This window comes from Impatiens glandulifera, chromosome 2 (genome assembly GCF_907164915.1).
Source record: "Impatiens glandulifera chromosome 2, dImpGla2.1, whole genome shotgun sequence".
NCBI lineage: Eukaryota > Viridiplantae > Streptophyta > Magnoliopsida > Ericales > Balsaminaceae > Impatiens > Impatiens glandulifera.
The window spans coordinates 11,888,478-11,960,566 of record NC_061863.1 but is presented as its reverse complement, the minus strand read 5'-3'; the positions used below and the strand labels follow the sequence as shown (position 1 = coordinate 11,960,566).

The window sequence follows — 72,089 nt, the reverse complement described above, 5'->3', positions numbered from 1 at the left end:
GAAGGAATGAAAATTTAATTAGAGAGAATTATTAAATTTTAATAATCAATGTTAAAATATTATTCTCTGTAAAAATATATTTCTTAAATTATTTTAATTTCTCATAACAGTAACCATATCACGAGAATGAACTAAGAAACTTAATATGGCGTTTTTTCTATGGCTATTCTCACTAAATACCCAAAAATTTGTCCTCTTCATTTTCTTTGTTCAGCCAAATTTGAAGATTTATCCAACAACTCATAGTTGGAGATAGAGCTTCAAACCTATGACTGATTCTTCGGCTTCAATCCAGGAAACGATAAGCGCACCTTACTGCTCATGGAAGTCTCCACTTATTGTTGACATTATCTTCGGCGCCGATAAACGCCTTGGCGCCGGCACCGGTGTCGACGACCATGGTAATCTCTTCTGGCTCGAATCTCGTACAACGGGTACTTCTGCATGAATTGATCGGTCAGTATTTGCTACTGGTCACTTCGAATCATAAATGAGTCGTTGTTCTTGAGCCTAATCAATTTATTGATTAAGCAAGACCGGAGAAATGCAACTATATATAGTTGCATAGGACCCTGCCTTCGTACCTTCTGATTTTTCCAAAATATAGGAGATTATTAATTATATTATATTATAAATAAATAAAAAAATTTCATATTAAATATATATATATATATATAAAGAGAAATGATTAGGTGAGGGAATTTAGTGAGAGAATTTGGTGAGGGAATAACTTGGCATAATCTTATTAGTTATTAGTTGAAAAAATCAAATAATTTCTTTTTTTTCTCTTTCCTCCCACTTTTACATTTTCCAACCAATGAAGGTGATGACAAGTCATTCCCTCACCAAATTCCCTCTCTCTATCACTCCTCATATAATACTTTCTTATCTCATTTTTATTCTTTTCTCTTCTAACCTTTATATCTCATTTTATATTATAAATATAAATTTTATATTTCATGCACTTTTCTATTCTAATATTGCCAGCCTTTTCTAACCTAATATTGTCGTACTTTTCTAACATAAACCCTACTATTGGGATAATTTTCTAAATTTCTAACCCTAAATTTCACTATTTATCATCATTTTCTATTTCTAATCTAAATTTCTAACCTAATAATTTTCGGACCCTAAATCTCACTATTGCGATCGTCATTTTCTATGTTAATATTGTTGTCCCCATCTTTTGTATCTCTTAACTTTTCTCTAATATCAATCTTCAACTTTACAAAGATAGTAAAAATCATTGTGAGGTAATGAAGTTATTGACACATTTATTTATTTAAATTTTTTTATATTATGTTTATCATCCTAATCTTTTACCATTTTAAAATATTTATCATTACATTTTTTATTGTAGAGATCAGACCATATATCACCAATTATCAAATCAGACTCAAAATTATGAAAAACAATCACCTGACCCTATCATCAGGTATTTTTTTCCTTTTTTAAAGTTTAGATATAGTTAAATAAATTTACTTAATGCATTAATTTATTATTAAATTTAAAATTTATAAATTAGTTTAAATGTTTTATGTATAAATGACGGAGAAGAGTATAAATGATAAAGATTGATTAAGGTTTCAAAAATATGAATTGGGTGTTTGTAAAAGAAAATATGAAAAATTGTCACGAGGCAGTGACAGAATCATCCGTGAGTTCAATTTCTAAATTTTCAATGCAATAAATCATAGTTGTCTACCTTTGAGTCAAGATGAAAATGAATAAAATGATAGTGTAAGAGTAAGAGATGAAGTATTGGAACAACTTGTTAAGTATATATTTAATTCAGTATATAATTAATTCAGATATATAATTTGTTAATTAATTAAAATTTATAATTATTAATTCTCGTAATAAAATTATTTATAATTTTAAATGCCACAAAATTTAAATTTTTATTGGATCCCTCAATCCTAAAGGTCGACCCTATGAATAAGCATACTATCGTGACCCACTCGTTCATAATCAAGAGAAATAAGTCTTCTAATAATTAACGTAACTCAAACTAGAATCTAGGTAGGGAAGAAGAAGACAAAAATAGATAGATTGGGTGAAGAACTAGTGAGTAAAAGATCACACTCTAAGAAGAAATGTATAAAAAAAAATAGCATTTACTCTAAGAAGAAACGTAAAAAAGATCAAGAGCAATAGTTCAAGATGTTTGTAAATCAGAAGAAAAGAGTAAATGTTCACGTTCAAAAAATAATTGTACAAGTTCTAATAACCTAATATTTATACTACGATGAATTAACTGTGTATTACTGCCATTATAATTACTTATATTAATTAATTAATTACATTAGTTATTTATATTAATTAATAAATGATGACAAGTAGCATAATAAGGGATGGCTTTATCTTGGAGCACTTCATGTGAGGTTATCTATATTAGAGTTCACGACATTCCCAATCTCTTAAAAACGTCATTGTAGAACGCGGTTGATCGAAGAAAATGTTCGAAAAATTCTGAAAATTGGGATTGGAAGAACATCCAATCGTCCCTTGTTGAATCATCTATAAGGTGTGTGTCCAGTAAACTAGAGTTTGAGCAACAATGTGACATTTTCATCTAATATCCTCCTTTCTGATATAATATTTTTGGTTGTAGCTTAATATCTCTATCTTCTCCTGATTGATAGAATGTTTATCATTATCCTAATCATGAATATAGACTATAATTATAACGCAACGGAAGCGTACCTGAAGATGATCCCATAGTAGATCCGGATTGATCTGTTCTTGAAAGGAACGGCTAGGTCTTTTAAGACTAAGTATTATACGTTCTCCTCTGATATTGACGGGAAATCAAAGGACAAGAAAACTGAGGAGAGTTGAGAGAGAAGGCGTGAGAGTTCTTCTTTGAATCTCTCTCTCTCCTGTTTCTTAAATCATACTTGTCTCAGGGACCTAATCCTAGTTGAACCCATATATGTGTTAAAACCACAATATAAGAAGGCCCACCATATTATTAATATTTGTTTTGTCACGTTACCAAATAAACAAATACTAAACGGGTATCTACAATTATTCATTTCATAATCATTAAGCCCATGACTTTAATCTATAATATGTTCTACATATATATTTAAATCTAAAATCTAACAATCTCCCACTGGAATTAATATGTATCTGAATGAACACATTATTCTTCAGAGCTCAATTTATCAGTCAATAAAAATAAAGGCTTATAACAATCTGGTCCATCAATCATAGCAATATAGGACTAAAGAAGCATTCGTCATATTTATGGCTAAACTAACAATAATCACTGATACTACTGCAATCAAACGATAGATCAATTATGAAACATGTAGAGAGAAAATCACATTAATGTGACCTAAATATGTCAATTTTCTCTGGTCCAAACTTAATGAGTCGTTATCTTTGAATATAATGTACAAAAGTCAAAAATAAACTTTATTTCTGATCAGAAAAGTGCTTTAGAAAACATCGCGCAATTGAAAAAAAATTAATTGTAGCATACTCTACCACTATAATGAAGCTTCCTTAAATTGTAACACCCATACGTGCAGTATGCCCGTAAAATACCATAGGTGTTACACCTTTAGTTAGGGGTCTGCTAACATAGATTTTGTTCCTAAATGCTCGATGCAAATCTGACCACTTTGTACCATTTCTTTCACACGTAGAACTTAATGTCAATATGCTTTGACTTCGACGAGCTCCTATTGTTATTGGAATACAAAACAGCTGAATTATTGTCACAAAAAATCCTTAATAGGTCTTTCGACCCCCGGAATAATGCGCAGCCTGTGACAAATTTATTTAACCAACTTCCCTGATGTAATGCTTCAAAACATGCCACAAATTCAGCCTCCCTAGTAGAGCGATAACAAGTGTTTGTTTGGCACTACACCAAGAAATGCTCCTCCAGCCAATGTATAAATGTAGCTAGATAAAGATCTCCTACTGTCTAGGCAACCCGCAAAATCGGAGTCAGAATACCCAACAATCTCCAAATGGTCTGACCTCCTATATGTGAGCATATAATCCTTTGTTTTCTTTAGGTATCTCATCACCCTTTTACTGCTTTTCAGTGATCATTCCAGGATTATTGAGATACTCTTCTTAACACAACCAACTATGAACGCAATATCCGGACGCGTACATACTTGTGCATACATAAGACTTCCAACTGCAGAAGCAATATGGAATCTTTTGCATTTCCTGGATGTCTAAACCTTGATTTTGGACATTGATTTAAACTGAATTTGTCTCCTTTGGCAACGGGGGTTTTTCCTGGTTTGCAATTCTGCATGCCAAAGTCGTTCAAGCACTTTATCGATTATAGCTCCTTGAGATAACCCAAGAATATACTAAGATCTTTCAAGGTATATTTGGATCCCTAATAAAAATGTTGCTTCACCAAGATCTTTCATTTCAATGTTATTCGAAATAAATTTCTCAGTTTCGTGCAAGAAACTCATATCGTTTGTGGTAAGCAGAATGTCATCCACATACAAAACCAAAAAAATAAATTTACTCCACTAAACTTTTGATAAACACAATCATCAACTACATTGATTTCAAAACCGTATGAAAGAATTATTTGATGAAATTTGTGATACCACTGGCGAGACGCTTTACAAACCATTTGTTTCGGGTCATGGACCTCAAAACTTTCAAGTTGTACCATATAGATTGTTTCATCCATGTCACCATTCAAAACGCTGTCTTTACATCCATCTGATGAAGCTCCAAATTAAAATGTGCCACTAGAGTCATGATTGTCCTAAAAGAGTCTTTCGAAGAAACCGGAGAGAAAGTCTCTTTATAGTCAATTCCCTTTTTTCTGAGTATAACCTTTAGCTACAAGACGTGCTTTATACCTCTCCACATTACCATAGCATCCCGTTTGGTTTTAAAAATCCATTTACAACCCTACGGGTTTTTGCACTTCTGGCAATAGGACAAGTTCCCAAACTTTATTGTCTTGCATTATTTATACTCATTACGCATTGCTTCGATCCATTTATCCGAATTAGGACCCTTCATGGCATGACAAAAGTTGATAGGATCATCCTTAGTCATGCCACCTTGTCCTCATTTTCTTGAAGAAATGTCACATAATCATTCGGAATGGCATTTCTCCGTTCTCTAGTGGATCTACGTAATAACGTTGCTCGTGAACAATATGGTTCTTGAGTTTGTTTTTCAGCTACAACTTGGTGTTCCCGTTCAATTTGAATGGGTTCCTCAATTATATCTTAAAAACTGTATGGGAGTCGGAATGACTAATCCTTCTTGAGGTGTCAGGTCAATAACTTTTGGTGATTTCTTGATCCTCTAAAGAAAAGTCTAAAATTATATTTCTCCCCCCCAAACTCAACATTCTCACAGAACATGGGCAGTACCCATCTAAAACAATGTTTATTAATGTGGGATCATAAAACGTATCCCCCTTTGACCGTTCCTAGTAACCAATAAAGTGACTATCACCGTACGAGATGCTAAGCTTTAGTTCATTTGGCATATAACGCCTTGCCTCAGCTGGACATCCCACATCCTAAATGACGTAAGTTGGGTTTACGGCCCAGTCCAGAGTTCATAGGGTGTTTTGATTGTCGCCTTAATCGGTAGTCGATTAAGAATGTAGATTGCAGTTTTCATGCTTCCCCCAAACGATTTTGGCAAAGTAGTTTGACATATCATACTTCGAACCTTATCTTTTAATGTGCGATTACGTCTCTCTGCAACACCATTCATGCTAGGAGAACCCGGCATGGTGTATTGAGGGACTAATTCCACACTCATTTAAGGAAGTCAGCAAAAGGGCCTGAACGTTGTTCACCCGATCCATCATTCTACCGTAATATTCACCTCTACAGTCAGATCTGACTGATCTAATGCGTTTGTTGAGTTGATTTTCAACTTCAACCTTAAACTACTTTGAACATGCCCACGTGCCTCAGATTTTTCCCTTATGAGGTAAAGATAGCCATATCAAGAATAATCATATGTGAATGATACAAAGTATTTGTTGACCATTCCACAAATGTGTGGAAAATGGCCCACAAATGTTTGTATGTATCAACTCTAAGGACTTATGCAACTCGATAAGCACCTGTCCTCTTCACTTTGGTCTGTTTACCTTTAATGTAGTTAACACAAACTCAATATCCGAAAAAACTATGGAATCAAGGATTCCATCCTTAATGAGTCTTTCAACTCGATTTTTTCGAAATATGACCTAACACGTTGTGCCATAATAAACTTGAATTATTTAATTTCCGCTTAGTACCCCTCGTTTGCACATTTAGGGTTCATGATATGAAGTTAAAGTGTAAAGCATGTATAAAATTATCATTCAACATAAAAGTACCAAAACCAACCAAATTTGAATTCAAAGACAGTGTAACTTCATTGTTTCCAAACGAACAATAATAACGAATTTGTCCAATAAGAAACAAAAACCAAATTCTGTCTAAATGACGGTATAAACAAAAGTGTCTTTTAATTCCAAGAAAATGCCCAGTACTTAGCAACAATTTAAAATTGCCAACTGTTTCCACTTCGACCGATTCCCCATTTCCAAAGTAAATGCATCTTTCAACATCAATTGGGCTTCGGTGGCTTAGGCAACCTACATTGAAACACTGATGTTAGTAGTTGAACTAGAGTCTAACCACCAAGTGTTTCGAGGTACTAAAGCTAGATCAACTTCAGAACAAACCAAAGTAAGAACGGACCTTTCTTCACACACCAATTGTGATAGCTGGCACAATCCTTCTTTCATGTCCAGTCTTCTTGCAAAAGAAGCAATGTTTCTCCATAGGACGAGCCTGAGGAAGCTGGGACTGGAGCCTTAGTAGTCTCAATCTTCATGGCCTTAAACTTTCTTTTATTGCCGCCGACATATTTCGAGGTTCCAATCATATGTACCTCCTCAGTCCTTTTTGTGCTTAATTCTTTCTTCCTCTTAAACACAGTGAGAAATGAGTTCATTAAGAGTCCCTTCTCCTTTTGACAGTTATAACTAACTTTGAACTGATCGTATTGAGCAGGAAGTGAGAGCAGGACCAATAGGACTAACATGTCCACTGAAAGGTCTAACTGAGTGCTCTCAGTTTTGAAGCGACATTGGACATATTAAGGATGTACTCCCTTATATTCCCCTTCCCGAGATACGTCATGGTAATGAGTGACTTAAGAAAAGTACTCATTTCCGCCTTATTGCTTTTAGTAAAGCGTTTTTCTATCTCGATGAGAAAATTCTTCAGCCTTAGTGATATCATCAGATATCGTACCCCGAATATTTCTGGAATGCTTTTCTTTATGATCATCAGACTTAAACGATTAGACATTTCCCACTTCTCAAACATCTGCCTTTGATCAGCAGTGCTTACATCCGTAAGAGAGCGGGTTGGTCATCTCCTTAATGCTAAGTCCAAATCCATACAGCCCAAATGAATCAAATTGGATTCTTTCAAGTTCTTAAAGTTGTCCCCCGATAAAATGGGGACTGGATAGTTAGCAAATATCAAAGAACCAGATCCCGAAGTTAACAAAAAAAATATAAACACTCACATTATTACAAATATTTAGATAATAAACAAATTATGGTTAACCCTATCGCAAGATACCAAACACAACATTAAAACTAAATTTTTGGATAATAATTTTAATTGTAAGTGGTACTCTTATTGCAATAATAAATCTTGACAATAAATTCTGTAAAACTAATAAATTTACCACGAGTATGTTTATATTTCTGTCAAGTATTGATAAACCTTTGGGTTAATCAATAAACGCATGAAATAAAAAAATATATAACCATCCTTAAGAATTTAAATAAAACAATTACGAAATAGAGGTCACTTTGGTGACATCTGAAGATGAAATTATTTTATTTAAATGGAATAAATATAGATTATTAATATTATTATCTAATTTAATAAAACAGATTCTAATAATTCATTTCTTAGCCGTTAATATTATTTAATATAATATAAATCCTTTATAATGATGATAAAAACAATATTATATTTTCAATTCCTTATTTATTTAATTTATTTATTTAATGATAATAAAAAAATATTATATTATCAACTCCTTATTATTTAATGATAATAAAAAAATATTATATTATCAATTCCTTATTTATTTAATAATAATAAAAAATATTATATTATCGATTCCTTATTTATTTTATTTTCTTAATAGAGAATATTATTTCCTTATTTATCTTGTAGTTTAATAGTAATGATAATAAAAAATAAAATAATATATTTTATTTATTATTAATTAAAAATAAATAAATAAATAAATGAACCAATCCAGATAGGATAGCTCTGATACCAACTGATAAATGTTTATCATTATTCTAATCATGAATATAGACTATAATTATAACGCAACGGAAGTGTACTTGAAGATGATCCCATTGTAGATCCGGATTGATCTGTTCTTGAAAGGAACGGCTAGGTCCTCCAAGATTAAGTATTATCCGTTCTCCTCTGATATTGATGGGGGAAATCAAAGGACAAGAAAACGGAGGAGAGTTTAGAGAGAGAAGACGTGAGAGTTCTTCTTTGAATCTCCCTCTCCTGTTTCTTAAATAATACTTGTCTCAGGGACCTAACCCTAGTTGAAGCTCATATATTGTTAAAACCCACAATATAAGAAGGCCCACCATATTATTAATACTTGTTTTGTCACGTCAACAAATAAACAAATACTAAACGGGTATCTACAATTATTCATTTCATAATCATTAAGCCCATGACTTTAATCTAATAATATGTTCTATATATTTATTTAAATCCAAAATCCAACATCTCCCACTATTGGTAGAGTTGTTTATACAACTTCAAGTTGTTCCATCTTAACTCGTAGGAGAGACACATGGAACACCTTATAAATCTATAAATGTTTTTTTCTGCCTCTTCTGACCATTTAAACATCCCTTTATTCAGTAGCCCATATAGATGTTTGTTAATAATCTCAAAGTTGCATACAGTTAATCCTAAAAATCCCCTTAAAGTCATTATATTTCTTGGAACGACCACTCTTATATGCAATTGATCTTTTGTGGATCAACTTCAACACCTTGAACACTATCAAAATGACCCAGATACTCCAAGTTCTTTAATCCAAAAGAATACTTAGAAAATTTAACGAATAAACTAAGCCTAAAAATTTTTCAAGATAGGGATAAATGTAATTTCAAAGTAGCACTATAAATAAAAAAATATCATCAAAGAAACAAATACTCCCTTTCTTAGCCTTTTTGAAAATTTTCGGTCCTTATGCTTGAAAAGTTACAAATGTATTAGTAATCCAAATTTCATAATTGGGAATTCATATAACCATGAGTCCTGAAATTATGTTATGTACACCTCCTCTCGACTCGAACTTGTATTTGGAGGTAACATGCCCGTAAATCCAACTTTGTAAAGATTGTTGCCCCAAGAAGTTTATCCAATAGCTCATATGATGCACGTATTTGATACTAGTCTTTAACTGTTAATTCATTTGTCTATAATCCACACAAAACCTCAAAGTTCCATCTTTCGTTTTGACTAGGATCACTGGGGAGGCAAACGAACTTTTGATGCTTCTTATAAAACATGTTGTCTTCATTTCAGTTACTAATGTTTCGATTTCACCCTTTCTAAACAAAAGGAAGCGGTGAGGCTCCTTGTCCTTGGTGAAATCGAACCCGATTTGAGTTTAATTATGTGATCCGATATTCGCATTGGTGAAAGAGTTGTTTGGAATTTCAAAAAATCGACGATCAATCTCTAGATATTTATATCAGGTGCTTCCTTTGTCTTGATTATTTAATGTTTGTCGAATTTCTTTATAGCCTCAATTTCCATATGATATATTGACCTATAAGCATCTCAATCATTTCTTAATATTCTTGCTCACGTGTTTCTCCACTAATATGAACATGAACATGTCGACGGTAAATAACACCTCCGCCTGGAGTAGTTACCGCTGGCGGATTATCTTCTATAAGTCCTCATCCCAATTGTCGAACGATTCCTTCATTAATAAAGGAGAGAGTATTGCCATTGTCGATAAGTATTATTACTTTTCTCTTCTTGATTTATCCGATAATATTTAAAGTGGAATTATTTGTAGTATCCTTTATGGTTTGAACAAAAAATCTCTCCTCCATCCACCATTGTATAATCATCTACTCCTTCCTCCAATCTCAACTTTTCTTATAACTCATCATCTAAACTTCATCCTGACATTTATCAACTTGCACATATATGGTCCTTGGTATATTGTTTAATAAACTTTGTCCAAATTGTTGGAATTATTTCCAATAATTGGGTACATATATTATTTATAATTGTATATTATTTGTTATCATAATAAAGATTAAAGCCCAATTAAAGTGATCTATTAAAGTATATAAAAATTATGGGGCTTATTTAGACATCTATAATAAATATGGGGATTATTTGTGTAGAAGCAGAAATATCATTTATTATTACGTTGATGGGGCCGAATAATAAATGGGTATATTAGGGCTAGGTCCCCACCCATATAGATAGCCTACCTAATTTGTTTCTCGACTTAAACCCCACCCACATCAGACATTTCGATCTAGGTTCAGATCCAGAATAAGAAAATCTACATTCCGATCCAGGTTCAGATCCAGAACAAGAAGATTCAAGATCAAGAGAATATTCAAGATCAATAGAAGATCAAAAAGAATAGAATAACGAAAAAACGGCTTAATGAACCGTTCTTCATTCAAGATCCAGGTACGTTTCCACAACATATGTTTATCTTAATTTATCGACATAGAGTATTAAGAATATAGATTTAAGGATTAAAGATCTAGACTAAAGATTCTAACATAAATGGTGGCTTGGAGCTGAACAATATAAAGAGAGGACAGAGTTTTAAATTATTACAAGTTTAATTTCTTTATTATATTTTAAAATATAATATAGATATCGAGAAATAAATTATATAATATATAAATAAAATTTATTTATATAAGTTTAAGTATAAAAAATTATATATTAGTATTATTTTTTTTTTAAATTATATTTATATGATAATTATATATTAATTTATATTAATTTTAATTTAATTAATAATACTAATTCTTTATATTTTTTAATTTTAAAATAATTTTAAAGTATTTCAAAATTTATAAAAAAAATATAAATTAATATTTAAAAACAATTATATTGATTTGGTTCGATTATTTAAATAAATAAATCGATATATTATTTATTCTTTCAAAAACGGTTTATTGGCATATATTAATTATTTTCTTGAGTGTCTACTCATTTGATAATCTGTGTTTGATAATAATTTTTATTTTTTTTTATTTTCATGTTTTACTTTTTTCTATATTTTCACCGAACTAAACTAAACTAAGTTTCCACTAATTTACTTTATATTTCTTTAGTTTTCACTTATTTAAAACATAATTAATTTAACTTCTCACATTTTTTAACCTAATTTTTCTTCAATTTTAAATGTATAAATTTGTTTTTCAAAACGAGTATTCTTATCACTTTTTTAAATTTCGTATATTTATTTTATTTTTAGTAAAGATATTCGTGAAACGGTTCGATTAATATATTCACTTTTTTAGAAATTTAGTTTGATTGAATACTCTTTTCTTTTAAAATAGTCGAGCTAAAAGCCTTAATAAAATGAACGTTCCTAGCCCATCTTCCCTCTTTTATTTGTTATCCCCTTTTCTTACTAAAATATTTTCTCTTAAACCTGTATGAAAAAAAATTGAGAATTCTACGCCTCTAAGTAATAGTGTAATACTTATATTTTGTTAAGATCCCAAGAAAAAAAGTTCCTGAATTCGCCATTGGTTATATATATTAGGATTCACGACACAAATAATTTGGGGACAATTAAATGCTCATTACACAACTATTAAGCAACAATAAAGTGGAGAGGAAGAAATTAGTTTAACCGAAGGACAGTGCAATGGAGAGAGAGTAAATTACTTTATTAAAAATGGAGTTACATATGATCTGAGAACTTACAAGTGCTTATAAGCACTACAGGCTTCATGCATCTCTTAAGGCTTCGGGATCTAAGTTGATTCCTAAGCAAAGCGAGAATTCTAGTGCGACATTTCTTTAGGGAATAGAATAGATAATTGTCCCCTTTTTACATGTATGAGGAGATGTCATTAAATATGTAAGGTTATGAATAAAACCGTTTTCTATAACAATTCAAAAAATGTCTTAGTTAAACCTTCCTAACTATCGTGGTGTTGTTGTTGCCGAAGAATGGAAAGAGCCAACTTCATTTGCTTGGAGCACATTTGAATCAACGGACTTGTTTGGTTGTATGCCCCAAATGTTAGGCTTGATCATCTCTCATCATTTTTTTTACATCAGCTACGAAATCAAAACCAACAAGATTACTATCCAAAAAAATTTATTATTATTTATTATAACTATTATTATTATTTTTTTATTATCACTATTATATATTTTTTTGTTATATTATTATTATTATTAGAATAAAAAAGAACTAGCATGATGACATCCCAGGGGTCAATACAATTTTATATTTTGTGGCCCTAAAACTATAAATAATAATTTTTTTAATTAATAATTATAAATTTTTAATTAACAAATTATATTTTTCCAAATTAAATATATAACAACAATATCTCATATATAAAACATTTCATAATATATATAAAAAATATTAATATAATAAGTTTTAAATGAAAAAAGATACAATAATAATTAACAATTATGAAAACACACCTATTGTTCTCAAAAAATAAAACTATGAAAACGTACTTCTCCTGGCATTTTTTGAGGTAATTTTTCAAATAAGTCATCATATTCTAATTGTTCTAAACACTCTTTTTTAATTGATATCATCGCTAATGCATTTAATCTTTCTTGTGACATTGTACTTCGTAAGTAAGTTTTTATCAATTTCAACTTAGAAAAACTTCACTCCGCTGAAGCAACAGTAACCCGTATAGTCAACAAAATTCAATAAACGATTTCTACATTTTGAAAACAACATGCTTCCCATAATGTCTTTGTAAAATTGAGGATGGCAATTGATCTTTTTACTTTTGTTGGTAACATTATATTTAAATTACTGAACTGTTTAAATAATGCATCTCCATCAATGTCCATTTGTTGGTTATGTTTCAAAAAAAAAAATCTAATTTAGTGCAATCCTTCCTCAATTGCTCTTTAAATAATGCATCCATATCAATGTCCATTTGTTGGTTGTGTTTCAAAAACATTTCTAATTTAGTACAATCTTTCCTCAATTTCTCTTCACTAACACTTTTGAATTTTCCATTGAACTAAAATGCAAAGAGTTCTTCAAAACGTTCAATTTGTTCTAACCGATCCCGAAGCGATGTAAGAGCCTGGTCAATAATGCGGAGAAAATATGTAATTCTAAATTTATCCTCTAATGATTGATTAACATCGGCATAATCAATCACACCCTCATCAAATTTCTTCGGTCTTCGATAAATTCTTTTTTGAACAAACACTGGATCAATGCCAACTTTACGTGCAAGTGTTCTATAGCTTCCTCCATCAAATCTTCAAAACCACAGTCATGGCCTCCACTTACATTCAAAACGCTTTCATAGTCCTGGCCTCCACTTTCATGGAATAGTTATTATTATTATATATATTATTTTGTTAGTTTATTTTATTATTATTATATTAGTATTATTATTATATATTATTTTGTTATTTTGATAAGTTTTGGAATTGATTGATATGAAATATTTTTCATAATTAATTTTTTTATTTTATTCCAATGTAACGAGCTTAGAAATAAGATTTATAGGCTTAGGATTATTTTTTAAAATTTATAAGGTTCTACTCGAAAATTGTGTCTACAAGTCTCTACTCGAAAATAGCTAGTCATTTGTTGTTTGAAATGATTGTTACATCTGCATTTTGAGTTTGAAACTCTTATACTCTTGTGATTATTCTAACCTACGTCTAAATAAGGGGCTAGCCTTATTAGTTACTTTGAGATGACTCTACACGTCCATTAAGTTTAGACATGATTGAGATAGAAGACTCTACACGTCCATTAAGTTTAGACATGATTGAGATAGAAGAGCGATGAACGTTTCCTAAGCACAAAGATGACACAAATGTGAAGTGAAGAATTCAAATGTTGCTTGATTAAAGACAATATATCTAACAATCTTAAAACATTTTTATGTGTGCTAAGTTATATAGTAGTTTGCGCCATCGAAAATATTTGTCTTTGATGTTTCAGAAACACGAGCTATGATGTTACAAAATAGATGAAAATAATTCATATGAAGGAATAGAAAAATCAACCAAAAAATAAGTCTTTGTATATAGATATATATATTCTATATATTCATTATACAAATTTTATCTAAAAAATAAAATAGAAAACACTAATCTATTTTCTTTTTAATTAAAGATTTGTTGGTTACTAAAATTATTATTAATATAAAAAAAAAGTAACTAAAAAGTTAACTTTTAATTTTCAGAAAATTAATAGTTATAATCTTTTAATAATAAATAAAATTAATTATAATTGGAACATATGGTTTTCATTTTAAATAATTAATTATAAAGAAGGTGGTATGTTTCTTGTTAACTATTTATATATGTGTATATAGATTGTCTTGTTTATTTACCATTTGATTATAATACTAAGTTATCATTTTTTTGTCAGAGTTAAATTAAAAAGGAGAAAAATAAGTTTCTCTGAAAAGAAGACAGAAGGTCGTAAATAATAGTATAATAATTGAAAGAACACGTTGGTACAGTGGTTCAAAGTTCAGACACAAAGGTGCAAGACGGAAGTGTGGTCCTTTCTTTGAATCTTAATTCGAAAATGATTTGTTTTGTAGAAATATTATGAGATGAATAGGGGTAGTCAATGATTTCTTTATTACTAGTTTAAATAACATTAGTCATTGATATTGAAACCATTCTAATTTCTTGAGTAGAAATTATGGGATAAAAATCAGACTTGTTAAAATGACTCTAGTCATTGATGTTGAAAACGTTCTAATTTCTTGTGTAGAAATTATGAGATGAATAAGCTCCGTTAAAAAATTTTAATTATGGACGTTGGAATATTTCTAATTTTTTGTGTAGAAATAATGAAATTGAATTGGGGGCACTTAACAGTTTCTTATATAGAAATTTAATTTGCTAAAATGACTTTGTCAATGATATTTTGAAGCATTTTTATTTCTTTTATAAAAATTATGTGATTAATTAATAGATGACATAGAAAGAATGTCATTTGTGTTATAACTCATTATATTGATGCATTCAAAGAGACAACTATGTGAATCGAAATTATTTTCGCAAGAATTATCTCGGTGAGAACGATCCACCTAGATTTGTTTTGAGCATTGTTGCTTCACGTGAATTATCGGTCAAAGCAGGATAATGTAATTAATTCAATAAAGACATGCAATACATTTATAGTTATATATTGTGTTCTTAAGTGGTGCTAATAATATGATAACTTGTGTTAATTCATAATATGTATGATGAATTAGTTATTTGTATACATACATGAATAAAAATTATTGTGTATATATTTTATTTTAATAGAAAATTCTAAAAAAATTAATAAAATTATGTGTCTTTTGGCATATAATAACTCCTATGGAAAATTAAAAGTCATCATTAATTAAGAAATTGACAAATTGATGACATGAATAATTATTTATAATAATTAGTTATTTTGCATTTTATTAAAGATAAATATCAATATAATAATTAATTATTGATTTATTTTATAAAGTATGTGTTTAATCATATATGAAGTAATTATAATATATATAACATTATCATTTATTTAAGTATGTTTCTAAATTATTCGATTATATATTTGATATACATTGTTCAATTTCAATCATAAAGACTTGTTTATTTTGATATTTTTGAAATCTAATCATTACAAGAAAAGTCATGTTTGATTTAAGAAATAATGCGTCAAATTTGTCGATATTATGGGATGCAAATGTGCAATCAATATAAATGTGTAAGCGGTTTCGGCAAAGATGCTTGAAACATTATGATTTCTTTTGTAAAAATCATGTGACATGGTGAATATTTATTTGATTATATTTTCTAATTTCTTTTATAAAAATAATGTGATGAAATAAATATTTTAATTAATTAAATATTATAATTTCTTATGTAGAGATTATGTGAAGAATGATTTATATATAAATAAATATTTTAATCTCTTGTATAGAAATTGTGTTTTATTCAATGAAATATTTATAATATAGTTATCATATATTCATTGTATGATAAATATAATAAAAAAATATTTTAAAACATTGTGTGACAATTTCTTGATTAGAAAATCATTAATTTAAATCATATAAACGTGTGTGATTTAAAAAAGTACCAACACGAATGTGAGGGCAAATATTTTTATTAATAATGGCACAAAAAACTAATATGTATAATATGATAAATAAAAATATAATTTATTATTAGATAAATATGTTCTCTACAAAGGATAAATTTGTACAGCTTTAAAAAAAAGAATAAGAAAATGTTTTGTTTATATTTGCTAAGTTTGTGCTAAATTTGATATTTTAAATTTAATCATTTTAAATCAAGAAACGTGTCATATTTTGACATTACTTTCATAAAAATTTGAAGAACCAATGTCTTCAAAAAGATTTTATGAAATAAATGAGAAAAAATAGTTTATAAAGTCTTGATTTGACTTATAACAAATTTTATAATAATGATATGAAAATTTGATCATACTTTGATTAAAAAGTGAATGTGACAATTATATATATCATGAATACAATGAAAATTATTTTTTCATTACGTGTCTTTTGTACGATATTTTTATCGTTAAAAATTACGATAAAAATGATTAAATCCATCAAGAATGTGAATTACACTACACGAATTATCATGTTGTTAACAAATGATATATTAATATTATTAAATGATAGATTGTACGTCTAAAGTGAATATATTTACACTTAGAAGTGCAATATACATATAGAAATCTTTTAAAAAATTATGATTTATAGATTAAACATTATAATCGATAATTTTGACTTATGTCGAAAAATAAAACATTTATAAGAAAAATATACAATAGTTTACACGAAGGAAAAATAGTTCAAAGACATTTTTTTTTAGTAAACAAAAAAATTTGACTATGTAAGTCAAAGATAACATTGTGGATCCACTAACCAAATTATTGAATAAAGAGTTAATTTGAAAATATTTTAAGACATGAGCCTACTATAAGTTGGTATGAAGGAAAATCCAACATATGCAGACTTCAGATCCCAGGAACTAGGTTCAATGGGATAACATAATTGTGCTGACTTGGAATATTATTGTTGAGGATTAATCCTATAACGAAACAATATATAGTTTGAAGAGGATAAGCATATCGCTTTTAATGATTCTCTGTGAGCAAAGAGATCACCTATGTGAGGGAGAAGTGGAGCCTCTTTCACTACAACAAAATAGGCTTTGGGTGACACATAATTGCCAACCCATATTAAGGGTGGGCAAAAGTCAGAAAAAAAAATGTTTTTTTTGCCAACCTTTCAATATCTTTAACAACCCTTATTTTATTATTCTTTTAAAAAAATTTATAAGTAAATAATTAGATAAAATTTTGTTTTAATATTTTATAATTTTTATTTTAAATTTTATTTTGTAATTATATAGACTATTATTTTTAAAATCAAATTATATACTTATTTTTATCTTAAACCTAAAATTTATTAATATTTTGAGTTAATTAAATATAAAGTCATTATTAATATTAAATTAATTAAATAGAATTAATACTCTATTAAATAAAATAAATATTTTTTTAAATAAATAATATAATAAAATTATTTATAATTTCAAGTTAAATTTAATAAATTTATAATTGGGCTAATTTAATGGTATTGTGAATTTTGTATGGGCTTTTTTCAAATGATATATGGGCTATTTTAATGTTGCTTTAATGGATTTAAGTTTAGAACATCAATTAATATTTTCTCTCCACTAGGTTTCTTTAATTTTGCTGCATCATCCATCCGCGCCGCTTCGTCTTCCCCGGACACCATCTCTCCTTCAACTTTATGTACGCATCGAGATTCAGAGAAGAGTAAGAGTTTGATCTAAATTCTTCGATTTCTGCAGGCAGACTTCTCTAAGTTTTCCGTCTTCATTCTCTCAGATTGCCAAGAGTAAGTTAGCTTCTTTGCATTCTTTAATCAGATCCATCATTTTATGCTTTCGCTCTTCCTGTTTAAGCACGATTCCGTAGTTTCATCTCATGCTATGTTTTATTGCTTCGTAGTTTGTTGCTGTTGGAAGATACAAATGAACTCTGTTTCATTCTCCAAGAATATGTTTAGCTAGTTTCTGCTTATCATGATGCGAATTCTAATCAATAGATCTAGTTGGTTTAGTACCGCATTTGATGATTTTCCTGGCCATTGATCGCTCTAGGGTGTATTCTTTTGTGATAAAATAGTGTATATATATGATTGTGGTTTTGTTCAGTATCTTCAACAGAACATTGACTGTAATTTCTCAAATTTTATGGCTATGAAGGTCTCGACCTAGGTTTATCTGATCTTTTTTAGTATATTTGTAACACAGCTTCATAGATCTTCTTATCTAAGTTTTTATAAGTTATTGATTCTGAAGGCAACAAAAGGAAAATGGTAGCCTTTGATAATTGTTAATATATTAGTATTCATCTTTCCCTTTAAGCAAAAATAGAAGATAATGATGATAAGATCTTCTAATAAACCATTGATGTTGGCTCTCAGGGGTTCAGTGAATTTGGAGTGAATTTGGGGTTGATGGTGGACCAGCGGCTAAGACCCTGAAACCGAAGTTCAACATCTTCTTGAAGCATGCAACTGATTATACTGGTTTGAAAGTGTCAGATGTTGAAGTAATAATCAACTAGTTAGTCTGCTATAAGATGGTTTTGAAAAAAAACGTAATTGTTTTCTGATATGATTGTTCTTTTCTTTGACAGATCAAACATTTAATTGCAGCTTCAATTGTTATGAAGGGATTGGGAAGCTTTCTTTTCATATTTGGGAGTTCAATTGGAGCCTATTTGCTGGTCTGTAGTGGGTATAATCTTTTTCTTTTTTATCAGAATTTGATATTGAATTCATCTCACAGTTTTGTTCTGTTTCAGCTTCTTCACAAATTGATAGCCACTCCAATCTTGTACGACTTCTACAACTACAATGATGACAGAAAAGAATATGGTCAACTTTTTGTTAAGTTTACACAGGTACAAATAACAGTCCATTTTCTCTTTATGATTCAAGATAAGGAACATAATTGATGGTCATTTTTTTTGTTTAGAGTCTGGCATTGTTTGGGGCAATACTGTTCTTCATCGGTATGAATAAAATATCTTCATCACTCTATGTTCTTCCCATTTTGTGATTTGTAAGTATTCCTCCTTCATTTCATAAAATATCTATCTATAGATCTGCATTTATTCATGTATTATCATCTCTATTAAGTCGATTCGAGCTTTATCTATTTCCGATCTCGATTTCTCGATCTTATATGAATTAGAAATGTATATACCATAGGTTAAAATCAAATGAAGAATTATTCTCATGATTTGTGATAATTAGGTGTTTTTTGAACCGAAGATGTCAACAGCTATTGATGTTACTCCTAAAGGTGGATTTAATCTCGACCTATGTCTAGGTAACTTTTTTTCTTCACGATTCTCTGACTTCTCTCTATTGAACAAGCATTAATTATTGTTTCTGAATTGATTTACAGGATGGTGTTTTTCTTGGATCTGATACCTGAGCTACTGAAGGACCAATTGTGGCTGATAAAAATTGTGAGAAAATTCATTATATGGCTCCTAACATCTATTGTTGTGGAGCTGGTACTGCGGCTGATACCGAGGCTATTACAGGTGATGTTATAGTTTTCTATATGTTATTATGATAGCATCGATTTACAAAATGTTAAACGTCTTTTGTCGTTTCTATTGTCTGTTTAGATATGGTTAGTTTACAGTTGAAGTTACATCGATTCCAAACTGATCGTAATTCGAGAGTGGTGACTGCTCTTACATTGTTGAAAACTCGTCTTTTCGGGTATTAATATTATCTTGTTATTTGAATGTTTTTTGTTTAGAATAGTTTATAAACTTAGATTTGATGATTATTTAGTTACCAAGGACATGTCTCTACTGATTTGGTTCTTGGTACTTTGGTTCTTGGTGGAGCTGACATTATTGGTCCACATTTACACACTATGAGTTATATCTACAGAAAAATAATCAACTATATAAGAAAATGTTATTTTTATGCAATAATCGGTTTGCAGATTTATCCTCATGGATCAACCGATACTCTTCCATTTGCCACGATGAGTTCTGGTTCACTTGCTGCTATGGCGATATTTGAATGAAATATGGTGAAGGTCTTACTGTAAGTAAGATTCTGTTATCACTTATTAAAAAAACAGTCATTTGAATTATTGTTCCTGATTATGGCCTTCGGTCCTCAGAAGGAGTATGGGGTCAAGTTGGTAATTGAGGCTATTTGCTATAGTATATTCAATGACTTGGGCAGTGGAAGCAATGTTGACCTTTGTGTGATCACAAAGGTTAGTTCACTTTCTCACTTTGTTTTAGGAGTCAAACAAAGATGACTATTTTTAACATTTTGAAAAAACACTTTCTTAATGTCAGTTATTTTAGGTTTTATATTAGACATCTAGAGTTTGTTTGATGTTATATGAAGGATAATTTTTTGATAGTTTGGTTGATAATGAAGTGAATTATGATGGGCCCTAATGTGTGATTGTGTACGATCTTTGCAGGGACAAACAGAGTATTTAAGAAACCATCTAGCACCTAATCCTCGTACTTATGTTAGCAAAAAAGGCTATACCTTCTCCAAGAAGACTGGTTAGTAAACCTCATTTATTCTGATTTATTATTCTACATGCCTACATCATGTGTTCTAGGAGAAAATGTTTCTTCATGTTTGCAGTGCATGTCTTAGTTATACTCCTTTTACTTTCTTTGAAAATAAATGATTTCGTTACTTGTGATAAAATACAAAAGGAGAACCAAACTTGACATTAACTATGATTATTTTCTTGTTTTCAATTGTCTGATTCTTTTGCTTTCTAATTTATGTTCTATATTTAATTAGGGTGAAGAAATAGAGGTTTTACTAGTGACAATGCCAGACTGCAAAGTGAGGTAAAAACTTACAGTTATCTTTAGCATTAATGGTATTGAGTAATTTTGTCTAATATGTTTTCACAACTTCATTAATAGAAGTTGATAAGCAAGTTGAGGGAATTATACCAACACTCATCGCCAAAGGATTTGAGATCGCCAAAGGATTTGAGATCGCCAAAGGATTTGAGATCGCCAAAGGATATAGATCGCCAAAGGATATCAATGAAGTGTGACTGAAAGTAGTTAATTTTCAGGAACTATTTATTTGAAATTTAATGCATTTTATTTAAATAAATTTAATATTAAATGTAAGTTAATTAATTAATGTTCTTTTTATTTAATTATTAAAGTTGTTTTTATCACCTTTAAAAATTTAAAAATTGTAATGATGTTTTTCTTTAATTATTTAATTTATAACAAAAATTAAATAAGTTTATCTTAAAAAATGTAGAATTATAAATAAAAATAAATAAAAATAAATAAAATTTTAAAAGAATTGTTAAAATAATAGGTTAAAAATAAATTAGACTTTTGGCGACGTTTAATTACTGTTACCAACGCATAAATAAGCGTTGTTAAATATTCTCCCTTTGGCAACGCTTAAAATTTTAATACCGACGCTTAAATAAGCGTTGTTAAAACTTGCGCCCACCCTGCTTTTGGCGACGCAAGAATAAGTGTCGGTAATATTTTTGGCGACGCTTTTAAGGGTTGGCAGAGATCTTTTTAAGCGTCGCCGTTGGTCTTTTTTGTTGTAGTGTTTGAAGGAATTGTTTGGTTCAATTCTAGACTCTCTCACAGAACCAGGCGCATGTTCCATGGACAAAACGGACACAACTATGAGAGCTTGATATTTATCTGGGAGAATTCTATGTGGATGTGTAATCATTTACACAAATGGTAGTATAATTCAAGGACATCGAGCCCACTAATTGGCTAGTAAGTTATATACTTTCATAAGGAAATGTTCAAAGGGTTATACCTACCTATCCTATGTATATTTCAACTGTTGAAACTTTCACAGGATTAATCTTTCCATTTCCATTAACGTGGGGTTGTTGGAATTTTTAAGCTATTTCTATAAATTTCATTATTGAATGGAAATTAGAATATGGGTAATAAAATCAAATCAAATTCACTTGAAATTCAAACCTTAATTAAGGGGTGAAATTTGATCTAAATGTATAATTTAAATTAATTGATTTAAAATTTTTTGATGACCAATTAATAAAATATTGTTAATTTGTAGTGTAACTTACATGAGTTAGTTATTATTATTATTATCAATTGTTATGATAATTTAATATTATTATTAACAAATAGTAAAATCATGTAACATTAATATTGAATTGTAAATGTCTTAATTATTTTTTACAAACAATTACTCCTAAATGAAGAGAGGACGTTATGGTAAATGAAGAGGCAATGAAAACCATTGGATAAATTAATGATTTTATTTAATGATTTAATTTTTCAACAATATAAAATCTCTCATTTCTAATCTAAAACTTACTTCATCCTCTTATCATTTCTCTTGAAACCTAGTGATAGTTCAGGTATGTTGATCAAGTTCGATGCGTAGTGATTCCAGTATAAAATCACTACTAGATTCGTTGTACCCTGGGAGACATCCACCTACGATAAGCTCCAGCACAAACGGGAGACGATGAAAATATTTTAAGGAATCAACCTCAAATTCGGTAATTTTGTTCTTCGTATATATTTCATTTATTTGTAACACTGTATTTTTTATTTATTTATCTAATTTAAAGACAATATATCTAACATACACGAGTATTTGAGTCACATTTATGATAGTACAAAAGTCGAGTATTTTTCCAAAAGTATTTGAAAAAATCCGAAATTTTGTATGCATGTCAATAATAATTTTAAGAGCACGCTGAAACTTTGTTTGAATTTTTGGAGATGAAAATCCAGTCATGACATTATGAAAATAAGCGTTTTTCTAAAATACCCTAAAATTTTTGAAATGTTTTGTAGAAGTCAAAAATATTTTTATAAACCTATGAATTTAATGATTTTTTAAGATGTAGCGATAATCTTAAAAATAGGAAGTTTTTCAAATAAGTCCTAAAAATATTGGAAAATTTTATTAATGTAGAAAATAATATTTTTTATCATACTATATTTTTTGGGATTTTCTGAGATGACTTAGAGACTTTAATAAAATAAAAAATAAATAAAAAGAGGTCATTTAGTGTAAAACTAAACTAAATATGAACCAAAGAATTTTTTTATTTTAAAATTGGAACTTTAAGGTCAAAGTTGGACCGAAGTGAAGTTTGATGGTCAATCTAGACGTGATCGAATAATCCAAGGGTTGACATAATAATTTGAAATAAGAAGTTGGAGGTCGAAATTAGACGTTAAAAGAGTCTAGGGTTTTAAATATAGGAAGACTGAAATTGGCTAAAATATACGTTAAAATCTAAAAGAATACAGCCATATTGACATAAAGTTGAGGATTACAATGGACATAGGGTAGAAATAGAATTCCAAGGTGTCAAGAATCTTATTGCCAGTGGAAAACTCATAATTAAGTTGAAGATGACCTTTTTTTTTACTTTCTTACAGTTTAACAATAGTCCTAAGTAACATTCGACATTGAGCTCGCAATTTATGTCATCGACGACATACAAAAGGAGAGATCAACAACGTCGATCTGATTATCATTTACCTGACCTAACTTTAATCCTAGTTAGACTATGCTAGAATCAAAATATATCATGAATCTAGCCGCTATGGGTAACCAATCAATTCAAACACATATCATTTAAATAATAAATAAACTGAACGAACCGAGTAGAATGCAAAAAATAATTGATTTGATTTATGAATGTGCATGATTCTACATAATTTAGATTACAATTGTTCTTAGAATTCACCTTAGGGAGAAAAATAGAAGAATTGTAGACGAGGATTCAACCGGCCGCGGATGTTTTCGTTGGAGAAGAAGCGAACTCGTAAAAAACGATTCTCCTTCTCTAAACTACAATTTTCGTTTTGAAATTAACCCAAACCATGAATTGTAGCCATAGCTATAAATTTCCAAAGCTTATCCTCTTTTCAGTTTCGTCTTCAGCCTTCTCGTTCGGACAAAGACTTCATCGGGATCTCCCAGACGTCCAGACCATGTCAAGAGATGATCCCGGGTGCGTTGGAAAGGTGTGTTTGTAGACTATAACTTTCATGTTGTAAGTATTGATCAAGACATGCCACATGACCATGAATCTTAGATGGAACGTGAATGGTCTCGTAGTATGCACATTGTCTTATGGACAACCTAGAGCGGGTTGTAGGTCAAACTAGGTGGTCTATTTTGTATCAATAGAAAGCTGAAATCTATAGCTTTTCAATGGTAGCTCACTCATCTAAAATGATAGAATAAAACTCAAAGTTATGAATTTTTTTTTTTAAGTAGAGACTATTGCCATTTAACTCCTGGCAGCCAAATCGAACAGTGACTTCAAAGAGGTCTCCTGATCGGTTCATGATGAATTAAAGGTTGTGATTGATACTATTGGAAATGTATGCTCAAGGGATACAATTTTGATAACAAATTTGTTGAATGATATGGACTATAGCTCCTCCAATCTCAATTGAACACAAGTTGTCTATTTTGAGCACACTTCCGTATGGGAGACCTCATGTGGGCTGTAGGCCGAAATGGATGGCCTATTTGGTGGGAAAGGAAATCTAAGAGACATATCTTTCAATTGGTAGATCATAGACTCATAATGGTTGAGCGTAGCCAAAGTTATGGTCGTTGAAAGGGAAGCTATCTTAGATTAGCTCTTAGGCTGGAAACTTGAACATGCATCACCTTGTGTTCGATGGTTCGAATCCTTAAGCGAGGTCTGAGAAGTTTAGATTAATTTCATTCGAATGGTATGAATGTTACTAAACTCCTCGAAATGGAATCACTCTGTTTGGATCACTACAAGTCGAGTTATGATTTTTTGAGTGAAGGCGTGTCAGTATTGATCCTCACTTGGACACATTTCCTTTGTTTTGAAATATCCAAAATCAGGCTGAGAGATTTTGTAAAGGAGATTTTGTCTCAACTTTCCAAAATATCTTGAATCACCCAAATTCATAAAAAAAAATGAGACATGGGTGATTAGTTGTTGGATGAACTTGATCTTCCCTATTCATGGTTTTCCAACATCAAATGTGTTTCTTCTAATATATGGGTCACATTGGTCCAGTGAACCTTGATTTTTGAGGTGAACAAAAGAATGTCCATAAACCCTTAGTACCCAAGACAAGCCCATCAAGCTATCTGGTTTAGGTATACCCATCCCTGCCAACTCTTCCTCTTCCAACAAAATTAAAATTCTATTATATCTTTACTTCAATAATTGAACTTTTATTCTAGTGTATAGGTTTGTTGTTCCGGAGTTATATGTGTCTTTTATGTGAAAATATTTATTATTAATTAAAAGATTAATTAATCAATTTTAGACCTATCTTAATTTTTAAATTTTATTCATCAATAATTAAATTACATAACATAGTTTCCTCTAATCTCGTAAAATAGAGAAATTAGAAAGATTGATTTAAATAAAAAAATAAAAAAATTGTTAAAATTAATTAAAAAATTAATTTTAAATGACTAGCCTTTTCATTAAGGAGTCATTTTGAGATTGTGACAACTCAAGAAAGGACTATCGCGGTTTGTCATTCGTGTCCGTTAAAAACCGTTCTCTACTTGACAAAATTTTGGTTATTTTAACAAAGTTGGATTTTACATTTTATTTATTCTATTATTTTTTTAAATTTTAGACATTTATTAAGTTTTGATATATTAAATTTTAAAATATTAAATAAAATGTTGATATCTACCATTGATGTTGAAAATTGTGAAAAAAAAATTACCCGAAAAATATTAATTTAAAGTATTAGAATTGTAAATAAATTCAAACGAGCCTTTTATTAAGAACTTTTTTTATAAAAATAATTTAAAAATATTTAAATTTTAAAAGTTGAAAACAAATAGGCCTCTAAGTATATTGGATGGGGCACCACGTGGACCACCAGTTCGCGAGGGCTGGTTTAGGAATGCATTGGGCCGGATCAGACGCGGTTTGGGTCGGGGTCAATGTGGTCCAGTTTTTGGTCAGTGCAGAGCAAGGTGCGCATGAGTTGAATAGTCAAGACGGGTTAACTCGCGCGCCGAGTTTTGGTTGGGTCCACCTAATTTTAACCTCTAGCAAAACCAAAACCTGAGGGCATGAAGAGTTTCATCTCCCCATATAAAACATGTTTAACATGGTACTAAGGCGTCATTCAACCAACCGAGAAGGAGGTCAATGGAGCTTCAACATAAAATTGTATTTTTTGTCCATAAAAAATTGTTTTGGCTTTCCAAGATATAATTTGTAATTTGAAGTTTGTCATTAGGTTTATTATAATCGTACTCATCCATAAAATCATAACTTGCTACATGTTTTAACCATTTTTAAATTTGAAATATGAAATTCAGAAATTTTATTTGAAAATTTTGAATCGAATTTGGAATTTTCTTTTTTTGTGATGCATTGATTAAATTAAATTTTATAGAAAGTTTACAAATCCTCTTAGCATTACATTACAATAAAAAAATTAGATAATCATACAATATTTAAGAAATCATGAGTTGAAATGTAAAAGTTTCACTTTACATTAAGATTGATAATTTGTATTGAGTTAGAAATACTCATAAGTTCTTGTTGAAACTTTTGGGTAGATCAGAACCGGGCTTACAAACCTTGTACAAAGTTTCAAATAAAAAGTTTAAAATATTGAAAATTTTAATGGCGAATTTTGTTAGAACTTGATTAATAACTTAGAGTTGGGACCTTGTTTCTCTTCATGATATTTATAGGCCCCTTAAGTTTGTTGAGGGCCAAGTTGGTCAAATTTGAGACGAAAGTCATTAATGGCTTTTGTCTTGCTCCACCAATTTCTATCTGTTTAGACCATAAATCACCAAAATAAGATGGTCATTTTTTCTTTTGAAATTCATCATTTGATCAAGTATTTGTGAAGTTTGATATTTTGAAAATCAAACTTTTCGACTTGTTCTTATCGGGACATCGTGAGGAAGAAGGAGAAGTTAGACCATGTGCGTTCGCACATGAGCGGTCTTTGAGCATTTCCTTTGCGTCCCGTTAGCGTTGCACAATCTGTGTGACATGCTTAATGATCCCATGGGACGCGGAAGCGTCTTGCTTATGTTGGCATAGTGACACAATGAGTTGGCGTCCGTTAGATGATGATCAAATAATCTGGCCTGCTTTAGCATTCTTCTTGAATTTCTTGAATATTGGATCTTTGCCCGTTTTAATCCTAAGATCCTTTTGTTTTTAGAATTTTTTATTACCTTTTTTATTTATTTATAATGTATTTTAGAGTTATATAAATAAATATTTTGGAATTTAAATGGTTACAATATTTTTTTCCAAATAATTATTTAATTTATTTAAAACTTTAAAAATTAATTTGAGGTTAATGAATACTATATTTATTTCAAATATTATTTTATGTTATTTTGATATTTATTTTAATTAATTTTGAATTAATTAATACAACATTTATCTTAAATTTTAATTTTATTTTGGGTCACTATTTTAATTAGTTTAGTATGGATGAATATAACATTTGTTTTAAATAATTGTTTTTTTTTTGCATTTTAGTTTAATTATTTTGAATTTATAAATATAATATTTTATTTATTAAAAGTAATTTTTTTGAAATTTTATAAATTAAAATGGTAGAATTTTAGTGTTTAAAAAGTGGAAGAATGAGTAATGGGTGGTGGGTTGCAAGATCGAAGATAAGCCCCTACATTGGAGTAAAGTCAAAGTTATACTGAAAAGATTTGGTGTGTATCTATATAAATTGTAGTGAAAAATAAAATACAAAATATAAAAATAGAACAAGAATGACCAAAATTAGCATCTTATTTCATCATGTAGAGGTCTAGTATATGACCCTCATATATGAATATGTCCTTATAGAGAATAATAGTTTGACTCATTTGTGACATACATTTGTTAAACATTTTTAACCCTAATTTTTTTGTTTTATATTAGGGATGACTTAGAGAAGAAAACAAGTAAAAGAAGGGTAAGAAGCACTTCACTTGTTGAAAAAAAAAAGTGAAAGAAAAATTCTTTTATTCTTTTTATATAATCAAATTATGCCATGTCATTTTTTCCAAATTCCTTACTCTAATTCTCTCGTTCAATCGTTTCTTAATTATATATATATATAATCTATTATATAATCGTATATAAATAAATTTATTATAAATGTCACCTTTTAATACTTGTGATAAACAATTTTTATTTTGTACTGGAAGCCACAATACCAATTTTCTTTTTGGAAATTATTTGAATGTGAAAATTAGGAGGTCATTAATGTTTTTACTGATCTACTACTAAATTATTAGTCATGACAAATAAATAAAATAATTTTATTAATAAAATTTTAGTATTTAAAATAATATATTATTTGTAAAATTTTAAATGAATAAAAAACTATTTTAATCTTATATTTATGAATTCTATTAAATTAGGTGTGATCATGAATTATATTATTTTTTATATAAATTTAAATTCATACTCTACTATTTTGGTTATACTTTATCAACATTTTACATACGTTCTATACATGGATTGAAATATTTTAGATATTGAGTTGGTTAAATATGTTTCTAAACTAATTTTAAAACAATTAATAAATTAAAAATAACTAAAAATTAAAATTACAATAATAATTTGAAACAAATTATTTTAATTAATAAAAAAGATCATTATGTAAATTTTTATTATATCTTAACTTTATTTGAAGATATAGTATATTTGATTTTAATATATATTTTGTAAGTTTGATTCTAACTTATATTCAATTTTGTTAGGCTTTAAATTAGTCTCGAGTACTTAACTTATTTGATGAGTTAAATAAGTTTGATTTAGCTTATAAGATCAACTTATATATTTTATAATTTTTAAAATTGTAATAATATTTAATAATTAATATTATTGTTATATATTTATATAAATTTTTATCAATTTAATTTTAATATTAATAAATGATTTAAATTAAAAAAAATAACCTGTTTTAAAATAAATTATATGGATATAATAATTTGTATAAGTTTGTATTAATATATAACTTTAAATTTATTAAAATAAATAAATAAATAAAATCATTATTAAACAAAAGAGTATGTTTAAAATTATTAAATAAAATAAAATAAAATTACATTTAACAATTTAGTTTGTGTTTATTTTTTGAGATATTGTTTAATAATATAAGATTATGTTAATTATTTTTTGTTAATATTTTTTTATGTGTTATCTAAATTATATAATTAATTATTTTTTTAAATAATATTAATTTAAATAATAAATAAAAGTAAGGTGAAGATATATAAATTTAAATTATCATGTGATTTTTTTGTGTGTGTAAAATATGAATAAACAAAATATTTAAAAAGGTAATGTGAGAAAAAAAAAATTGAAATTATAGACTTAAACAAGGAGATTATAAGCTAGAGGGGAAAGTAGAAAAAAATTGTGTTTAAACATAAAATGTGTTTTATTATAATTTGTTCATTAACTTATTAGTTAAAATTACTGTAGTAACAAATTATTAAGCAAATGCTCAAATATCCCGAGTATAAACTAAATCAAACCCCCTGCCTTATAATGTAAAAGTTGTTTAATTATAATAACAAAAATACTAGTGTTCAAAATACCATAAAACACACTCAAATACAACAAAATTAACTGTTTAGGAGAAATATTAAAAATATAAGTAAAATATTTCAACAACAAACAAACATATATAAAAACTAATATTAAGATTTCAGAGATTTTCAACAAAATCAAAAATTAATTTACCAAAAAAGACCTTCTAACCATCATCATTGAACGTTCTATAATTTTGAAGATAATGGGGATAGTTAATATTATTGCAATGTTTAGTAAACCGTAAGAGAGGTTGCATTGTTCTCATGGGACTCAGTTCATTTGTAGTTTGTTGTTCAAAAGAATATAGAAATAATCTTGAAGGATTTCTATACCTTACATAAGAAAAACATTTGAATCTCGATTTGGGTTGGGCCCAAGACGAGACTCTAACCAAGCTTCACTAAGATACGTGTATGTTTGATCTTACTTATTTTAATGGGTATGTGTACAAATCTTACTTATGCAGAGTTGAATCTGATTTCTTAAATTGAATTTTACAATTTTTTGTTTTGGTAAAAACATTGATTGATTATTCCATTAATGTAGTTACGTATATAATTTTGTTAGGACTTTAACGATGTGTTTACATACAAACACTTAAATAAAGGGAGCGAAATATTAAAAAGATTAGAGATTAATGAAAGTTGAAACAAAGATAATAATAAGAAGAAAAACACCAACAACATTAATATCTTATGACATCATTAATAGGAAGAAGATGACAATTATTGAAATAATAGATTATTTATAGATCGAATCGACTTTCTCAATTACCAAAATGTAATTTACTAGCTAGCAAGTGCGAGTGCAGAAGCAGCGGAGGCGAAAGCCAGCACAATCACCACCGGTGAAACCCTCGTTGCGACACACTTGACCGCAGTTATGGTCGCTTAGACATACCCCATGGAATCCATGGCTTTGTGATCGACAATCCCTAGCCTCTGCAAACGGCTTAACCACACTCAACTCTGTAATTCAATTAGTTCAATTAATAACCATAGGTAATAAATCTCTATCATAGAAGGTTTATAATTGTGCCTTACCAGAAGCAAAACCGATAATCAAGAAGAAGAAAATGACCAAAGTTCTCATCTCCATTGTCCTTCTAATTATTTAACTTACTTCCTCAGTCTTCTTCTTTTTTTTTATAGTCCATTTTCATTCATTTAATAATGCCACAAAATCTTAAATAATATTTTATAAATCTATATGTTGGGACCTCAATTTTTTATTATTATTAAAAATACTCTAAACATTTCATCATACTTTTTAAACATTATTTATTGAATCAACAAAAAAAAAAACAATTAAAATATATTACTTTATATAAAGTATCTTATTTTTTTATAACATAAAAAAATTATTTAGGCTCATAAGTTGACTTAATTATCCCTTAATTTAATAAGGTACTTATTTAATATAATTAAATAATTATATTTGATAATCATTTATTTTTATATATTTAAGTGTAAATATGTTAAAAAAAATAAATATAAAATTTATTTTAAAAGTGAAAAAAAAGTTAAATATTTACTTTAAAAAAATTGCCATAATCTTAATAAAAAAATTTATATGTAATTTGTTAGATTTTCCTATTTTTCTCTTTACAAGTCCAACAAACATTTTTATTCTTTAATTTCAACATAATTCATCGTATTTTTAATATTAGAAAATTAATTTGAAATATTATCTAAAATATATATATAAATATTATAATATATATTAATTATAAAATAAAAAGACAGGTGAGGGGTTGAAAGTATAAATAATATATATATATATATATATATATATATATATATATATTAAGTTAATAAATTATAATTTAATATGAAATTAAACAAATACTAATATGTATTTTATTAGTTATTTATTTAATATTTAATATATCAAATTATATAATTCAAATATAATTGAGATTATTAATTAATAGATGAGAGTATAATAGGCCATATATATATATATATATATATATATATATATATATATATATATATATATATATATATATATATATATATATATATATATATATATATATATATTATTTTTAAATATTAACAAACCAATTTAAATATAGAGTACTTAACGTTTATATTTTTCAATGTATTTAATTCAATTTTTTTGTGTCCAAATATTTAAGTTATTAATTAATTATAATTCAGTTTTATTTGATTTTGTCTCGAGATCTTAGTATATATTTGAGAAAAAAAATTAAAAAAAATATTGTTGTCATAATGTATCTTGTACCTAGATGACACTCTAAATAAAATAATTTGTAAAATATATTTAATTAAATATATATTAGTATTTGTTTTTGAGTTTGTTTTATCTTTCTTTTTCTATTTCTTATTTTTTCAGTTTTTACCCAAAACATATATTAAAAATAATAAAAATTTCAACAATAACATCACTTAATTTATCAACTAAACTATTAAAATATATTATTTTATTTATTTATAAATTTTAAATTCAAAATAGCATTATAATTGATTAAAAATCTAAATAACTTACTTTTTTTTATTAAACAATATTAAAAAATAATAAAAACCCCTAAATAACCAACATCAAACAAGCAATAGTTTGATCTTATTTTCTTCAACAAAAATAATAAGTAATAAATCAACTTATAAATATAATCCCGATTTATTGCTTTATAATCAAAACTAGATTTCTTGTAAAAAGTGTTACAAATTATATTAAGGATAAGAGTGATTAAGTTATTCACTCTAAATTATTTTCAATTGTTTAACTCAGATTATTTATTTTTATATTTGTTTTATAATTGTAATCATATTAAATATTTAATAATTAATATTATATTTAAATACATATTTTTTATAAACTTAATTTTAAATACTAATAAATTATTTAAATTAAAACATAACATGTTTTAAAATAAATTATATTAATATATTAATTTTTTAAAGCTTTTATTGTTTTATAATTTTAAATTTTAATTAAAATATATAAAATCTTTATTAAACAAAAGTGTAAGTTTAAATAAAATTATAAAATTAAATCTAAAACTGTGGTTATATGTTATTTGTTTGTTAATATTTTGTTTATGTCTTATCTAAAAAAAATATTATATTTTATTGTTTTAAATTATAAATAAAAATAAGGTGAAAATATATAAGTTTAAATCTATTCTGACCATATTTTTGTTGTGCGTACAAGTATAAAAAACATATATATATGTTTAAATATATGTTATATTATTATAATTTTATATAAATAATTAATTTAATAAATATATATATATATATATAATTATTTAATTATTAAAGAAAATTATATAAAAGAATGTAAAGAAGAAAGAGGATGAATAAAAAAAATAAGAGAAAAGATAAGGCTAGGGGATTTCCATGATGGAATAATATGGCTGAAAATTTTCTCTCTTCTATATATATTCTCACACTTTTTTTCATTTAATTCAATGAAGTGATTACATGTTACTATTCAAGTTCTTTTAAGATAATAGTTAAAATTTAAACAAATTTATATAGATAAATTGTAAAAAATTATTTATTAAATTATTTTAATTTCTCATAACAACAACCAAATTACGAAAATCAATTAAGAAACTTAATATGGCATTTTCATCTATCGCCATTCTCACTAAATACATAAAAATAATTTCTCTTCATTTTCTTTGTTCCGCCAAATTATAAGATTTCTCAAATTAACTAATAATCGGATGCGTAGTTTCAAACATATGGTTGTTCTTCGGCATCAATCTAGGAAAATATAACTGCATCTTACGCTCATGGAAGTCTCCACTTACCGTTGACATCATTTCAGGACAAATCAAAGATTCAGAGTTGGGGTGTGATAAAAAATAATAATTTTTTTTTTTTTTTTTTTTTTGGATAAAACAGTTGTGTAAAGGTAGGCATTTCCATTTTTTAATAATTAGGTAAGTGAATTATATTGAAATATTTTAAGATGTTTGGAGGTAATGTCACATTTTTACGATAAAAAAAATGTTTTTTTTTTTTAACTCTAACCTAGATCCACTCATGTTTAAGCATTAATTGATTTAGGACTATTTTATGCGTATCACATATTTGATAATAATACTAAAGTATTGATCACTTAGTGCATTTACAAGTTTTCGATTTTAATATTATTGGAGATACGATAAGTAAAGTCGGACCAAATGCAACGTCTTTCTCTTAAGACAGCTCAGACCCAGAACTTTGAGAATAAGGCGACATGGGCATTGAGGCATAACTCGTCGGGCCTATCACAAATCTCTACGATAATCGGTCCCTCATCGTCCGAACTGCTGATGGAGATGGGTATTGCAATAAGAGGGGGTCTCCTCAAGGCCTGGGACGATGACATATGGGGTCTCTTCCATAGCACAGACCATGTTATCGAAGTGATAAGGTGGGACAACGAACATGATGGGGGTGGCCATCGCCTATAGGGTGAGTGGGGAGGTTGTGCGAAATCTTTAATCTAAGATTTGGGTTTGTAAGGTCTAAAGGTCAACCACTAAAGGCGGGAGTAAGTTAAGCTTATAGGAGACCCTCTATATGACATGTGGGGTTGGCATCAAGCGATACGATCAACACGCATCATAGTCTTGGACAAAATATGACCGGAAATGTCAAACTAGCCACCCTCGATAAGTAGAACTACCTTTATAATGCAGGTTGACGACCGATGAAGCTCGTTAAGACGAGGGAATAGCTGGGGTAGTAGAATGACCATGAACTAGCACTCGATATGCAAATCGTCGTCAATTAGTGCATATTTCACCATGTGCTTTTGTTAAAAATAATAAATAACTAATAATCTTAGAAAACATTTAATGCGACGATGAAGCTCAAGAGTTGAAGATGAATCGTGAAGGAAGATCAAGCTCAAGAGATGTATTGTTTAATGTCATGAATTGTATTACTTTGAGTTTTATATCCTTCTATCTAATCCTTTAAATTGAGGATCACTCATTAGTTTTTCAATATCAAAATTAAGTGAGTCGTAGTTACTTAAGATTTTTATCAATAAAATCATATTTTCTTATTTATAATATTTTTCGCACTAACAACTTTGGTATCAGAGCAAGGTTACGTTTCAATCTTGAAATGGCATCCACTCTATTCTCATACTCTCCAAGTCAAGTTCCTATCTTTGAAGGCGAATTCTATGAATTCTAGAGCAGCCAAATGGAAACATTTTTCATATCCCTAGGTCTTTGGAATATGATAAATGAAGAAGAACTCGATGTGCCCGATGAAGACAACGAAGGATACGAGAAATTTGTAAAGGATCTCAAAAAACGAGATGCACTAGCTTTGCGCTATATTCAACAAGGATTTTTGAAAACCATATTCCCTCGTATTTTTGGAGTAAAAAAGGCTCAAGATTCTTGGGTGATAATGAAACGGGAATTTCAAGGTACGAAGAAAACGATCGCATTAAATTTAAAACCTTATGGAAAGATTTTGACTATCTAAAGATGGAGGATCGAGAAAAAGTACAAGATTTTTCTTCTCGTGTTTATACTATTGTGTTTATACTATTGTCAATCAAATGTAAATTTTTATTATATCTAAACTTTATTTGAAGATATAGTATATTTAATTTTAATATATATTTTGTAAGTTTGATTCTAACTTATATTCAATTTTGTTAGGTTTCAGTTTATTCTCGGGTATTTAAGTTATTTTGATGAGTTAAATAAGTTTACTCAGCTTATAAGTTCAACTTATATATTTTATAATTTTTATAATTGTAATAATATTTAATAATTAATATTATTTTATATATTTATATAATTTTTTATTAATTTAATTTTAATATTAATAAATTATTTAAATTAAAAAAATAACCTTTTTTAAAATAAATTGTATGGATATAATAATTTGTATAAGTTTGTATTAATATATAACTTTAAATTTATTAAAATAAATAAATAAATAAAATCATTATTAAACAAAAGAGTATGTTTAAAATTATTAAATAAAAGAAAATTACATTTAACAATTTAGTTTGTGTTAATTTTTATAGATATTGTTTAATAATATAAGATTATGTTAATTATTTTTTGTTAATATTTTTTTATGTGTTATCTAAATTATATAATTAATTATTTTTAAAATAATATTAATTTAAATGATAAATAAAAATAAGGTGAAGATATATAAATTTGAATTATTATGTGATTTTTTTTTTGTGTGTAAAATATGAATAAACAAAATATTTAAAAAGGTAATGTGAGAAAAAAATTGAGATTATAAACTTACAATGAGATTATAAGCTAGAGGAGTTAAGTAGAAAAAGATTGTGTTTAAACATAAAATGTGTTTTATTGTAATTTTTTCATTAACTTATTAGTTAAAATTACTGTAGTAACAAATTATTAAGCAAACGCTCAAGTATCCCTAGTATAAACTAAATCAAACTGCCTGCCCTATAATGTAAGAGTTGTTTAATTATAATAACAAAATTACTATTGTTCAAAATACCATAAAACACACTCAAATACAATAAAATTAACTGTTTAGGAGAAATATTAAAAATATAAGCAAAAATATTTCAACAACAAACAAACATATATATAAACTAATATTAAGATTTCAGAGATTTTCAACAAAATCAAAAATTAATTTACCAAAAAAGTCATTCTAACCATCATCATTGAACCGTTCTATAATTATGAAGATAATGGGGATAGTTAATATTATTGCAATTTTTAGTAATCCATAAGAGAGGTTGCATCGTAATCATGGGACTCAGTTCATTTGTAGTTTGTTGTTCAAAAGAATATAGAAATAATCTTGAAGGATTTCTAAACCTTACATAAGAAAAACATTTGAATCTCAATTTGTGTTGGGGCCAAACAAGACTCTAACCAAGATTCACTGAGATATGTGTATGTCTGATCTTACTTATTTTAATAGGTATGTCCGCAAATCTTACTTACGTGGAGTTGAATCTAACATCTTAAATTGAATTTTATAGTTATTGTTCTTTTTTTTTTTTAAAAAACATTGATTATTCCCTTAACGTAGTTACATAATTTTGTTAGGACTTGGGCAATGTGTTTATATACACACCTAAATAAAGGGAGAAATATTAAAAAGATTAGAAATTAATGAAAGTTGAAACAAGGATAATAAGAAGAATAACACCAACAACATTAATATCTTATGACATCATTATTAAGAAGATGACAATTATTGAAATATCTTATGACATCATTAAGAAGATGACAATTATTGAAATAATAGCTTATTCATAGATCGATCCGAGTTTCTAAATTATCAAAATGTAATTTACTAGCTAGCAAGGGCGAGTGCAGAAGCAGCGGCGGCGAAAGCCAGCACAATCACCACCGGTGAAACCCTCGTTGCGACAAACTTGACCACAATTATGTTCGCTTAGACATACCCCATGGAATCCATGACTTTGTGATCAACAATCCCTAGCCTCTGCAAACGGCTTAACCACACTCAACTCTGTAATTCAATTAGTTCAATTAATAACAATAGGTAATAAATCTCTATCATAGAAGGTTTATAATTGTGCCTTACCAGAAGCAAAACCGATAATCAAGAAGAAGAAAATGACCAAAGTTCTCATCTCCATTGTCCTTCTAATTATTTAACTTACTTTCTCATCCTTCTTCTTCTTTTTTATAATCCATTTTCATTCATTTAATAATGCCACAAAATCTTAAATAATATTTTATAAATCTATATTTTGGGACCTCAATTTTTTTTTTTATTATTAAAAATACTCTAACCATTTCATCATACTTTTTTAAAATTATTTATTGAATCAACAAAAAAATATATATATATATATTACTTTATATAAAGTAACTTATTTTTTTATAACATAAACAAATTATATAGGCTCATAAGTTGACTTAATTATCCCTTAATTTAATAAGTTATTTATTTAATATAATTAAATAATTATATTTGATAATCACTTATTTTATATATTTAAGTGTAAATACGTTTAAAAAAATTAAATATAAAATTTATTTTAAAAGTGAAAAAAAAGTTAAATACTTATTTTTAATATATCGCCATAATCTTAATAAAAAAAATTATATGTAATTTATTAGATTTTTCTATTTTTCTCGTTACAAGTCCAACAAACATTTTTATTATTTAATTTCATCATAATTCATTGTATTTTTAATATTAGAAAATTAATTTAAAATATTATCTAAAATATATATAAAAATATAATAATTTATATTAATTATAAAATAAAAAAGATAGGTGAGGGGTTGAAAGTATATATATATATATATATATATATATATATATATATATATATATATATATATATATATATATATATATAGTGGCGGACCTACAAGGAGGCCTTGGGGCCCGGGCCTCCCCCAACCAGGGTAAAACTCTTAAGATATTATATATATGTTTATTAAATAAGGCTTTGCCCAAGTGGTGTTGGAGCTGAAATGTATAGTAGAGGTGAGGTGAGCTGAAATATTAGGGGTTGTGACATATATTTATTTTTAATCATATAATTATTATTAATATTTTATTTTATAAAAAAAAATATTTTCTAAAATACAATATTTATAATAATACATAAATTTTAGTTAATATATAAATAACATTTATTTATAAAAGTTAAAATATAAAGAATTATATATAAAATAATGAAAACCATATAATATTATTATTTATTTTAAAACTATATTTATATTATAGTTTATTTATATATATATATATATATATTTTTTTTTTTTATTAATTTTAATATAATTAATAATACAAATTACTTATAAATATAAGGGTAAAATAACCATTTATATAAATATAAGGGTAAAATATTATTTTATATTTCTTAATTTTAAATTATTTTTAAATTATTTCAACAAATAAATGTATTTGTTATATTTTATTTAGGGGTTGTGACATATATTTATTTTTAATCATTTATTTTATGTAGGATATAGAATAATAAAGATGTTCTATAAACGAATTTGTACTTTTACATCAATTAATGAGCCTACTAATGAGTTTAATGTTACTGATGAAATATACATGGTTAGAATATAGCATATCAAAAGATGCATCATTTTATTTTTGGTGTTATCTTTTCAAACCTTTAAATAGAGAAAACGTAGATAATACATTTATAGAAGATGAGTACAAAAATTGAAAAAGAGCATTAGAAAGATTCAATCGTCATATGAGAACTTCAAATAGTTGTCATAATGAAGCTAGAATTCAATTTGAATCATTTTAAGATCAAAGACATAACGTGAGAAACGTTTTACGTACACATGGTCGTGCATATAGAAATAAATTATCACACATGTTTAACGACAATATTTGATGTAACACACTTTCTATTGAGGCAAAGATTACCTTTTCGAGGACATGATGAGTCAAGTAGTTCATCAAATAAAAAAAAATTTCTTGAATTGATTGATTGGTATAGGCAATGAAGATATTTGTCTTCTTTTGTACCGACTTAGGGACAAGAATAATTTAGTAATTGTGCTTATTAGTTTTTATGTAATTATCGAATAAAATTTAAATTAAAAAATGCATTTATTTGATAGCCAAAAAATGCACGTTATTATGTATTTGGCCCCCCCGAGAAAATATTTCTGGGTCCGCCACTATATATATATATATATATATATATATATATATTAATTTAATAAATTATAATTTACTATGAAAGTAAACAAATATTAATAAGTATTTTATTGATTATTTATTTAATATTTAATATATCAAATTATATAATTCAAATATAATTGAGATTATTAATTAATAGACGAGAGTATAATAGTCTATATATATATATTATTTACAAATATTAACAAATCAATTTAAATATGGAGTACTTAACGTTTATATTTTTCAATGTATTTAATTCAATTTTTTGTCTCCAAATATTTAAGTTATTAATTAATTATAATTCAGTTTTATTTAATTTTGTCTCGAGATCTTAATATATATTTGAGAAAAAATTTAGAAAAACAATTTGTTGTCATAATGTATCTTGTACCTAGATGACACTCTAAGTAAAATAATTTTTTAAATATATTTAATTAAATATATATTAGTATTTTTTTTTAGTTTGTTTTATCATTCTTTTTCTATTTTTTATTTTTTTCAGTTTTTACCCAAAAATTATATTAAAAATAATAAAATTTTCAACAATAACATCATTTAATTTATCAACTAAACTATTAAAATATATTATTTTATTTTCTTTATAAAATTTTAATTCAAAATAGCATTATAATTAATTAAAAATCTAAATAACTTACTTTTTTATTAAACAATATTAAAAAATAATAAAAACCCCTAAATAACCAACATCAAACAAGCAATAGTTTGATCTTATTGTCTTCAACAAAAATAATAAGTAATAAATCAACTTATTAATATAATCCCGATTTATTGCTTTATAATCAAAACTAGATTTCTTGTAAAAAGTGTTACAAATTATATTAAGGATAAGAGTGATTAAGTTATTCACTCTAAATTATTTTCAATTGTTTAACTCAGATTATTTATTTTTATATTTGTTTGATAATTGTAATCATATTAAATATTTAATAATTAATATTATATTTAAATATATATATTTTATAAACTTAATTTTAAATATAATAAATTATTTAAATTAAAAAATAATATGTTTTAAAATAAATTATATTAATATATTAATTTTTTAAAGCTTTTATTGATTTATAATTTTAAATTTTAATTAAAATAAATAAAATCTTTATTAAACAAAAGAGTAAGTTTAAATAAAATTATAAAATTAAATCTAAAAGTGTGGAAATATGTTATTTGTTTGCTAATATTTTGTTTACATGTTATCTAAAAAAAATATTTCAAAAAAAATATTATATTTTATTATTTTAAATTATAAATAAAAATAAGGTGAAAATATATAAGTTTAAATCTATCCTGATCATTTTTTTTGTTGTAAAAGTATAAAAAACATATATATGTTTAAATATATGTTATATTATTATAATTTTATATAAATAATTAATTTAATAAATATATATATATATAATTATTTAATGATTAAAGAAAATTATATAAAAGAATGTAAAGAAGAAGGACAATGAATAAAAAAAATAAGAGAAAGGATAAGTCAAGGGGATTTTGAAGATGGAACAATGTGGCGAAATATGGCTGAAATTTTTTCTCTCTCTTTACTTTTTTTTCATTCAATTCAAAGAAGTGATTACACATTACTATTCATGTTCTTTTAAAATAATAGTTAAAATTTAAACAAATTTATATAGAAAAATTGTAAAAAATTATTTCTTAGATTATTTTAATTTCTCATAACAACAACCAAATCACGAGAATCAATTAAGAAACTCAATATGGCATTTCCATCCATCGACATTCTCACTAAATACATAAAAATAATTTCTCTTCATTTTCTTCGTTCCGCCAAATTATAAGATTTCTCAAACCAACTCATAATCGGATGCGGAGTTTCAAACGTATGGTTGTTATTCGGCATCAATCTAGGAAATGATAAATGCATCTTACTGCTCATGGAAGTCTCCACTTACTATTGACATCATCTCAGGACAAATCAAAGATTCAGAGTTAGGGTGTGATAAAAAAATAACCATATTTTTTTTAATAGAATGGGTGTGTAAATGTAGGGTTTTCCATATTTTAATAATTAGATAAACAGTGAATTATATTGAAATATTTTAAAAAGTTGGAAGGTAATGTCACATTTTAACGATAAAAAAAATGTTTTTTTTAAACTCTTACCTAGATCCGCCCATGTTTAAGCATGAATTGATTTAGGACTATTTTATGCATATCACATATTTGATAATAATACTGAAGTATTGATCACTTAGAGCATTTACAAGTTGTCGATTTTAACATTATTGGAGATACGATAACTAAAGTCGGACCAAATGCAATGTCTTTCTCTTTAGACAGCTCAAACCCAGAACTTTGAGAACAAGGCGACTTGCGCAGTGAGGCATAACTCGTCGGGCCTATCACAAATCTCTACGATAATCGGTCCCTCGGCGTCCGAACTGCTGATGGAGATGGGTATTGCAATAAGAGGGGGTCTCCTCAAGGCCTGGGACGATGACATATGGGGTCTCTTCCATAGCACAGACCATGTTATCGAAGTGATAAGGTGGGACAACGAACATGATGGAGTGGTCATCGCCTATAGGGTGAGTGGGGGAGGTTGTGCGAAATCTTTAATCTAACATTTGGGTTTGTGAGGTCTAAAGGTCAACCACTAGAGGCGTGAGTAAGTTAAGCTTATCCATCTGTAAAGGACTATAGAAGACCCTCTATATGACATGTGGGGTTGGCATCGAGCGATACGATCAACACGCATCATAGTCTTGGACAAAATATGACCGGAAATGTCAAACTAGCCACCCTCGATAAGAAGGGCTACCTTTATAATGCAGGGTGACGACCGATGAAGCCCGTTAAGACGATGGAATAGCTGGGGTAGTAGAATGACCATGAGCTAGCGCTCCATATGCAAATCGTCGTCGATTAGTGCATACTTCACCATGTGTTTTTTTTTTGTTAAAAATAATAAATAATTAATAATCTTGGAAAACATTTAATGTGATGATGAAGCTCAAGAGTTTAAGATGAATCGTGAAGGAAGATGAAGCTCAGGAGATGCATTGTTTAATGTCATGAATTGTATTTACTTTGAGTTCTATATTCTTCTATCTTATCCTTTAAATTGAGGAACACTCATTAATTTTTCAATATCAAAATTAAGTGAGTGGTAGTTACTTAAGATTTCTATCAATAAAATTATATTTTCTTATTTATAACATTTTTTGCACTAACAAATTTGGTATCAGAGCAAGGTTACGTTTCAATCTTGAAATGACATTCACTCTATTCTCATACTCTCCAAGTCAAGTTCCTATCTTTGAAGACGAGTTCTATGAATTCTGGAGCAACCAAATGGAAACCTTTTTTCATATCCCTAGGTATTTAGGATATGATAGATGAATAAGAACTCGATGTGCCCGATGAAGACGACGAAGGATACGAGAAATTTGTAAAGGATCTCAAAAAATTAGATGCACTAGCTTTGCGCTATATTCAACAAGGAGTTGGGAAAACTATATTCCCTCGTATTTTTGGAGTAAAAAAGGCTCAAGATGCTTGGGTGATATTGAAACAGGAATTTCAAGGTACGGAGAAAACGATCGCATTAAAACTCCAAGCCTTATGGAAAGATTTTGACAATCTAAAGATGGAGGATCGAGAAAAGGTACAAGATTTTTTTTCTTCTCGTGTTTCTACTATTGTCAATCAAATAAAAAGCAACGGAGATGAAATCAAAGAAAAAAAGTTTTTTGAAAAGATTCTTCGAAGCCTTCCTCAAAAGTTCGATCATGCTGATGCTGCGATGGAATAATCAAAAGATTTGTCCAATATGACAATATATGAGTTGACTGGATCTCTTCTAGCACATGAGCAAAGAATTAATCGCTCTTGTACTCAATCAACTGATCAAGCCTTCAAATTCAAACATGTACCCGAAGCATTTTCAAGAAGTCATCACAACAAATTTAGTAAGAAAAAATGAGAAGACATTCGGTTGAAAAGGCAAAACACCACAATAATTTGGTGATTTTTATTCTTGTATCATTTGCAAGAAATCAAATCATGAGTCAAAAGATTGTTATTTAAAATGCAAAAGCTGCAAAATCCCTAATCATTCTCAAAGGGATTGTCGATTTCAAAATCAGGAGAAGAAAGAAGATGATGCCAAATTTGTGAAAGAAGATTATGATATTATGTTTGTTTCTCTAAATGGTGAAGAGAAGTCAAAAGGTAGATGGTATCTTGATAGCGGTGCTAGCAACCATATGACAAGAAATAAAGATATGTTTGTGGAGCTCAACTCGGACATTACTTCAACCGTTGTTCTTGGAGATGGTTCTTATCAAGATACGAAAGGAAAAGGAACCATTGTTGTTCCAACTTTAGGAGGTAACTAAAATCTTATCACGGATGTTCTATATGTCCCTAATATTTCATATAATCTTCTTAGTATTGGACAACTTATTAAGAAGGACCTCTCGGTATATTTTGATGATGGAAGTTGCAAAATATTTGACAAAAAGAAGAATGTGGTTGTAGCAACTATCAAAATGAAAGATAAAACCTTTTCTCTCACGTTTCCATTGAAAAGTGATAGTGCATTAAAAGTGTACAATGAAGATTTGAATAAACTTTGACATCTTCAATTGCTAAAAGAGAAAAATATAGTGGTTGGACTTCCTTCTATTCAAGTGATGAATGATATATGTGAAGGTTGTATTTATGGAAAGATGCACAAGCTCCCATTTCCCAAAACTACATGGCAAGCAAAATGACCACTTGAACTTGTACATTCTGATATATATGTGGCCCGATGCAAATTCTTACTCCTGGAGATAAGAGGTATTTCATTCTCTTTGTTGATTACTATACAAGAATGATGTGGATTTATTTCCTTAATCAAAAGTCCTAAGCATTTTCTATTTTCTTACGATTCAAGTCTCTATTTGAAAAGGAAAGTGGTCATATAATGAAGTTCTTGAGAACTGATCGTGGAGGAGAATATCTCTCAAATTTCTTTACGGAATATTGCAAAGATAATGGTATCAAAAGACTATTAACCGGCAGTAGATCTTCACAACAAAACAACATAGCTGAACGGAAAAACCGTACAATTGTAGAGATGACGAGAAGCATGCTGAAAGGAAAGGGAATTCTAAATCTATATTGGGTCGAAGCTGTGCACATAGCTATATATATTCTCAATCGATCACCAACCAAAGCGGTCAGAAATAAGACTCCATTTGAAGCTTGGTATGATAAAAAGTTCGTCATTGATCATTTTAAAATATTTGGGAGTACTGTTTATGCTCTAATCCCATCTCAAAGTCGGGAGAAGTTTGAAGAGAAAGGCCAAAAACTTGTGTTCATTGGGTATAGTGATTAATCCAAGGGATATCGATTGATGAATCCATTGACCAACAAAATTATTGTATCTCGAGATGTTGTTTTCGATGAAAAAACTACTTGAAATTGGAAGGGAAAAGAAGTTGAATACATGGGATCATAACCATTTACTGATCCAATTGCATCCCAAGCTAGTACATCCCAAGCTAACTCATCTCAACCTTCTACACAAGACTCAAAATCTGATTCAGATAGTCCTCCAAGAAAGACCCGAATGATAAAATTGAGTTTGGATTATTTTTTTGGGAGCCACAAAAATTCCAAGAACCTTCTCAAAAAGAATATTGACAAAAAGAAATGAAGGACAAGTTATCTACAATTGAGAAAGATTCAACATGGGAACTCGTGGACTTTCCAGATGGAAACAAAACTATTGGTTTAAAATGGGTCTACATAGTAAAGTACAGTGAGGATAGTTTGATTCAAAAACATAAAGCTCGACTTGTCGCAAAGGGTTATTCTCAACAACCGGGAGTTGACTTCTCAGAAACTTATGCTCATGTTGCAATAATGGAGACAATCCATACTTGTGTAGCCATTGCAGCTCAGTTGGAGGTAAATATATTTCAACTTAATGTAAAATCATCTTTTCTAAATGGAGAAATTCAAGAAGAGGTGTATGTTGAGCAGCCCGAAGGTTTTGAGATCAAAGAAAAAGAGAAGAAAGTTTATCGACTAAAAAAGGCATTGTATGGGTTAAAGCAGGCACCCCGAGCGTAGAATAGTAAAATCAATAGCTATTTCATCAAGAAAGGCTTTAATCGAAGTACAAGTGAATCATCTCTGTGTGAAGACTATTGACAAAGATTTATTGATTGTATGTTTATATGTAAATGATCTCATCTATTTTGGAACAAACAAAGTTATGGTGGCAGAATTCAAGAATCAAATAATGAAAGAATATCAGATGACAAACTTGGGACTCATGAAATATTTTCTTGGTATACAAGTTAAGCAAAGTCCAGGAAAAATCTTTCTATCTCAAGAAAAATATATTAAAGATCTGCTCAAGAAATTCAATATGAGTCAATGCAATCCCCTCTCCACTCCTATGGCGTTGAATGAAAATTTTCAAGTTAACGACGACGGTGAAAAAGCTGACTCAACTAGTTATAGAAAGTTGATTGGTTCCTTAATCTATCTCAACACAAGACCGAATATCACTCATTCGGTAAGCTTGCTTTCTAAATTTTTGAATGAGCCAAGTCAAATTCATTTTGCAGCCGCAAAAAGAATCCTTAGATATCTTAAAGGCACAAAAACTCAACGCATTAAATTCAAAAAGTAAAGTGAATTTAAGTTGGTTGGGTATACAGATAGTGATTGGGCAGGCTCGATTGATGATCGAAAAAGTACATCCGGTTATATCTTTTGTCTTGGATCAAATGTAATATCATGGAGCTCAAGAAAACATAAATATGTGGCATTGTTGTCATCAGCCGAAGTAGAGTATATAACATGTATTGATGCAGCTTGTGAAGCTGTTTGGCTTCAAAGAATTTTAAAGGACATGAAGTTTGAGCAATGTGAGCCGACAATTATTCATTGTTAGAATATGTCAGCAATTGCAATGACAAATAATCCTATTTTTCATGCTCGGTCCAAACATATTGAACTACAACATCATTTTATTCGAGATTTGGTTACTCAAGAAGTAATTTCCATAAAATTTATCAAGACGGAGGATCAGCCAACAGATATCATGACCAAAGCCATCATGATTGACAAGTTCGACAAATTTAAGAAGAAACTCAAGATTACTAATTAAGAGGAGGTGTTAAAAATAATAAATAATTAATAATCTTAGAAAACATTTAATGTGATGATGAAGCTCAAGAGTTGAAGATGAAGGGTGAAGGAAGATGAAGCTCAAGAGATGCATTGTTTTATGTAATGAATTGTATTTACTTTGAGTTCTAGATCCTTCTATCTTATCCTTTAAATTGAGGATCACTCATTAGATTTTCAATATCAAAATTAAGTGAGCTGTAGCTACTTAAGATTTTTATCAATAAAATCCTATTTTCTTATTTATAATATTTTCCGCACTAACACTTTTTCCATATAGGCAGGTTAATACTACCCATCCGTAACAAGAATTTGGTCTGAGACTCTTTTATCTCGTTGGGATTCATCGAGTAGCCTTCAAAATCGGATTCAATTTATGTTGTACATGTGTCTTATTCAGCAGACAAATAATTTGTCAGTGGAGAATGTCTTCCACATATGTTCCTCCATCACGACCTTAGTTTGAGAAGCATTGGAGACTTCTTCCTCATTTCAACACACAACACAATAAATATGTTTTGGAGATCATGAAAGAGCCTTAACTTCGTAGTTCGTTTCTCTGACGATAGAACATGGAGAATTCGACGAGTATAGATAGGAGATGAGAAGGAGAGTTATCCTAATCGAGATTAACATTTAAGCTAGTACACGAATTTCTAACATAGGTTTCTATCCACTAATGATTCATCAATCACATTCAAACAATCATACAACATTCAAATGAACAATAATCAGAATCAACAAAACTATAACTTAGGTGACTGAAATCGAATGAAAAATACATAAGAAAACATGTGATTCGACTAATGAATGTATATAAGTTCAATGCGATTAAACTTCAAGAAATATGTAGACCCACCTTATGATGAAGATAAAGACTCTAGAAGATCCGTAATGGAAGTTATGCTCAGTTGCAAGTGTTTCGCCGTAGAAGAAAACAATATGCATGAGCTCGTTTTCTCAGATCTTGTAAAAATAATAATAATAAATTATTAATTAGTTAGATTAACTACAATTAGTTTTATTAATTGTAGTTTAATTTGTTGTGAAACTATTATATAAAGGAGATTTTATTGTTTGAATAATAACTTAAACAATATTGCATTTTAATTCATCTTCCTTTCAAGACTTTAACATTTTAACATTGTATCAGAGCACCAAGTTTGAAAAATATTAAAGAATTTTCTCTGCTGATAGTCGAAACCACCAGCAGTGAAGGGTATTATTCTCTATTATTATTAAAGAATAAGATTTACAACAATAAAGGCCGAGCTCTTTAACTTAGTTCGTGTTAGAGAATAATTTCTCACGACAACATCAATAAATGAAAAAATTTCTAGAAGTCGTTGCATGATTATTCTTGATGTTCAAACCCTGGGGGAGACTTATGCTTATAGACATGTAAGGCTCTAAAAATACTGAACATAGTGGTCAAGTTGGGTTTGAGCTAAAATACAGACTACAAGGATCAACCAAGGAAACACAACTTTAAAAAGAGTGGTTGAGTCCATAGCTAATGAAAATTATCATATTCCATTTAAAGACACCAAGTTTTTTTTAGGAAAACGGTTAGAATCATTTTATTAAAATCTCAAAAGTAGGAGGGTCAAATATCAAAGCTAGTAAAAGTCTAGCTATGATTAAGAATGAAAATAAAAAAACCCTAAAAAATGATTAATAGCATTCATATATTCTAAAAAAAAAACATAAATTGCAAATAGAAAATACTACATTCAAACCTAACCATATCAACCTAGCATTTTCGCATGCCATCCGTTTTCATTGAGAGGTCTTCTTCCCCTTCCTCTTCCTCTTTCTCTTCCTCTAACAATAAAAGGAAACTGCATTGAAGAGGATTATGAGTATTATTGTTTCTCATTTTGAATTATCTCTTTGTACGAGTTCGTTCTGATTTGATAGAAAGAATTGTTTTTGAGAATTTCAGGTCTTTTACCTTTGTTATCTTCAACTTGAATTTATGTGTTCTTGTCTTCCTTATATTCGACTTCAGCTTCAGACTCCACATTTATTTTAGAATCTTCTTTATCGGTTTTAGAATTCTCTATTTCTGCTTTGAAATTTCGGGTGTCTTCTTCTTGAGTTTCTTCAACAAAAACTTGAGGTTCATCTTCCATTTCCATCTTGATCTTTCGCATTATAGCAAATTTTCTTCCTTTTCACCTTGATTTCTTTTACTTTCTTTCCTTCACTGTTTTTTTCCATAATCCTTCTTGCTTTATTCTACAATTGTTTGATATAAAAGTTTAGCCTCCTCTATTTCCTTTTTTTCTTTTCTACTTCCTGGCTTTTCTGATTTTTCCATTCTTTTTCTTTAGCTTTATCACATTTATTGTGTAGGAAAATGTTATAGAAAGCACACCTATTTAGTTTCCATTCATAAGAGATCTCTATGACATTATGATTTCCTTTCATTTCAACAACTACCATTTTTATTGGTAGGACACTTCTATGATGCACTTCAATGTTAATTCTAGATAAATGTTGAGTTATGGAGCCTACACTTATAATAAACTCTACATTGTTAATTAGAGTTTATTGGGTTTTCGTTTTTTGGTTTTGGGCTTGGGCCTGACCAAAGTTATTTAGGTTTATTACCTGAATGTTTACCCTATAAATATGTGATTATTAAGGGTTTACATTGGGTAGACAGAATTCTAGAGAGATAAAGTGTGAGGCAAAAACTCTGTATTCCTTCTTCTTCTTCATAGTGAAATCTGGTGGTGGCTGAAGTGGATGTAGCTCAATTTGAGTGAACCACTATAAATCTGTGTGTTCTTGTGTTCTTCTTTCTTGTGTTTTTTACAGATTGTTTCAAGCTGGTCGGATTTGGGAGATACAAATCCTAACAACTGGTATCAGAGCAGCTAGGCTAGATCTGAGCATTGGAAATGATGGCAAGTGAGAATAGTATAGGACATGGGATTGGAAGATTTGATGGGACAGATTATGCCTTCTGGAGAATGCAGATTGAAGATTATCTTTATGGAAAGAAGCTTCATGTTCCTTTGAGTGAGAAACCAGAGAAGATGGATGAAGCTGAATAGAAACTCCTTGATATACAGGTTTTGGGAGTTGTCCGATTGACGCTAGCCAAGACGGTTGCTCATAATGTAGCAAAAGAGAAGACCATCATGGGTCTGATGAAAGCTCTTTCTGATATGTATGAGAAACCATCTGCTAACAATAAGGTACATTTAATGAAAAGACTCTTTTACTTAAGAATGGTTGATGGTACTTCTGTCACTACTCATTTGAATGAATTCAATACTATTGTGAATCAATTGCTATCTGTTGAGATTGAGTTTAGGGATGAAGTTAGTGCCCTGATTTTGTTAGCATCTCTACCAAATAGTTGGGAACCTATGAGGGCAACAATTAGTAATTCAGTTGGAAATGCTAAACTGAAATTTGTTGAAGTTAGAGATCGTATTCTTGCTGAAGAGTTTCGTAAAATTGATTCTGGTGAAACATTCAAAGGTTCTGCTCTGAATGTGGAAAATAGGGGTAGAGGTAATGATAGAAATTTCAACCGAGGTAAGAACAGATCTATGTCAAGGAGCAGGAGGAGTCAGTCCAAGTCTGGGCGGACATTTGAGTGCTGGAATTGTGGTAAACATGGTCATTTAAAGAGGAACTGCAAAGCACCAAAGAAAAATGGTGATGATAAAAATGATGCAGCCAACGTTGTTTCAGAATTTGTCACTGATGCGTTACTTCTGTCTGTTGATAGCCCGATAGATTCATGGGTTTTAGACTCAGGAACGTCTTTCCACACCACTGCTCACAAAGAATTAATGGAGAATTATGTGGCTGGAAACTGTGGGAAAGTATATCTTGCAGATGGTGAGCCACTGAATATTGTTGGCATGGGGGACATCAAATTGAAGATGGCAAATGGTTCTGTTTGGAAGATTAATAAGGTGAGACACATTCCAGGTTTAATGCGCAATTTGATCTCTGTTACACAACTTGATGAAGAAGGTCACAATTTCAGTTGTGGAAATGGTGCATGGAAGGTGACTAAAGGAGCAATTGTTGTTTCTCGAGGTCACAAAACTGGAACGTTATATACGACTTCAACTTGCAGAGAAACAGTTGCTGCTGTAATTGATGACTCGAAGAACAGTGAGCTATGGCATTGCAGGTTGGGCCATATAAGCGAAAATGGATGAAAATTGTTTTGAAGAATAGACAGATTCCAGAACTGAAGTCTGTTGAACATCAGTTATGTGAAAACTGTATTCTTGGAAAACAGAAACGAGTGAGTTTCTTAAAAACTGGGAAGGAGCTCAAGAAAGAATGACTAGAGTTGGTACACACTGATGTGTGGGGACCTGCACTTGTTTCTTCTATTGGCGGATCATACTACTATGTGACTTTTATAGATGATTCAACAAGAAAAGTATGGGTTTACTTTATGAAGCACAAGTCTGAAGTATTTGTTATTTTCAAGAAGTGGAAGACTTTTGTTGAAAATGAAACAAATCAGAAAGTTAAGTACTTGAGATCCGACAACGGAGGTGAATATATCAATTCAGATTTCAAAGAGTATTGTGTTGAGAATGGGATCAGTATGGTGAAGACTGTTCCCCGAACGCCTCAAGAGAATGGAGTAGTTGAAATAATTAATCGAACATTGAACGAGCGTGCTAGAAGCATGAGATTGCATGCAGGGCTGCCTAAAACCTTATGGACAAAAGTTATAAATACTGTTGCCTATTTGATAAACAGGGGACCCTCTATTCCTCTTGAATTCAGAATTCCTAAAGAAGCCTGGAGCAATAAAAAGGTAAACCTTTCTTATTTGAAAGTGTTTGGTTGTTTATCATATTTTCATATTAATGAATGTGATAGGAGCAAGCATGATCCAAAGTCTAATAAATGTTTTTTCATTGGTTATGGTGATATCGAGTTTGGTTATCGTTTCTGGGATAATCAAAATCGGAAGATCATTCGTAGCAGAAATGTTATCTTCAATGAACAGGTTCTCTGCAAAGATTGTGTTGGAAAGACATCATATGGTGATTCCAAGTTGAAAGAAACTAGTATAGTCGATTTGAGAGATTTTTCAGCTGAATATATACCGATTGTCGAAGAAGAACAATGTGTTGTTGATGATGAAATCGTTGAGAACGTGGCTTCAGAAGTAAATCAGCAAACACCGGTTATACAGTTGAGAAGATCGTCAAGAAATCGAAAACCAGTTGAGAGGTGGTCTCCATCTCTGAACTATATCTTGTTGACATATAGAGGTGAACCTGAATGCTATGAGGAAGCAATACAATCTGATGAATCAGTTAAGTGGGAGTCTACGATGAAAGATTAGATGGACTCTTTGATGTTGAATCAGACTTGGGAGCCTACTGAGCTACCAAAGGGAAAGAAAGCACTTCACAACAAATGGATCTTCAGGATTAAAGAAGAACATGATAAAACCATGAGGTACAAGGTAAGGTTGGTTGTGAAAGGATTTCAACAGAAAGAAGGTATTGACTACAATGAAATCTTCTCTCCAGTAGTTAAATTGATGACAATTATAACTATTTTGAGTTTGGTTGTGAAAGAAGACCTTCATCTTTAACAAATGGATGTCAAAACTGTTTTTCTTCATGGTGATCTAGATGAAGAAATTTATATGCGACAACCAGAAGGATTTGAAATCAAAGAAAAAGATGAGCTTGTGTGTAAGCTTCAGAAGAGTCTGTATGGTTTGAAACAGGCTCCAAGGCAATGGTACAAGAAGTTTAATAGCTTCATGAAAAGTAACAAATTTTTGAGGTGTGAAGCTGATCATTGCTGCTATATCAAGAGGTTTGATAAATCGTACATTATTCTTCTTCTCTACATTGATGACATGTTGATTACTGGAGCAAGCTTGTATGAGATTAACAAGCTTAAGAAAGAGTTGTCTGAAAAGTTTGCAATGAAGGATTTGGGTGCTGCAAAACAAATCTTTGGGATGAGAATTTTCAGGGATGAAGAAGTTCTCAAGCTTTCACAAGAAGAATATGTGAAGAAAGTTCTTAGAAGGTTCAACTTGTATGATGCAAAACCAGTTACTACCCCCTTAGTTAGTCACTTCAAACTATCTAAAGATCAGCCGCCTTCAACAGAGGAGGAGAAAAATTACATGGCAACTGTTCTGTATGCCTCTGCCATTGGTTGTATTATGTATGCGATGGTTTGCACAAGACCGGACATAGCACATGCAGTGGGAGTTGTTAGCAGATTCATGAGCAATCCGGGTAGACAACATTGGGAAGCAGTAAAGTGGATACTACGATACTTAAGAGGAAGTACAGGTCTTGCTTTGTGTTTTCGAAAGTCTAATATGGGTTTGGAAGGATATGTTGATGCTGACAATGGTGGTGATGTTGATAGTAGGAAGAGCACAACAGGGTACATTTATACTTTAGGAGGTACTGCAATCAGTTGGGTTTCTAAATTGCAGAAGATTGTTGCTCTTACTAGTTGTGAGGCAGAGTATGTTGCTGTGACAGAAGCTGCTAATGAGATGATGTGGTTACAACCTTTTTTACGAGAATTGGGTCAAGACTACGAGGGAAGTGTGTTGCGATGCGACAGTCAGAGTGACATTCATTTGGCAAAGAATCCTGTTTATCATGGTAGTACGAAGCATATACAGGTTCGTTATCATTTCATCCGGCCAGCTTTAGAAGGTGGAGTATTAGCTCTTGAAAAGATTCCCGAGAGTGAGAATCCAGCTGATATGTTGACGAAAGCTGTGACAAATGAGAAACTGAAGTTGTGTGCAACTTCGGTTGGTCTTCTTCGTTAAGACACCGAATGGAAAGCCACTACCGATCGAGAGATGATGAAGTGAGTCTCCGAGTGGGAGATTGTTGAGTTATGGAGCCTACACTTATAATAAACTCTACATTGTTAATTAGAGTTTATTGGGTTTTCTTTTTTTGGTTTTGGGCTTGGGCCTGACCAAAGTTATTAAGGTTTATTACCTGAATGTTTATCCTATAAATATGTGATTATTAAGGGTTTACATTGGGTAGACATAATTCTAGAGAGATAAAGTGTGAGGCAAAAACTCTGTATTCCTTTTTCTTCTTCATAGTGAAATCTGGTGGTGGCTGAAGTGGATGTAGCTCAATTTGAGTGAACCACTATAAATCTGTGTGTTCTTGTGTTCTTCTTTCTTGTGTTTTTTACAGATTGTTTCAAGCTGGTCGGATTTGGGAGATACAAATCCTAACACTAAAGACAAGTGCTCTCCTCTTTCAGTTATTGGGTCCACATATAATGGTTTCCTAATTGTACCTGCAAAATGACTAATTGCTTCAGCATTGTACATGTGGGCTGGAATGTTTCAAAGCTTTAACCAAATCTTAGTTATTTCCTTTGGCTTTCTCTATAGATTCATCTCTTCTGACCACTTTTCCAGCTTTGTGCAATTTGATCCTATGTAAGTATGCCCTTTCACTATGATTTTTTTCAAATTTGAGCCCTTTTTGAAGTGCATGAAGTAGAGGTTATGTATGTTTGCATAAACTTTTTCAAGCCTCTTTTATCCCCACTATTTACTTAGAGCCTCTTTGGTAGTTGGGAATGATATTCTGTTTTTCCCAATGAAGTTTTTAACCACCAAAACTCTCAGTCTTCAATATATTTCTTCTCTACTTTAGAAGGTAGTTTGAATTCAAAATTAGAGTTGAGTACCTCTACCTTTGTTTGGATATCCCCAAATAGATTTTTCCTTTGTAGGCATGATCTTTAGATTTCTTTTCTACTTTATTCTTCCATACCTCATTGACTTTCCATATTGAATTACTCCTGATAGTAGGTCTTGGGTTTGGGAGTCTTCATCAGCTCCTTCATTGCATTAACTGAACATTTAATTATTTTCTCATATTTTGTTTTCTTCAACAAATTCTAGTCCTGAAGATAATGAATATTGAGTTAGACTGTTATTTGTTGAGTTTTATCTTTACTAATTGTAATTTCTCTCTTCTTAACATGCTACAAGAGTTTGGCAATCTAGTTTACCAAACAGGTTGGCTCTTTCAATATAACCAACATTCCATACTCTCTCTTTGTTTCCATGTTTTCCTGCATTCTTTTCTACAGGATTTCTGTAGGATCTATTGTTTAACATAGCTTTCCTCCTACTTTTCTTGGATAACTTCATCAACTATCCTATAAATATTTTTTCTACAACATTCTTAATTTCTTCTAGAATGAACTCTCTTGTTTCCTTAGATTTATTACTTTTATTCTTCCCCTTACCCGTAATGGCAGAAAAAGAGTAATAAAATAGGGTAATTACATCAACCCTAAGAGATGAACATAGATAAACTACAATGGAGGACAAATTTCAGTGGCGCTTACAAATGCACAAGAAACCTTAGACTAACAACACTAAATGGCTAACTTACGGTGCAAGACTATATTGTGTCGTTAATGCCGATCATGTCGTGCTTCCTATTCCTATCGTGCTGCCCGTGTCGATCGTGCTGAAAGACATCAAGTTAACCATGTTGTTGTAGGATTAATGATCATTAATGATGATTGTTTTGGATGTACTAACGAAGATTTAGCTATCTATATCGGGTAGCTCGAAAAAAATAGAGCTTTATGAATTAGGTTTGCTCGACTATCTAAATTGCTAGCTAAAAATGGAGGTTATTGAATTGGGTTTGCTAAAGATAATGGCTGCATAATCGTAGTTTGTTGTTTCATCGACTTGTTTTGTCAAGGTGAAACGTTGTTTCTACTAAGTTTCACCTTGAGGGGAGGATGTAAAAATAATAATAACAGTTTATTAAACTATTAATTAGTTAGATTAAAACTAAAAATTAATTTGAATTCTTATTAGTTTTATTAATTGTAATTTAGTTTGTTGTAAACCTCCTAAATAAAGGAGATTTAATTCTTTGAATAATAACTTGAATAATATTGCATTTTTAATTCATCTTCTTTCCAAGACTTTAACTGATGTCGCTTGCCCTCGTCTATATGAGAAAGCTCTCTAGTTTGGATTTCTCTACTATTATTTGTTAATGGAATTTGTGTCAAGCCCTCAATTGAATGAAGTTATTCATTTAAATACCCAAAGTAAGGGTATTGTTTTAAACTAGAAATCGGTTCAACGAGTAGAACGGACCAGTTTTAGGATTGGGACGAGTCAAGGTCGACTCCCCCATAGAGATAACTTTTCTAGTTGCATTCTCTAACTTTAATCAACTGGTTTTATGTCTTGAAGTCCAAGTTATCATTTCTCAAAGTCAAATCTCTTTTCAGTTTTGTCTTTCATATACTTTGTTGCAATCAAAACTTCCACAGCTCTAACAAATTAATTAGACCACCATAGAGGTTGTGATTGGGCTCGTTAGAAAGGTGAGTTAGTTAAATACAAATGTCATGTTGTACAAAAAGTTCAAGATAAGCCATAGATAGGTTCATGCATTTCTTGATGGAACGCCAATGGCTCCAAAGTGACAATTTGACTTGCAAGAAACTTAGTGTCGGCTATAGACTAAGTCACGAGCGCTACATGGTATCAATAGAAAGTTGACTTAATGGCCTTTCCAATGAAAGCTCACCTGCTCCAAATAGTTGAGTATATCAAAAGTTGTGAATTTTTTTAAATTGTACTAGACTCAAATTGCTCGAGAAGATGAACTTGTGTACTTGCATCGTCTTGTGTGGAGGTGTAGACCCCTTTAATGTCCAAGACCGGTGTCATTTGATCAAGTTGTGTTACTTCTTTAACATGGGTATAAGTTTCTTTTTGAAACTTGTGGCTCAACCTAATTGGGTTGAATTACTGTATTGTCTTTTTAGATTAAAATTTTATAAAATAAAAATAAAAATTTTAATAATTTAATAGTTGGAAAAAAATAATAAGATTAATGAATTTTGAGAGAAAATTAAAACGTACACTCAAATAAAAGTTATTAGTAGACAATCAATTCACATATTATTACACTTTGAAAATAGAGAAATATAAAAAGGGATGAATATGCTCAATTCATTTATTTATTAAGTTATAATTTATCTTTTATCTTCTCTCTTCTCTTTCTTTGATTTATTAAAATTTTATTTTTTCTCCTATTATATAAATAAATATTATTTTTAATTATTAATGTTTTTAAATAATAATATTATTAATTTATTGTATTTTTATATGAATATATATTTATATAATTAATTAAGTTTAAGGTGTATGTATAATGTTAAGGGTTAGAATTTATGATTTATCCACAAGTAATGAAAAGTAAAGTTAATCTTATATTATATAAATGCTTCAAATGAGGGTATAATGTGAGATTGTAACTAGTCTCACCTAGACCTAGAGTTGTCTGCTTCCAAATTTCCTTTACTCTCTTCTCTGGGATGAATAGGGAGGGCAAAAATGTTATTGTTTTTTTTATTTTTTGTAAAATGACTATTAATCCCCTGAGTTGTCTGCTTCCAAATTTCCTTTACTCTCTTCTCATAGGGATGATTGGGAGGGCAAAAATGTTAATCGTTTTTTTTAAATTTTTTTTTTTTTAAATGACTGGGGATTTTTTTTTTAAAAAAATGACTATTTATACCCTGGATTAGAGGATTCTATCCTAGGAGTCTAGCTTGCTCCTTTTATTATTCTAAAATAATAAATAAAAATGCTTTAGAATTCATCTTTATTTTTTTTAGATTAATAACACGAACTCTATTTCTTGTTCACAGGGTATGAATTAAACTGGTAGCTTTCAAGTAATGGAATTATTTTTCTTCCTTAGACCAACTCGATAAAAATAAATACACGCAACTAGACCTGTGAACTCGATAGATAAAAATAAAAAGAAGGGATAATAATCTATATACACACCGATGAAAGATAGTTTCAATGGATCCTTCCTTTTTTTAAGAAATATTCGATAAAGTAGCATAAGCTTAGGAAGGAAGAGCTTATACTTCTTGAATAAGACAAACCCGCATCTGTTAAGGCCAGATAATTTTAGTGAATTGACCATAACCACCTCTCATGCGAGTTTTTCTTGATATTTAATGGGATGGTAGTCCACGACGTAGGCCCAAACACGGAATTATTGGGAGTACCACTAAAATGACTAACAAAAATATCAAAATATATATATATATATATATATATATATATATTTCTCTCTTACCCTTTCTTTCTTAATTAACTTTGTTTTTCTTTACCATATATATATAATATTTTTAAGTATATTTTCATCAATAATTTATATATATATATATATTATATATATATAAGACATATATATAAGATATCATACATTTTTTTTCTCTCATTATATATATATATATATATATATATATATATATATAATTTTTTAATTAATAAAAAAATCAACTAATAGATAATAAATATTAAATACAAAATATATATGCATACACAAAATAATAAAATTATTTCAACAATCTCAAGTGTTCTAGCGATTAAAGTGTTAACATTTAATGCTTAAGACTATGGTTCGAATCTCAAAACATGCAAATTAGATTTTTAAGAATGCATTCTTAATTATAATGTATGATAGCGCAACTTTTAAACAAATGATATGAGACATATGTAAGTGTGAGATTGGAATTAGTGGTTGGTTTGGCGAACATTTGAAAGTGTGAGTTTACGAGATGGAGGTCGAGTGGTGGGTGATTTGTCGAGTGTAAGATCGGAACTAGTGGTTGGTTTGACGAGCATATGAAAATGTGAGGTCAGAATTAGTGGTTGGTTGGAGAGACATCTGAAAGTGTGAGGTCGGAATTAGAGGAAGATTTTGCGGGCATTTGAAAGTGTGAGTTTACAAAATGGAGGTAAGGTGGTGGGTGGTTTGTCGAGTGTGAGGTAGGAATTAGAAGTTGGTTTGGCGAGCATTTAAAAATGTGAGGTCATGAGATGGAGGTCGGATTGTGGGTGGTTTGTCGGCTGATGGGATAAAGAGACATATGAAAAAGTGTGAGCCACGAGATGAGGATTAATTGGGGGTTATTGGTGAGTTTGATGTTGGATAAGAGGTTTGTGATCAATTGGGATTGGTTGTTGATTTGTTGAAGTGGAAATAAAATAGAGTTCGACTAAAATTAGTGAGTAGTTTGTCGAGGGATAAAGAGATATATGAAAAAGTGTGAGTCACAAGATTATGATTAGTGGATTGTTTACCAAGGGATAAAGAGACGTGAAAAAGTGTGAGTCGCAAAATGAGGATCAGTTGGGGGTTAGTGGTTGGGTTTTGACGATGGATAAGAGGTGTGTGATCAATTGATATTGGTTGTTGATTTGTTGAAGTGAGAGTAAAAGACAGGTCGACTAAGATTGGTGAGTGGTTTGTCGAGGAATAATCAAGACATATGGAAAAGTGTGAGTCACAAAATTAGGGTCAGTGAGTGGTTTTTCAAGAGGATAAAGAGGCATATGAAAAAGTGTAAGTCACAAGATGGGAGTCAATTAAAGGGTTAAGTGGGTGTCGAGGGGATAAAATATATGTTAACATTAAATTTAGATTAAACTTAATTCTTACAAATTAAAACCAATTTTAAATTAATTAAATTTGAATAATATTAATTTTATCTAAAATATTTATATATAAATAATATTTGTATATATTCCTAACAAATAAATAATAACTAACTAGGCAGCATCACATGTAGATAAAAGGAATATGACCCGTATCATTTTTCTACTTGTGTTCCCTCTTTATCATGTGGTGCTCCTTCATTGTATATTATTGGACTCACCATTATTCTGGGACTTGGGGTATCACTTCCTTTCGCCGCTAGAGTAGAAGATGAGATAAAAAAAAAATGGTACAGCAGATTAAACACATAAACTGCCAACACATTTAACCATTTAATTAGGCGCATAACTTGTTGATGGGCTCAAACCCAACAACTTCTTGACGGTAGAATAAAAATGTGAATTTCTTCATTGGATATTATTGGAGTGAAATAGTGCCTAGAGGTAGCTTCTATAATTATATATATAAAAAAAAATGACCCAATCCGCAATCATCGTAAATAATTCCCCTAAATGACCCACATCAACATGTAAGCCCCAATATATTGGACCTTTGGATCCAGAGAAAGCCAAAATAAATCCTCTTATATAAGCCCAAATATCCAAACTAAGTAATCGACCATTTAAAAGAACCTGAAAAAAATCATATATGAAAATATCTTCTTCAAATCAACATCTCAAAAACCTAAAAAAATATACCACTAAAAGTGATCAGTTGGGCCTAGAAAGGAATAAGAGAATATTCTTTGTTTGATTCTTTTGAGCCTTATATCATTTTGTCTCATTATATTGATGGGCATTGGGCCGGCAAGTAAGTATTCAAAATATAAAGAAGTCCTTGATAATTTTAAAAGGATATCCAAATGATCAAATTTGGATTTTGTTACTCATAAACAAAGATAATGATAAATAATTGAATGAGCTTTTTAGAATTTATTTTTTGAAATTTGGTTTCTCATCAAAATGGATCAGAACTTTAGGAGCTAAATCTTTACTATGCCCTACAATATCAAATTTAATCATAACTTGACAAATTAATTCAAAAAGTTGTTATTGGTCTTGTTAAAGAAACTTATTCAAGTCAAATCAGAAAGAAAGAAAAGAATTCACTCTTCATAAATATAAATATGTCTTTCACGATTGGCACAAACGACACAATCGGCACGATCGGCACAAACGTCACAATCGGCACGATTTGCACGATATCAAAGTTGCGGTTCGCTTACTGTTATCACGTTGTTAGTTGATCAGTGTCGATTGTCAAACGTGTGCACAATCGGCACAATTGACACAATCGGCACGGACGATACAATATTGGCTCTAATTGCTAGGTCGGTCATTCATCTGCAGAGCTTCGTTGGAAGGTTAGGGTTTCTGGTTTACCTTGTTCTGTATAGTTAGGGTTTCTGGTATACCATATTCTGTAATTTCTCTTCTCAATTGCTTTGTTGCTTTATTTTTTTTTTTGGGAAAAGGAAACGACTTAGCGTCATGTCATTAAAAATTTCCAAAAACAGGAAAAAAAAACACGAGTTTAAGAGATCATTCTAGACAGGCCTAGAATGATTTTGAACTTGTATCATTCTGAATAAAAGCTAAAAAGTTAAAAACGTAAATGAATTATCTGATTACAATGTTTTCAATTCTAATAAATTTAAAAAACGGTAAATTCCAGTTCCTGCAAATATTTTAGTTCTGCTCCGTGCTTGGAATTTTTCTTCACATTCCCGCGAGGGCGCTGAAATCCGATACAATATCTTTTCATAACTCTTCAACGCTCCTACGGGTTCTTCCATATACCCTTGCATTTCGTTTTTGCCAAATATTATACACCACTACTCCAAAGCCGCACTTGGAGACGCTTATTGCAAATCTATTTCCCTTGGCTTTGATTAGTGTCGCTTCTTTGATTTTATTCCATTCGCTCGGGAAACTGATCAACTCTAGGCTTTTATAGAAACTGTACCAAAGCTCCGAAGCAATACAGCAGCTCCCGAATAGGTGATCTATGGTTTCTTCATTTCCTCTACATAGAAGTCAGCTTGTGTCCGGGATGCTCATATACTTGCTTATACGATCACGAGTGCTGAGTCTTTCCCAAAAGGCGAGTCATATGATGAACTGGTGTTGAGGGATAATTTTCGTTGACCATACAAGAGAAGCCCAATCTACTTTCTACGCTTTTTCTACCAGCTTCCCATTGTTCTTAGCTTTCCATTCATGAATATTCGGTTTGTCGTGTAGTTTTATGTTACTTATATGATCAAGTATCCTTTTTCTTCTAGATTTCTTCTCAAGAGTTAGTTCTAATTCCCGTCTTTAATGTCTTTGATTTTCGCTTTTGCGCAGTCCCTTCTGATACAGGTATTTTGAAACTCCTCCTTGTGGATGATAGACTGGTTTTCGAACAAGAGGTCGTGCCAGAATAGAGTGCATTTCCCGTCCCCTAGCCGGATGTCATAAAGATCTACAATATCGCTTCTTAGTTTAAGAATCTTTTTTAGAGACCAGCTCATACCTTCATGAATTTTGTAGGTCCAGATGCTGGTTTCGTATTTCATAAACCTCGTATGCACCCATTTGATCCATAGTGACTCTTGATTGCGCTCCAAAGCCCACAGATGTTTGAAGGTGAGAGCTTTGTTCCACTCGATACAGTTCTTCAAGTCGATGTCTCCCTCGTCCTTCGGTTTGCAAAGAGAGGTCCATTTGACTTTCTTTCCTCCTCTTCCGCTACTGCCCCAGATAAAGTTCTTCATCAGCGTGTCGAGCTCCTTCATTACCTTCTTCGAAATGACCATCTGCTGCGCCCAGTAGTCAATTATGCTCATGACCACGGTTTTGATAAGTTCGATCCTCCCTATATAAAAAAGTTTTTTCGCTGCCCAGTCAGATATCATGTTTTTTATCTTTTCAATCAGCGACTTGTAGTGTGAGATCTCGATCTTCTTTGCGGTTAACGGAATTCCTAAGTACCTTACGGGAAAGTTGCCTTCCTTGATGTCCATGATGTTGAAGATGTCTTGCTTTGTTTCGTCCTTCACGCCTCCATAAAATGCCACACTTTAGCTTTCATTAATAGTTAAACATGTAACCTCATAAAAATAACGTTAGTGTAGCCCTAATAGTTTTAATGGAATCAATGTCTGCGTGCGCTAGAATGAACAAATCGTCAGCAAAGCATAAATGGGTTACCTCCTCTACCTCACAAAATGGGTGAAAGATGTATGGACGTTGTTGCTTTGTTTTGTTCTTCATTGAAATGGGAAGAAAGAAAAACAATAAGTATAAGGAAGTCAAAGAATTTGTAATGGAAGGTTTAAGGGAGGTGGCTGAAAAGAAAATTGATATGATTGCTGAAGAAATAATCCGGGAAAACAGGAATGCAGCAAAGATAAGTAAATAATTGCTGTTAAAAATTCTAAAGAAAATGCTGCAGGAAAACAGGGGAAGAAAGAAGTAATGTGGAATGTTGGTTATAATGAAAGAGCTAACATGTTTGGTCTTAAAAACCAAATTACCAAATTTCTAATGCATGCTAAGAAGGGTGAAATCACAATCAGTAATGAGAAAATTCAGCAAATAACAGTCCAACTCAATATTCATTATCTCCAAGACTAGAATTTACTAAAGAAAACATAATATGAGGAAATAGTTAAATGGTCAGTTGATGCAATGAATGAGCTGATGAAGCCTCCCAAAATCAAGACCTACACTATCAGGAGTAATTCAACATGGAAAGTCAACGAGGTATGAAAGAATAAAGCAGAAAAGATATCTGAAAATCATGCCTACAAAGGAAAAATCTACTTGGGGGATATCCAAACAAAGGTAGATGTACTCAACTCTACTTTTGAATTCAAACTGCCTCCTAAAGTAGAGGAAAATATATTAAAGACTGGGAGTTTGTAGTGGTTGGAAACTTCATTGAGAAAAATAGAGTATCATTTCCAACTACCAAAGAGGCTCTAATTAAACAATGGGGAGAAAAGGGGCTTGAAAAAGTTTCTACAAATATACATGATTTCTACTTCCTGCAGTTCAAAAGGGCTCAAATCTGAAAGAAATCTTGGAGAAAGGGCATACTTACATAAGATCAAATTGCATGAAGTTGGAAAAGTGGTCAGAAGAGATGAATCTATAAAGCAAACCAAAAGAAACAGCCCAGATTTGGTTCAAGCTTTTGGAACATTCCAGCCCACATGTACAATGCTGAAGCAATTAGTCATTTTGCAAGTACAATTGGGAAACCATTATATATGGACCAAATAACTGAAGGAGGAGAGCACTTATTATTTGCTAGAATTAGTATTGAAGTGCATCCTAGGAATGTCCTGTCAATGAAAATGGCAGTTATTGACAGAAAAGAAAAGCACAATGTCATGGAGATCTCTTATGAATGGAAACCAAAGAGGTGTGCTTTCTGTAATACTTTCATGCACAATAAATGTGATAAAGCTAAAGAAGAAGAGCAGAAAACCAGAAAAGTCAGGAAGCATAAAATAAAAAGATGGGAAACAGAGGAGACCAAACTCAAAGATCAAACAGTTGTAGAAGAAAGCAAGAAGGATTCTGGGAAAAAGGAAAACAGTGAAGGAAAGAAAGTAAAAGGAATCAAGGTGAAGAGGAAAAGAAAAATTTTCTGTAATGCGAAGGATCAGGATGAAAATGAAAGATGAACCTCACGTTGTTGTTGAGGAAACTCAAGAGGAAGACACCCAAAATTTCAAAATTGAAACAGAGAATTCAAAAGCTGATAAAGAAGATTTCAAAACCGATGTGGAGTCTAAAGCTGAAGCCGAAGATAAGGAAGACAAAAACACATAAATTCAAGTTAAAGATAACAAAGGTAAAAGCCCTGAAATTCTCAAAAACAATTATTTCTATCAAATCAGAACGGGCTCGTACAAAGAGAGAATTTAAAATGAGAAACAACAATACTTATCATCATCTTCAATACAATCTCCTTACATCGTCAGAGGATTGGGAAGAGGGAGAAGGCCTCTCAATGAAGATAGATGACATGTGAAAATCTCATGTTGGGATAGTTAGGTTTGAATGTTGTCTTTTCTGTTTGTAATCACTGTTTTTTTAGAATATATGAATGCTAATAATCAGTTTTTTTAGGGTCTTTTGATTGTCATCCTTAATCATAGCTACAGTTTGTCTATCTTTGATTTATTACCCTCCCACTTTTAAGATTTTAATGGAAAAAAAATATGTCTTTCAAATGTTGAATTCAAATATATGACACTTCCAAGATCTAAGCCTTATTGGTTGGTTGCACAAAGAAATTAAAAAGCCATATATCTCAATCCGTTGTCAACAATCATTTTTTGTAATTTAGAGAAATCAAAAATGAAAAGATCTCATAACTAATCAAAATCAATTGTGACATTGTCATCAACTTAAATCAAAGAGCTGGTTGATTCTTTCGTCATAATCTCACGACAAAATCTTAGGATGAGTTTAAAAAAAATTGTAGTAGACTTAAAATAAATAAAATTAAAATAAATAAAAGATAAATTATAAATGAAAGTGAATTTTGCTTATTTTTAAGAATTAGATAAATAAATAATGAATTAAATTGAAAAAAAAAAGTCATATCACAATTCTAATGAAAAAAATAATATAATATTTTATGTATAGAAAAATGATTAGAGAGGGAATTTGGAAGAGAGAATTTGAGAAGGAATAACAAATTGATTAGCTATAAAAATAACAAATTTTATCTCTTTCTTCGACCCACTTCAGTCCTGACGTAAATCTCTCCACGACTAGAAATGATGAATTTGAAAACTGTCAATGGGTTGGAATTGATCAACCAATGTTTTTCGCATTGAGTATTAAATATGGAATTATTCTATAGTCAAATTCAACTAAAATGTGATTTTTTAATATTTCTAGTAAAATGATTTATAACCTTGAAGACATGTCTAAATATTTATTTGAATATAATGATTCATATTTTCTATTCTTCATTCACATATATATATATATATATATATATATATATATATATATATATATATATATATATATATATATATATATATATATATATATATATATATATATATATATATATATATATATATATATGCTTAAAATATAAACTCCCCATTCACAATTAACATTTAATTTCTCTTTCTTAATTTATCTATTAATTATTTTATATTTCCTAATAAATTTTTCTCTATTAATTTTTCTTTTTTAATTAACTTTTGAATTAATTATTTTATAATCTATATAATTGTATTATTTATATAGAACAATATATTTAAAATTTAATTTATGATTTATTTAAATAAAAATAAATTTTAAAGGAATGAGAAGAAGCTCTCATGAAACAACAAGTTTATAGGGAAATAAATACCCTGATTTTGTAATAGGTGTGATCTGTTTTTTATTATATTTTTTGTTTACTAAATGCTACTAATCAGTTTTTTTAATGCTCTTTTGATTCTTATCTTTTAATCCTAATTAGTTTTGATTGTTTACCTTCCTACTTAAATTTTTGCTAAAATGGTATTAACAGTTTTCACAAAGTAAAATATATATGTGATAAAAGAGAAAATAAAATATAAATTAATTATAATATATATATATATATATATAACATCTCTACAATTATGTAATTTTTTATTTTTTAGTTTATCTATTTTAATTATTTTTTCTCTCACTAGATATATTTTTCTCTATTAATATATATATATAGGATAAGAAAGAAAATAAAAATAAAATTTAATTAAGAAAAAAGATAATATATATAAATTTTATGAGAGATAAACTCTTAATATTAATTTTTTAAGTATATATTTTTAAATAAATTAAAATATGTATAATCTTTTATTTTATTAGAAAATTATAAAAATTATGAGTAAAATATATATATATATATTAGGGGAGGGAAAATAAAAATAAATTAATTATTAAAGATACAAATTATATATATATATATATATATATATTAGAAAATATTAACAGAAAAAATGTAGGAAAATAATATGTTATGGATTTAAAATTTAATAGAGGGAAAGAATTTTTAAATTTTTAATCCATTCTCAAGAGAGATACATATCATTTTCCTGCATTCATTTTCTTGTGGTTAAAGTGTTCACATTTCAAATGTGATATTAGGGTTCGAGTACTAGTTAATGCTGATTTTAGTGGAGGGATTAAATGAATAATCAATCAAAATGTCTAAAATGAGTTTGTTAATGCATAATGTTTAAAGTAAAGTTATATATAATGGTAGGATATTTAGGTCTAAATTTGAGGGATTAAGAGAATAATCGATAAAAATGTCTAAAATTATGGTATAATGTGATGGACAATAATAAATTAGTAAGTGTAGATGGGTCATTTGTGACATACATTTCTTATTTGTTAAAGTCATCAGGTAGAGTCATCATGTAGAGGTCTAGTATATGACCCTCGTATATAAATATGTCCTTATAAAGGATAATAGTTTGACTCATTTGTGACCTACATTTCTTATTTGTCAAAGATTTTTCACCCTAATTTGTTGGAGAGAACTAGGAAAATAATGATAAAAAGCCCTTGGTTGAAAAATAAAATTAAAAGAAGAGAGGAGAAAATTTTCCTAACTTTTTTATACAATCAAACATCATTTTTTTCACATTCCCTCCTCTATGGACAGTTTTCTTGAGAAAAAAAAAAGTCTATTATATAATTATATGTAAATAAATTTATTATAAATGTCACAGCTTGTGATAAAGAAATTATATTTTGTACTAAAAGTCACACTACTAATTTACTTTTTGGAAATAATTTTTGAATGTGAAAATTAGGAGGTCATCAATGTTTTTACTCTACTACTAAACTATTAGTTATGACAAATAAATAAAATAATTTTATTAATTCAATTTTAATATTTAAAAAAATATAATATATTATTTGTGAAATTTTACAAGAAAAAAAAAAAGACTATTTTAACCTTATTTTTATGGATTATTGTAATTTAGGTGTGATCATGGATCATATTACAGCTATTTTAATTTGGCTATATTTTATCAAAATTTTACATACATTCTATGTTATATGGACATGTGAATATATTATATATTGAATTGGTTAAATATGATTTTAAACTAATTTTAAAATAATTAATAAAATAAAAAATAACTAAAAATTAAAAATTAAAAATACAATAATAATTTGAAACAAAATATTTTAATTAATAAAAAATTATCTTAACTTTATTTGAAGATATAGTGTATCTAATTTTAATATATATATATATATATATATATATATTTATATAGAGAGAGAGAAATGATTAGGTGAGAGAATTTGGTGAGGGAATTACTTGGCATAATCTTATTCGTTGAAAAAATCAAATAATTTCTCTCTTTTCTCTATTTCCTCTCACTTTTATATTTTCCAAAATGAAGGTGATGACAAATTATTCCCTCACCAAATTCCCTCTCTCTATCACTGCTCATATATATATATATATATATAAATTTACACTGCTTATATTCAATTTTGTTAGGCTCTAGTTTATTTTTAGGTACGTAGGATTATACCCAACTTATATTTGATGCTTTAAGTAAGTTTCATTCAGCTTATAAGATCAACTTATATATTTTATATTTTTTATAATAGTAATAATATTAAATAATTAATATTATTGTTATATATTTAAATATATATTTTTATTAACTTAATTTTAATACTAATAAATTATTTAAATTTATAAAAAAAAACTGTTTTAAAATAAATTATATGAATATAATAATTTGTATAAGTTTGTATTAATATATAATTTTAAATTTTATTAAAATAAATAAATAAATCATTATTAAACAAAAGAATATGTTTAAAATTATTTTTAAAAAATACATTTAACAATTTAGTTTGTGTTTATTTTTTGAGATATTGTTTAATAATATAAGAGTATGTTAATATTTTGTTTTTGTTAATATTTTGTTTATGTGTTATCTAAATTAAATAATAAATAAATAAAAGGTGAAGATATATAAATTTAAATTATCATGTGATCATGTTTTTTTTAACTGAAGAAAATAAAATGAATAAAATAATATTTAAAAAGATAATGAGAGAAAACAAAATTGAGATTATAAATTTAAACACTGAGATTATAAAATAGTGGAGGAAAGTAGAAAAAAAATTATGTTTAAACATGAAACGTGTTTTATTATAATTTTTTCAATGACTTATTAGTTAAAAGTACTATAGTAGTAGATTATTAAGCAAACGTAAAATGTCCTAGCATAAACTGAATCAAACCGCTTAATATCATAAAACACACTCAAACACAACAAAATTAACTGTTTTGGAGAAATATTAAAAATATAAGTAAAAACATTTTAACAACAAACAAACATATACAAAAACTAATATTAAGATTTCAAAGATTTTCAACAAAATCAAAAGCCAATTTACCAAAAGAGACCTTCTAACAACCATCATTGAAAGTTCTATAATTTTGAAGATAACAGGGATAATTAATATTATTGCAATGTTTAGTAATCCATAAGAGAGGTTTCACGGTTCATTTGTATTTTGTTGTTAAAAGAATATATAAATAATCTTGAAGGATTTCTATATCTTAGAAAAGAAAAATATTTGAATCTCGAGTTGGGTTGGCCCAAGACGAGACTCTAACCAAGCTTCACTCAGATATGTGTATGTATGATCTTACTTATTTTAATAGGTACGTGTGCAAATTTTATTTTACGTGGAGTTTCATCTAATTTTTTTAATTGAAATTTATAATTTTTTTTTTTTAAAAAAACATTGATTATTACATAATTTTGTTAGGGCTTTTGCATTGTGTTTATATACAAACACTTAAATAAAGGGAGCGGATATTAAAAATATTAGAAATTAATTAAAGGTGAAACAAAGATAATAATAAGAACACCAACAACATTAATAACTTATGACATTATTAATAGAAAGACAGTGACAATTATTGAAATAATAGCTTATTCATAGATCGATCTGAGTTTATCAATTGCCAAAATGTAATTTACTAGCTAGCAAGGGCGAGTGCAGAAGCAGCGGCGACGAAAGCCAGCACAATCACCGCCGGTGAAACCCTCGTTGTGACACACTTGACCGCAGTTATGGTCACTTAGACATACCCCATGGAATCCATGGCTTTGTGATCGACAATCCCTAGCCTCTGCAAACGGCTTAACCACACTCAACTCTGTAATTCAATTAGTTCTATTAATAACATAAGATAATAAATCTCTATCATATATAGGTTTATAATTGCACCTTACCAGAAGCAAAACCGATAATCAAGAAGAAGAAAATGACCAAAGTTCTCATCTCCATTGTCGTTCTAATTATTTAAAACTTACTTCCTTCTTCTTTTTATAGGCCATTTTCATTTATTTAATAATGTCACAAAATCTTATATAATATTTTATAAATCTATATTGTGGGACTTCAAATTTATTTTTTTATTATTAAAAATACTCTAACCATTTTATCATACTTTTTTAAAATTATTTATTGAATCAACAAAAAAAATAATTAAAATACATTACTTTATATAAAGTAACTTATTTTTTTATAACATACAAAAAAAAATATATATTTAGGCTCATAAGTTGACTTAATTATCACTTAATTTAACATGTACTTATTTAATATAAATAAATAAGTATATTTGATAATTTATATTTATAATACTTATTTTTATATATTTAAGTGTATATGTGTAAATATGTTTAAAAAAACTAAAATATAAAATTTATTTTAAAAGTGAAAAACAGTTAAATACTTACTAAAAAAATCACCATAATCTTAATAAAATTAATGATATAGGTAGTTGTATTAGATTTTCCTATTTTTCTCCTTACAAGTCCAACAAATATTTGTATTCTTTAATTTCATCCTAATTCATCATATTTTTAATATTAAAAAATTAATTTGAAATATTATCTAAATATATATATATATAAATATAATAATATATCAAATTATATAATTCAAATATAATTAAGATTATTAACTAATATAATTAATATATGCGAGTATAATAATCTATTTATTAGTTTCAAATATTAACAAACTAATTTAAATATAAAGTACTTAATAATTCAATAATTGTCTCCAAATATTTAAGTTAATAATTAATTATAATTCAATTTTATTTAATTTTGTCTCCAGCATTAATATTTATTTGAGAAAATATTTTTATAAAAACAAAACTGTTGTCATAATGTATATGACCGGTGTCTAGATAACGGGAAATTTGACGAAATGACCTTAAAGACTGGGTTATTTGACCTGGTGGTAATTTAATAATTTAATTGCGTTCGTGGTGATTTTATTTTTTTTGGACGATTTTGCCCTTGTCGCGAAACGCTAAGTGACTTAGTGTTTCGCGAAGTGAAAATGTGTGAAATGTCCAAATTACCCTTACTATTTAATATAACTTCCCTCATTTTTTTTCATTTCTTTTCTTCTATTTCTCTCTCTTCCCGTTCTTCTCCTCTTTCTCTCTAAACTGGGCGGCGACGACGGCGGCAAAACGACAATGAGTTTCACGACGAGCACGAGCACTGTTCCACTTGGTACGTTTATCTTAGGAAAAAAGCTCACTTAGACGTATGTACTTGTACAACTAGCTCACTTAAACGTATGTACTAATAAAAACTCATCTAAACGTACGTACTATCAAAAATTGGCTCATTTAGCCTCTTTTAGTAAATCATGATTAATTTTTATTTTTTAATTTATATATTTAATAATTAAATATTAATATATTTTATCTCTCATTCATTTTCATTTATTACTAAAATATATGAACCCTCTATATTTTATATTTTTTATAATTTTTTATTATTTCTATATGAGTATTTATTATTGATTATTTTAATTTAATTTAATTTATATGAGCATTCATCATTAATTATTTTAACTTTATATTTTTTCTTCTTTTTTATATTTTTTTCTTATATTCACATTTATTATTAATTATTTTAAAATTATTTGATCTCAATGATTGATGATTGAATATAACAATTAAAATCCTTTCAACAATAAAAATTCTTCCACACAAAAATAAATTAATTAAAAATTGAATAATAATAAAAACTCATTCATCAAACACCAAAGAGTAATAATCAAATATTAGACAAAACAATGCACCTTACTATTATAAATCGTGAATAAAAATTAAATAAAAAATTATTAATTTCATTTTTGTTTATATTAAATTAAATATTACAGTAAAACATAAAATTCATAAATAAATTGTTAATTTTTTTAAAAAAAATAAGAATTTAAGAAATATGAGAAATAAAAACTAATAAAAAAGAAAGATGACATATAAAAAAAATTAATAATAAAATAATAAATAAAATAAATTACCTGCTTTAATTAATAAATAAGTTGTTAAATTTTAAAAAAAAATAAGAATTTAAGAAATATGAGAAATAAAAACTAATATAAAAAAGGAAGATTACATATAATAAAAGCGAAATTAATATTAAAATTTAAAAAAATAAAAAATAAATTATCTGATTTAATTAATGAAAAAGTAGGAGAGAGAAAATATATTAATATTTAATTAATAAATATATAAATTTAAAAATAAAAGTTAACCATGGTTACTAAAAGAGGCTAAATGAGCCAATTTTTGATAGTACATATGTTTAAATGATCTTTTATAAGTACATACGTCTAAATGAGCTAGTTGTACAAGTACATACGTCTAAATGAGCTTTTTTCCTTTATCTTATGATATTTCAAGTTTATTGA

The 72,089-nt window shown here is 28.8% G+C and overlaps 2 protein-coding genes and 2 pseudogenes across 2 annotated transcripts; 2 read left to right on the top strand and 2 right to left on the bottom strand.

Annotated features, from left to right (window-relative positions):
- Positions 1-19,654: 19,654 nt before the first annotated feature.
- On the top strand, positions 19,655-20,123 carry LOC124924354 (proteasome subunit beta type-7-B-like). Its single transcript, XM_047464406.1, has 3 exons — positions 19,655-19,712; positions 19,831-19,932; positions 20,020-20,123. Exons 1-3 carry the CDS (start codon positions 19,655-19,657, stop codon positions 20,121-20,123), a joined length of 264 nt encoding a protein of 87 aa, XP_047320362.1.
- Positions 20,110-21,510, top strand: LOC124926757 (annotated as a pseudogene).
- A 15,764-nt stretch (positions 21,511-37,274) lies between these two features.
- On the bottom strand, positions 37,275-37,580 carry LOC124924353 (annotated as a pseudogene).
- Positions 37,581-69,346: 31,766 nt separating this feature from the next.
- LOC124924352 (defensin-like protein 1) lies at positions 69,347-69,653 on the bottom strand. Its single transcript, XM_047464404.1, has 2 exons — positions 69,599-69,653; positions 69,347-69,522 (listed from the first exon to the last, which is right to left on the bottom strand). Exons 1-2 carry the CDS (start codon positions 69,651-69,653, stop codon positions 69,347-69,349), a joined length of 231 nt encoding a protein of 76 aa, XP_047320360.1.
- Between the last annotated feature and the right edge of the window lie 2,436 nt (positions 69,654-72,089).

Excerpts from the sequence above, each read along its gene's own strand:
- LOC124924354 (XM_047464406.1), top strand. The coding sequence starts at position 19,655 with ATGTCAACAGCTATTGATGTTACTCCTAAAGGTGGATTTAATCTCGAC. Across the intron at positions 19,713-19,830 it reads TAATCTCGACCTATGTCTAG|GACCAATTGTGGCTGATAAA; the intron begins GTAACTTTTTTT and ends GAGCTACTGAAG. Across the intron at positions 19,933-20,019 it reads TGATACCGAGGCTATTACAG|ATATGGTTAGTTTACAGTTG; the intron begins GTGATGTTATAG and ends TTGTCTGTTTAG.
- LOC124924352 (XM_047464404.1), bottom strand. The coding sequence starts at position 69,653 with ATGGAGATGAGAACTTTGGTCATTTTCTTCTTCTTGATTATCGGTTTT. Across the intron at positions 69,523-69,598 it reads GATTATCGGTTTTGCTTCTG|AGTTGAGTGTGGTTAAGCCG; the intron begins GTAAGGTGCAAT and ends ATTGAATTACAG.